We start from the raw sequence: 60,641 nt of genomic DNA, 5'->3' as shown, positions 1-60,641 counted from the left end.
GTGATTCTTCAGTATACCTTTCCTCTGAAAAGACGATTATTTACAGTGAGGAAAATTGCTGCCACCTTGATATATGCTTCTTTGTGTGGCACAAAATGCTCTAAAGTACCAAAACAGATTTAAAAAATTAGGATTTGTACTAGATCAATGTTTTGTTATTACAAGCTTATAATATAAAAAATAAGTAGGAAAACATAGATGATGGTGATCCAAAATTTAGAGCTGCCTGAAACATCCATAACTTGAGTTCTCTCCGAAGATTTTAGAAACTTCCCCCCAAAGGGAAAAATAAGTCATGGCTATTCCCAAAGCCAAATAACAACAAAACAATTCTAACTTTGCACAAAATATGTTTCCACTAGTACCATATAATGATGTATTTATATAAAAATTCATCACATGATGTATTTTATTATACACTATCAAGGTTTTATAATTAGAACAAATAAAATAAAACGAGGGGACAGAGAGATAGCCCATCGGGAAGGGTATTTGTCTTGCATGCAGCTGACATGGGTTTGATGCCCAGCATCTGACATGGTCCTCAGAGTCAGCCAGGAGTGATCCCTGATCCTGAGTGCAGAGCCAGGAGTAAACCCTTAGCTATGCCAATCAAGGTCTACCCCTCACAGCCCCCCCCCAAAAAAAGAAAAAGAAAGTGAGAAAATTAAGTATTTTCTATAGGTAATTAGAAATTTTTTATTATGTAGCTTCTGTTAAAAATCAATGAATTAGATTGTTCTCAAGTGAAAAAAAATATACATTTCTCAAATTCACATAATTAAATCATAAAATTGATAAATAATGTGAAGGAATTTAATCCAAATGAGGTTAAAAAAGATAAATCAAAAATATATTTTTTAAATCTGTTAAAGAAAATAAATAACAGATGGAGGAACTCCATGATCTGTGTAATGGCAGTTCCAGAATAAATGATGAAAGAATATGCAGAAGGCTACTGAAGGTAAATACCTAAGAGTTTTGTAGAACTGAAGAACTATGCTACACCAGAAGTGTCAAATGATCTTAGCAACAAAAATAACCATAGAATCACATATAGATGCGCCATAGTGAACTATAGAATGTAAAAAAATTGACTTTTTTAAAAACTAACAAAAAGAAAAGACACCCTACCTATAATATAATGACAATAAACTGACAAGCAGCTTGCCACCAGTAACAATAGAAACTACAAGAGAGTATTTTCAGAGGTGTAAACCAGCTAATTTTCAAGACAGAACAAAAATAGACAGACTCACACTCAGAGAGACAATACAGAAGGTAAAGCTCTTGCTGTTAACACAAATAGCCTGTTTTTGCTCCAACTCACACATAAGTATCACTAGGTGTAGATGTCCATGAGTGGCCCATGAGTGCCAGTGTCCTATGGTGGCACCACAGGGCCTGAGCTGTGCTGAACTCTCCAGTCCTTCCTGAGCACTGATTGGGAAAATTTCCGCCTCCCACCACTTCCCCCGCCCCCCAAAAAAGAAAAACAAAGACACTAAAGTTACAGGGAATGAAACTCTCCAAAGCTAATTAATAGGATTATTAAGTAAGTAAAGGCCCTCCCGTTGATCATCGATTTGCTCAAGTGGGCCCAGTAACGTCTCCATTGGAGACTTTGTTGTTACTGTGTTTGACATATCGAATACATCACGGGTAGCTTGCCAGGCTCTGCCGTGCGGGCGAGAGGGGCAGAGGAATCGAACTCGGGTCGACCATGTTGGCTGCGTGCAAGGCAAACGCCCTACCGCTGTGCTATCGCTTCAGCCCAAGAGGATTATTAAAAAAAAGATATTTCAACAAGATAAAAAAATTCTGAGGAAAGACACAGGAGGAAAAATTAATGATTGCAAACATGTTTAGAGTTTTTATTATCTATAGAAATAATGACTTCTATTTCAAAAGCTGGGACTAAGGCAATATGTCATTAAATAAGTTTGCCTCTGGTTGCATTAATAATTGAAATATATAAAGCAAATTATAAGGACATACCACATATTTTTTCTAAATTGTAGTTGAATGTATTACAACACTATGGTTATAATAGTATTATCGTTTATGCTTTTGGTGTACTAAGAAAATGCCAAAGATGAGGACGTCACTGTCGTGATTTCACTTCCAGAGTTCCCTTTCCCCACAACTACCATACAGCTCCCTCCTCCTTCTTGCTAAGTTCACTTCCATAATGGATATTTTAAACATATCTTTATTAGAGGTGATCAAGTAAACATTAAAAAGGTGGGCCAGAGAGATGGTGCAGAGATTAAGGCACATGTCTTGCATTCAGGGGTTCCTAGTTGAATCCCAAGCAGTTACACCCACACCCTACAGCTGCCACCATGCTAATGGCCTGAATTCACTGCTACATGAATAATCTCTGCAGAGACACCAAACCAATGAAAATTCCAGGTACACTGGGGTCTTCTCAGAGTTGAGGTGGGCAACCTCCTCTCAACTCCACATACTTCTGGGAAACCCGACAACCATATCTACATCTCACAGCCATAATTCATAATGTTTCACTGGCAAACTTTACAGATCCTCCAAATTCCACAATACTGACATCTCAGAAGCAGCACACCAAATTAGATTGTAAACAAAGAAGCCAACTAAATTTAAAAAAAAAATCATTTAATTTCATTTCATTTCATCATCCTGTTATTCGTCGATTGCCTCGAGCAGGCCCCAGTAACGTCTCTTTCATCCTAGCCCTGAGATTATATTCAAGGCTTTTTAGGAGAACGAAACCCATCATTGTTACTGGTATTTGGCGTATTTGGTACGCCACGGGGAGTTTGCCAGACTCTGCCCTGTGAGCAGGCTACATTCGATAGCCTGCAAGTTTGTCCAAAGTAAGAATGAGATAATAAGATGTCATAAAAAAGATGTCCTGATAAGATGTCGCGCGGCTGCATTTGCAGCCGCGCGGTTCCGGGAGCTGGATTTTATAGTCTCTGAGTCTTGGTCGTTGATGGGATTACATGGCGCCAGGGGGCCAGGTGGTGGGTGTGACCCCCGCCTACTGGAATTTGGAGGATCTGGGTGGAGGATGTTCAACTCCAATCCGAGTAGGCTTGAAGATCTCGGCCCCAGAACCCGCGTGGATTTGTCCCTCTGCCAGTACCTTCATGTGTGCGGAGAGTGGTCTCAGCATGGTGGTGGCTGGTCCTGGAGGTCTTCGGCTGCCAGAGCCCTGGTCGGGGCGGGGAGGAAAGCTCAACCCGCTCCCCTCCAAGGGGCCCCAGTGAGGAACAGCCAGGCGCAGGGGCAGGAGAAAAAATCAATAACAATCAATAACACAGAAGGCTTGACTAGCAGCAAACAGTTTAGGAAACCCTCAGACAAGGACCCTAGGTGAGATATAATAATTTTCACAAATTTTCTTTCATTGAAGCATTCTTTTATAACCTTATAATCATTTAGCTATAACAAGCAAAATAAAATCAATCATTTTGTGCTTGCTAAAGGGTTTAAGCTGTGGGTCGGTTGGAAAAATGGGGGCAAATGACATAGGGAAGGTCACTCTGGTGGTGGATTGGTGTTAAACATTGAATGTATGTAACAACTGTATTATGAACAACAATACTTAAATGAACACATGACTTATACCTGTAGTACTATGTGTAATTTGTTAGTGACTTGAGTGTTTACATTTATGATTAATCAACTATCTTTGGGTCCTATAGACATAAAATTTCCTTGTTATAAAAAATTTTCTGCCACCTAGTATGTTTCCATATGTGAAATGGTTTCCTTTCAGCAGGATCCGTCATCTCATATTGCTGAAAATGGATTGGGAATATTAAATCTGTCGGTTAGAGCTGTCATCAGAGGAAATGGGTGTGAGAGTATCAACTGATTTCATGTAAAGGAGTTTTGTTAAAATAAACTTATACAGCACCACAGCTCCTGACCTACTTTTTGCTGCTCCACCATTACAGATGAGGCTTGCCTCTTTTGTTTGACATCCTTGGCCTGACATGGGACAGGAAGCAGAGCCCCTTCCTACTGGCTAAGTTCCAGCAGCCTCCATACCCTACCTGTGCCACATAAACCCACACCACAGTTTCTGAAGCATATAGACAGGTAAGTGGCCACAAGACAGATCTACTCAACAAATTAAATGTTGCTTACAAGTTACTCATAATTTGGTGAAGATAGGGAAGAAAGGGAGAAACCCTGGCCTAATTCCTCAGCATCTTCCAGGATCTAACAAAAAAAAAAACTTACTCCTAACATAACAAGAGCACTAGAAAACTGATAGAGAAAGCAAGTAGAAGCCCACCAAGCTTGATGAATGAAAAGAGTATCTCTGAAGACAAACAACACAAGCAAATCCTTAGACACCATGATGAAGCCGTTCAACAAGTTCAGATAAACAATTGCACAGGTAGTGAGCAAAGAACAGGGAAGTATAAGAGCCAAAATGCCCAAAAAATGACAAAAATGAAAAACATGGTAGGTGATGCAAAAAAGTCAAAGAGAATAACAGTAGCTGAACAAAATATCAAGGAGCTCCAAGATGAGGAGGAAATCACTTTAGGAAACAGCAGAAGTCAGAAAATAGTCTGAAAAGAAATGAACAACATGCCAGAGAATGATGGAATGAGTTCAAGAAGAACAATGTAAGAATCATTAGAGATGCTGAAGCAAAGGAAGGCAAGTGAAATGAAAAAAAAAAACAATAGTTAAATATATCAATTTCCTTAAGTGGAGAATTACAGGCATCAAGATCCAGGAGGCTGAAAAAGTCCCAGCAGAAATAGACTCAGCTCGGAAAACTCCAAGACATAAATGTACTCAAAATAACAAAAGCCAAAGATAGAAACAGAAAATTGAAAGGAACAAATTGAAAAAGGAACTTTTATACAAAGGAAAGCCCATAAGGTGTATAGCAGATCTATCAAATGAAAATTTGAGAGTCAAAAGAATATAGAAGGATATAGTACAAAAACTGAAGGAAATGAACACCTCAACAAGAATACTCTATCCAGCTAGATTATCATTAAGATTTGAAGGAATGATACAGAGATTCATGGACAGGCAACAGCTTAGGGAATTCATAGCCTTGAAACCAGTTTTGTGAAAAGCACTAAAAGAGCTTCTCTAAAGGGCAGGACAAACTTTCCTGTGGCACGGAATAATGACACTCAAGTTTCATATTGTTTCACACTGCTAAACTAAGAAAGGTATGTTTATTCCTAGTTTGCTAACGGATTTCATACATTGTCAATAATTAATTAGCATCTTTTTATTCTTAAAATCACTTAGCAATCAATAATCACAAGCTAATTCTTATTTTTATTTTCTGATAATTACATTTGCCATTCTTTTAAGTTTTGTTGGAGTTAAATCACTTAATCACTTAACTTCCCGTTAGTCCTCGATTTGCTCGAGCGGGCGCCAGTAACGTCTCCATTTGTCCCTGTCGCGTGCTAGTGTAGCCCAATAGCATCTGTTCGCTCCGGGAACATGAAGGGCCTCAAACAGATCGTTCATGATCTTGACGAAGAAGTGTGACCATCTGGTAGGTGGGCAGCCACGCGGTCTCTTGACATCCCGTGGAATCCAATCAGTAACAGCTCTAGTCCAGCAGTCGTCTTTAAATCTCATTACGTGACCAGCCCATCTGATTTTCGACACCTTGGCAAATGAGACAGTGTCCCTGATCCTTGATCGTCTACGGATGTCAGAACTCCGGATTCTTTCTCTCATTTGAGTGAAACGTGATATTCCAAGCATAGCTCTTTCTATTCTTCTTTGGGAGACCTGAATAGCGTTCTCATCTTGTTTGCGTAGGGCCCAGGTCTCTGAGGCATATGTTAATGCAGAAAGAACAGTGGAATCAAAGAGATGTGCCCGGAGCCAGAGGTTCTTCGTCCTCTTAGCTATTTCTTCGACGTTCTTGAAGGCATTCCAAGCCGCTCTCTTCCTCCTGCGCAGCTCAGGTGCCAGGTCATTTGTCATGTTGACCTCTCGACCTAGGTACACATAGCTGTTGCATTCGGAGATGGTCGTTCCATTGAGAGCGAATGGGGCGTCAGGAACAAGGCTGTTTCTCATAAACATTGTCTTCGTAAGATTCAGCTGTAGTCCTACCTTTCCACACTCATGGTCAAAGTCGGCAAGCATTTGTGCCGCTTGGCTGATGTTTGGTGTTATTAAAACAATGTCATCAGCAAAGCGGAGGTGGTGTAGTTGCCGACCATCTATCTTCACTCCCATTCCTTCCCATTCCAGTCGTCGCATGATGTTCTCGAGGGTGGCACTGAAGAGTTTCGGTGAAATGGTATGACCCTGCCGCACCCCTCTCTTGACATCAACGATCACTTCTTTGTAGAATGGTGAGATCCTGGTAGTGAATCCGCAATACAGCTCACGGAGGATCCTGATGTATTGGGCTTGAATGCCCTGATTGGCTAGGGCTTCAATGACCGCTTCCGTCTCAACAGAATCAAAGGCCTTCTTTAAATCAATGAACGTTAAGCAGAGCGGCATCTTGAACTCCCGAGAAACCTCAATGAGCCTGGTTATCGTGTGGATATGGTCGATGGTGCTGAATCCTTTGTGGAACCCTGCTTGCTCGCATGGTTGTCCTTCATCTAGTGTTCTGCCAATCCTATTCAGGATGACTCGAGTTAACAACTTGTAGATGACAGACAATAGGCAGATCGGGCGATAGTTGCCAATATCATGGATGTCTCCCTTCTTGAACAGTAGTACGGTCCTGCTGGTTTTCCATTGGGACAGAAGCTTGCATTCAGACAGGTAGCATGTGAAGAGCCGAGCCAGTGTATTGATGAGTACTGACAGCAGGTTCTTCAGGTGTTCAGGTCTGACCTTGTCTGGGCCGGGTGCTGTTTGTTTCTTTACCGACGAAATGGCGTGTCGGATTTTGGAAGGGAGAACGTTGGGAACGACATACCCATCCTGTGGAATTTGGTATGTCGGCAAGTGGACCTGGCTATCGAAGAGATTTGAGTAGAAGTCATGGATAATCTTCTCCATTGCTGTTCTGGAGGATGTGATGGATCCATCAGGACGTCGGAGGGCAGTCATCTTGGTCTTATAGTTGGCGAAGGACAGGCGGGCGCTACGAATACTTTTCCCGGCTTCTGCCGCATCTACCAGTACTTCTGCTCTTCTCTCTTTGAGGTCTTCCTTGATCGCATCTCTGCACTGCTTTGCGAGCTCGGACATTAGCTTGCGGTTGCCTGAGGCATGCGCCAAACCACGCTGGCGAATTAGCTCAAGAGTTTTCGAAGATAGGCGACTTTTTGTGGCTATCTCTCTCTTGGCGTTCCTCGCACATTCATGGAGGTGCTGAACCAGTCGATCGTATTCCTCGTCAATGTTGTCAACAATGGCATCTTCCCATGTTGCCGCAATGGTACCAAAGAGTTCCCAGTTGGTGGTCATTCTGGGAGTTCTCTTTTTGAACTTTGCAGCCCTTTCTCCCCGCTCTGTGAAGTAGAATTTTGCACGAAGGAGACGGTGGTCCGATCCCGTTCGAAATTTTGGGACAACAGCGACATCAGTCAGGCAAAACCGTCGATTGAATATGATGTGGTCTATTTCATTGTGGAATCATCCACCGGGAGACTCCCATGTCCATCGTTTAGATTCTGCCTTCTGGAACTGTGAGTTACCATGAATGGTCTTGGTCGACATGATGAACTCAGACAGTCTCTCACCCTGTTCGTTCCATTCTAGGCCGTGGGTCCCGATGTGAAGTTCTTCAGCTGATCTTCTCAGTCCTATCTTGGCATTAAAATCACCCACAATGATCTTGTAGAAGGTGTGGTCTTCTTTATAGAACTTCTCTAGCTCCATGTAGAACTTCTCGATTTCTCTTTCATCATAATGAGATGTTGGTGCGTAGACAACGAAGATAGAAACTGCAGGCAGTGAGCCACATCTATTCAGTTGGAGTTAATAAGATGAAATAAATTTGCTATATGCCCACCTAGGGGACAGGCTTGGGGTGGAAGGAACCTGGGGATATTAGTGGAGAGAGAGGGGCACTGGTGGTGGGATTGGCGCTGGAACATTATATGCCTGAAACAATTCTATTATGAACAACCTTGCACATCATGGAGTCTCAGGAAACTAAAAGGTAAAAAATGAACACACACAAAGCTTCAACAGTAGAATCAAGTAAGAAATAAATTAACAGAAAGATAACAAGCTCCTGAACCATTATGGTAGCTTAAAGTATCTTGGCCTTGTCTAAGTATTTAAGGATGATCTCCTATGATAATCATGAACTTGACCAGATCAGTAGGTACAGTCCTATATTAATATCTTATACCTCTACTCAACTATTCTGTTATCTCAACTATTCTGTTATCCACTTAAGGACCAGAATAGAAAAATAGCCCCGGTGATCATTCCTTTGTATTGGATGGCTACAGCGCAGATATGATATAAATTTATAATATATTCTAACCCCAATTCTAAAACCAGCATTAAGCTACTGAAAAAAATAGAAGGATTGATAAAAAGGATTGTAAAATCTGCCTGATTTTAGCATGACTCTTCTTTCTCTAATTATTGCCATGACTAGCAGTGAGAAATGTAATGTCTATGCTTGCTTGTCTTTGTATTAAATACTAGTTAGGCTTAAAATGAGGGAATCAAGGAGATACAGAGTTCACTTAGATCATAAAAGCTGCTGAAAGCAAGTAGATTTCACAGTCTGAAAACAAACAGTGGACTTCAATGCCAGCATCTACAGCTATGTTTGCACATGGTATATTCTTGTATGTTGGCACTTCATCTTTAAATCCATCATTTAAAGATTTTATCTTTTAATCCAGGATTCTGGCTCAGGACGCAGGGAGAGGGTGACCCATTAGTGCAGAGGAAGAGCTGACTTTTTCTAATTCCCTCATCGTTTCCTGATTCTCAGAGTGAACCTGTTGCTACCGTACTCTGAAACTGATTCCTATGCCACCTTTCCCCTCCCAATAAGGACATAAGCAATATTTTCTTAGGGAATCTTTCCTCCAAAACCAAAATTGATCCCAAAATGGATCCAGCAACTTGCTTTTAACTTCACCTTAGCAGCGTTTGTCACTCTACTTCTAAAATAGTTTGCTCTAACATAATTAGACTGTATGCGGCAGGAAAAAACAACCAAGCCTTTTATCTAATGTAGAGTAAACAAACTTAACCAAACCCCTCCTTGTTGCCTGCTATTCAGTCAATAATCAATAAATTTCTTTCTTTTATAATTTTTAGTTTGTAGGCTTGCTCAGGGTATTTCCAGTTTAGTGTTAAAGAGTTGTTCTCAGTAGGGCTAAGGGTATTATGTAGTGGTGCAACCAAATTTAGGACCTCACACAAGCAAAGTAAGTTGCTCTAACATTGAATTGCACTCCCAGAAATTGAACTAATTTTTCTTTCTCTCCTTCCATCCCCCTTCCTCCCTCCCTCCCTCCCCATCTTTCTTTCCCTCCCTCCCTTCCTCCTTCTCTTTATCCATCCCTTTCCCCTTTTTCTTTCTCTCCTTCCTTCCTTCCTTCCTTCCTTCCTTCCTTCCTTCCTTCCTTCCTTCCTTCCTTCTTTCTGTCTTTCTTACCACACCCAGAAGTTCTCAGTGCTTGCTCCTGGCTCTACTCTCAAGGATCACTCTGTGTAAAACAAGTACCCTACACTCTGTACTAACTCTAACCCTTGAACAAGCTCTCTGACTTCTAGATTTCTATTTTATAAATCATAATTACCATAATACTGGAAAATATATCTATTATATTTACATTTAAATTATATAAAAATATAAGAGTAACATTATAATTAATCTGTAGCTAAAAGATACCCCCAGCCCCATGACAAAGCAAACTGTATTTTCTGAGAATGAAACTTAGAACATATGTGCTAATACAAAGACCTCTAATATTGTAGGATTCCTTTAATATCTTTAGCTATAAGAATAATTTATAGTAATTAGTATTTATATAGTGTATTATAGTGCATTATAATATGTTTTATAGTGCACATTATCTCTTTGATATTCACAATTATTCTGAGGTGGGTATTATTATTTCCAATTGGTGATGTGGAAACTGAACCATAAAGCAATAAAATGGCTTATCCGAGGTCACACAGCCAGTAATGGTGTAGGTGCAGCTTAGTTTGAGCCTCCCAGATCTTTAAAGGTTCTTTCAACTACGACATACTCCTCTTCAAAGTCGTCAGAAGTCTGTCACTTTGTAGAAAGAATTCTCCAGAACAAAGAGGGATAATTGACTCAAGCTGTGAGAAGTAGTAAACTGCTTTCACAAACTAAATTTTATACTTTTCCATTTAGAATTCCTTTGACTCTCAAGCACCTGCAGTTGTCAAGATCCGAGGATTTTAATGTTTTATCTTTAAATATCTATATTTAAAGAGAACTTTCAATAGGTAGCATCTCAAAACTGCAAAGTGGATGCCAAGAGCTTGCCTTCTCTGCCAGAATCATGAATTATTAAACTACAGAACACCCTTTTTTTCAGCAACAGTTTTATAAGAAAACACCAGCACCCAAAATCTTCTATTTCTTATGATTTCATCTTATGGGGGAAAAGTATTGCAGATATATTTAAATTTTATAATCACGTTAAATGGGGGATGTAATACCCATTATTTAGGGGGTAATGTAATACCCATTAGAGTTGTTGATTAGATTTGAATTGCTAGACACTAGAGATTGCTGATCCTGTCTCAGATTCATACAACAATCAATACAAAGACTGAATAATGCTAACATTTAGATCTGTCCTGAATTATGAAGGTTTCTGTTTGTGATTTTGAAACAATGCATTGGCCGGAGCACAAAATACCACTCATATACTCCCTTGGGCTAAAGAATTTTCAGTAGCTGGTGCTTTTGGCTCGACTTCCCACTGTTCTGTTTTTACAACTCATCCTCCCCAGTGAAGCAGCATTTGATTGGAGACAAGTTGTATCCATAAGACCATCCAGTTTATGATGGTTTTCCTCTTCGGTTAGCAAAGAGCAAAGACTGTAGAACGCAAAACTAGCACTTGTGTGTCAAAACAGGAGCAACTTGAAGAAAACAAGTACAGGCAAAAGAAGAGAAATTGAAGATCATTTTCTTCATCTATCGACTAATATGTCTCGCCCTACACACAGAAGACCAGAATACCATAAAATAGTAAGGCCTTTTTTTTTTAAAAAAAAAGTTATCTCAAGGAGACACTTTTCTATTAAAGAGATAATGCTTTCTTAAGTGATTTTTAATTTATTTTGAAATGTCATTATGTGTAGACTTTCAGTCTACATATAAAAAAAGTGAATGTTTAGTGGAGTGAATCATGAATGATCCTTTGGGAACAGTTGAATGATTGCTTATATACTGTATCAGAATTTTCAGTTACTTATAAATCTGCATATTGGGTCTTCATTTCTGATTAATCATAGCTTTAAAGGCTAAATGTTTTTTTCTGAAAGGACATATGAAAAGAGTAGTAATGCTTTTCATTTCAGATTTGTAACTTGCTATATTCCAAATTTTATTAAGGAGTATATTTTTTATGTATATAAAAGAGTAGATTTTATGTTAAATAGAAATAGGTTATCAAAAAGTCAGTAAAAAATGAATGGCTTTAAAAATACAGTTCAGCTTTTAAAATCTATGTGTTTTCCTCATTTGTTAGGTGCTGCTATCCTCTTTATATCTTCCAAATTCAGGTTTTTTGTGTGTGGTTTGATTTTATTTCTGAGCCACACCCAGTGATACTCGGGCCTTATTCCTGAGACTGCACTCAGGGATCACATATGATGGGGCTCAGGGGACCATGTGGAGTATGGGATCGAACCCTGGGTGAGTTGTTATACTGTCACTCTGGCCCTAAATTCAGTTATTTAAAACAATGATTTGTAGATTAAATTCAGACAACTATTGTTTAATCCTTTCATATCATAATTTAGTCATTTAGAAGTCATAGGTGTGAAAACTCATTATTAAGCTAAAGATTCTATTGTTTCAGAAGCTTTATGGATATTTCATAAAAATAAGCAATTTCAGTCATGGACACTTAAAATTTTTATGATTATTTTGAATACTCAGTTGGAAATGTCTGAAGATGCTCCCTCTGACACTCTAGGATCTAAATTTATTTTTGTGTGGGTCTCTGAAATGTTTTTTTAAAAAATAAACTATACATAGTTTACTTTATTTAAAAAGCATTCAAACACATTTTTATCCTTATATACCCAAACCACTGTAAATAATAGTGTTCTATTTCTCATATATAGAAAACATTTTTATTATTTTTAAGAACTAGAAGGAAAAGTTTATGTTAAACTTCTTGTGATCAGTGGTGTGGATTTGAGTATCATCTGGGTTTGGATGTGAAATAGAATGAAAAACTGTCCTTAATGGGCATTGAACTTGAAATCTGACTATAACTAAAATATCATTATTCACCAATAAGAGAGAGGTACATACAGAAAGAGACAAAGGGAAAGGTCATTACTGCAATTTGGTTTTAATTACATAAGTTGACTCAATGCAAAATTTATGCCTTACAAGTAGCGTAGAATTTTATCTCCTTTTCTTTTTTCCCAAATGATTTTGTTTTACTGACAATAGCAACAATGATATTATCTGTGTTTCTGTCTCTCCTTCACTTTTGCTTCTTTCGTGCTGTGATAGTGGCACATGTTAGTAATCTATCTTCTGCTATGTCTCCCTAGATGTTTTGCAGTTATTCAGGTATTTCATGTATAATTTAAAAGACACTTTTTGGGATTTATAATCAGCTTCTCAAAAAAGTTTAAATAATAACAGAATTAAAATTAAATACATGATGACACTTTAGTGATTAGTTTAACAATGTTTATTTCAAGTCACATTTCACAATCCTTGTTTTCTAGTTTCAATATTAATATTCTCTCTAGTTTCTTATATCTAATGGTACTTATAAGTGACACTAATGTAATGTTAATGTTTAACATATATTCTATGTGCATTTTTTATATTTTTATTTATACTTTCAACAAGAGTTGCATCTATTTCTTCCACATACTATTCAAATTTCAACTATATAAAACTTATTTAATTACAATAAATATTCTACCTGACTACTTGTCATGATTCAAATCTGTTTACAAGGGAGCAAACACAACTAGGCAAATTTCGGAAGTATTTAGATCAAAATTATCTAACATTGAGGGCTGAAGCGATAGTATAATGGGTAGGGCACTTGCCTTGTATGCTGCCAACCCAGGTTTGATCCATCACACCTGATGTGGTCCTCCAGCCCCTCATTGCAGAACCAAGATTAAGTCCCAAATATTTCTGGGTGTGCCCCCCAAACAAACAAAAGAAACTAAATCTAGTATTTTACAAAAGTCACTTTGTTGACAAAAACAATTTTATTGGTTTGTCAAGTCACTTCTAACCATGTTTTTAAAAAAAATCATTAAATACATATTTTCTGTCCATATTATTCCCCACTGTGTTAGGCCCCCCGGGTCTGGAAGTAAGGATTGCTCTTCTAACATGGATTCTTCATTTCATTTCACCTTCTATGAAAATACAAGATTATGTACAAAATGAGATTATTTTCAGCAGTGGTTCCCCTTCCTACACACAAACTTCTACTCTAAACAGTATACCTTCTTCTATGTGCTTCTTAGTCAATATATTAGAGAGAAGCTTGCAGTCTCTGTCTCTTTCCTGACTCTGCCAGTTGCTGGCCAACTTAGCAAGTCATCCATTCCTCCTGAGGCTTCATTCCCTCCACTGTAGGACTGAGAGCAGTCCTAAAAGCTCCTTTTTTCTAAATATTATTCCTTAACAAAAGTAAAACAAGGATTTTTAAAAAATGGATTGACTGAATACTTTCTGTTCTTCAAATTTTTCAACCTACTTATGCTAATTTGTGGCCTGGAGCGATAGCACATTGGGTAGGACATTTGCCTTGGGTCTACCCAGGCTCGATTTCTCCACCCCTCTCAGAGAGCCCGGCAAGCTACTGAGAGTATTTCTGCCTGCACGGCAAAACCTGGCAAGCTACCCATGACGTAGTCCGTATGCCAAACGCAGTAACAATAAGTCTCACAATGGAGACGTTACTGGGCCCGCTCGAGCAAATCGATGAACAACGGGAGGACAGTGTTAACTATGCTATTTTAGACCTAAATTATTCTAGCTTAGTTTCATTTTTAATATATTCCAAAATCTAGGGGATATTTTGGAGAGTTCTAGGGAAATGTGAATTTTCCTTTTTTCTCTTAGTATAAAGAAAAACAAAATCTCACAAATTGGCTTCCACAGTTAAATTCATCATTATGGTCTCTTTGGAAGATCTGGAGCTTATTAAGGATTGTGTAGACTCATAAGACATCTCATTCAATTATTTCTTATAACTAAATCATGGTCGGCATATACCAAGGACATTCTAGAACAATAAGAATTTATAGATATAGGCTTGTTATTTTTTAGGGCAAAAAACCCACCAAACAAACAAAAAAAGCCTCTTCTTCCATGAAATTGTGTTGCAGGTTATATAATATAAGTAAATGCATAAGAAATTAACTTTATTCTGTAACTCCTCATTCACTTACTCTCCAGCAATGTTTCCAAATGTGGATTCAATATCTATGCCAGAGTGGAACTGTTTCAATTATTAGAAAAAAATCAAGAGAAGATCAGAAAACAGTTTTTAACAATGAAGCTTGGTTTTAAAAATATTTAGGGTCAGAGATAGTACATTAGGTAAGTATGAGATGTACCAGGGATTTCCTCTTCCCCGCAGCACATGTGGTTGGGCCCCAGAGACCCACCAGGAGTGATCCTTGAGAAAAAAAAAACAGGATTAGGTCTCCAAGCAATACTGGGTGCAGTCCAGCCCTGTCCTCCAAAGAGGAAATATATACTTTACCTATAAAATAAAATCATCCTTATTTCCTACAGAACAAAGATCTCTTTGTCCTCACCTATGGAGCTCTGGTTGCCCAACTTTGTAAGGATTATGAAAAAGATGAAGATGTAAATAAATATTTAGATAAAATGTAAGTATATGCCTTTCATTCATATGAAATTCATATGAAATACTTCATTCTATCTTAACATTCTCTGCATTTTGTTTGCATTTAATGACTATTTTTGTTCAATTTCACCAGTTCTTCTCCAGAATATGTTTATAGATGAACACAGTTTCTTTCAGCTTCTATTTGGGCTAATGTTATAATAGTATGAAATCCTATTTGGGCTAAAAGTATGAAATCTCCAACCATGAAGATTAAGTTTGAAATTTTCTGGTATTAGAAATTATTTCTTTGTTAATTGCTTATCTGAAATTTAATGTTGTTAGTTATTACATTTCTTTCTATTCAGAATTTTGTTCTGGCATAACATTCTGACATGAATAGATATTTACATAAATGAAGACCAATTGTGGAAGGATATGCAAAAAATCCCTGTTGATAAAGAGAATCAGGAGACTAGGAATAAGGAATAGAAGGGAGCTTTACATTTTCTTGTTTAGTGCTTTTATTATTTGAATGCTTTTATCATTAATATGCTTTCCTTTTAAGACCTGCTAAATAGGAATGAGGAAGATAGTTCAAAGGCTTACAGCATAAGCTTTTCATGCTAGAGGCCTAGCACCCACTCTTCCACCCCCTCATCCCTCCACACACCCATCACTGAGCCAGAAGCAGCCACTGAGCATCATCACCTGGTGTGGTCTAACAAACACAAAACAAACAAAAAGCCATATTAAATATAAAAGCACACCTTCCTTTATCAATAAAGCCCATTATTCTTATATTTATTAATAGAGTTTCCTCTTGCCTTTTAATTTTGTCAGAATAATTATGATTTTCAGGTTATTGTCCAATAAGAAAGTGTGTTTATACTTTGAACCTCTTGATTAGAGATATTAAAAAGGACTTTAATAGGAAATAACTAAAAAAAATACTGAAAAAGAAGACTTAAATAGATTAAAAGAAAAATTAAACCTAGTTCAGAATTTTAAGACTTTTTAAAAATAGATTAATTATGTTTTCAGTGGAGTACAGAAAAGAAACAAAGAAAACTTGAAAATATTTTTAAAACCCTTAATTTCTCATGCTTATGTCTTTTTTTAGTTGTAAGCTCTTATTTATTGTTCTGTGAGTATTTTGGTCCATAAAGGTAAAAGGTAAAGGCCCTCCCGTTGATCGTCGATTTGCTCGAGCGGGCCCAGTAACGTCTCCATTGGAGACTTTGTTGTTACTGTGTTTGGCATATCGAATACTCTCGGTAGCTTGCCGGGCTCTCCGAGAGGGGCAGAGGAATCGAACTCGGGTCGGCCATGTTGGCCGCTTGTAAGGCGAATGCCCTACCGCTGTGCTATCGCTTCAGCCCATGAAATGGTTTATTTTATTTATTTGATTTCTTTTAAAGACTAGTAATATGTCCTCAGCCAAACTTTGGGTTTTTTAAAAATAAACCTTTTATTGAGGTATTGTGATTACAATAGCATTAACGGTGGCTTCATGCATACATTGTTCCAAAGACATATTGGATACTGAGTCCACGATTCCCTACACCAAGTCCCAAAGACCCCTCCTTCTTAACACCCCAAGCCCCTGAAGCTTCAATCTGAGGACCAGTTCTGAACTGTGGAAAGTATTTAAACTCTTTTATTTATGTCACACTTCAAACATGCTGAATAGTATTTCTAGGGGTTATAGCATTTTATTTAATGCTACATTTGCATTTTTTGTGTGGAACCACTATAGAAAATAAAAAACTTACTTGACTAAAAAAATCTTTGATTAGATACACGAGGCTCGGTTCTAATAAATTCATATTTATATTTATATTTAATATGATTCTGATATTAAATCACAAACTTGGCCAAGAGCATTGATTCATTCGAATGCCTAACAACCCAAATCAGACGTTTACATTTGAATAAGATGTGACTCACTGCCTGCAGTTTCTATCTTCTTTGTCTACGCACCAACATCTCATTATGATGAAAGAGAAATCGAGAAGTTCTACATGGAGCTAGAGAAGTTCTATAAAGAAGACCACACCTTCTACAAGATCATTGTGGGTGATTTTAATGCCAAGATAGGACCGAGAAGATCAGCTGAAGAACTTCACATCGGGACCCATAGCCTAGAATGGAACGAACAGGGTGAGAGACTGTCTGAGTTCATCATGTCCACCAAGACCATTCATGGTAACTCACAGTTCCAGAAGGCAGAATCTAAACAATGGACATGGGAGTCTCCCGGTGGACGATTCCACAATGAAATAGACCACATCATATTCAATCGACGGTTTTGCCTGACTGATGTAGCTGTTGTCCCAAAATTTCGAACGGGATCGGACCACCGTCTCCTTCGTGCAAAATTCTACTTCACAGAGCGGGGAGAAAGGGCTGCAAAGTTCAAAAAGAGAACTCCCAGAATGACCACCAACTGGGAACTCTTTGGTACCATTGCGGCAACATGGGAAGATGCCATTGTTGACAACATTGACAAGGAATACGATCGACTGGTTCAGCACCTCCATGAATGTGCGAGGAACGCCAAGAGAGAGATAGCCACAAAAAATCGCCTATCTTCGAAAACTCTTGAGCTAATTCGCCAACATGGTTTGGCGCATGCCTCAGGCAACCTGAAGCTGACGTCCGAGCTTGCAAAGCAGTGCAGAGATGCGATCAAGGAAGACCTCAAAGAGAGAAGAGCAGAAGTACTGGTAGATGTGGCAGAAGCCGGGAAAAGTATTCGTAAAGCCCGCCTGTCCTTCGCCAACTATAAGACCAAGATGACTGCCCTCCGACGTCCTGATGGATCCATCACATCCTCCAGAACGGCAATGGAGAAGATTATCCATGACTTCTACTCAAATCTCTTCGATAGCCATGTCCACTTGCCGACATACCAAATTCCACAGGATGGGTATGTCGTTCCCAACGTTCTCCCTTCCAAAATCCGACACGCCATTTCGTCGGTAAAGAAACAAACAGCACCCGGCCCAGACAAGGTCAGACCTGAACACCTGAAGAACCTGCCGTCAGTACTCATCAATACACTGGCTCGGCTCTTCACTCGCTACCTGTCTGAATGCAAGGTTCCGTCCCAATGGAAAACCAGCAGGACCGTACTACTGTTCAAGAAGGGAGACATCCATAACATTGGCAACTATCGCCCGATCTGCCTATTGTCTGTCATCTACAAGTTGTTCACTCGAGTCATCCTAAATAGGATTAGCAGAACACTGGATGAAGGACAACCATGCGAGCAAGCCGGGTTCCGCAAAGGATTCAGCACCATCGACCATATCCACACAATAACCAAGCTCATTGAGGTTTCTCGGGAGTTCAAGATGCCGCTCTGTTTAACGTTCATTGATTTAAAGAAGGCCTTTGATTCTGTTGAGACGGAAGCGGTCATTGAAGCCCTAGCCAATCAGGGCATTCAAGCCCAATACATCAGGATCCTCCATGAGCTGTATTGCGGATTCACTACCAGGATCTCACCATTCTACAAAGAAGTGATCGTTGATGTCAAGAGAGGGGTGCGGCAGGGTCATACCATTTCACCGAAACTCTTCAGTGCCATCCTCGAGAACATCATGCGACGACTGGAATGGGAAGGAATGGGAGTGAAGATAGATGGTCGGCAACTACACCACCTCCGCTTCGCTGATGACATTGTTTTAATAACACCAAACATCAGCCAAGCGGCACAAATGCTGGCCGACTTTGACCGTGAGTGTGGAAAGGTAGGACTACAGCTGAATCTTACGAAGACAATGTTTATGAGAAACAGCCTTGTTCCTGACGCCCCATTCTCTCTCAACGGAACAACCATCTCCGAATGCAACAGCTATGTGTACCTAGGTCGAGAGGTCAACATGACAAATGACCTGGCACCCGAGCTGCGCAGGAGGAAGAGAGCGGCTTGGAACACCTTCAAGAACGTCGAAGAAATAGCTTAGAGGACGAAGAACCTCTGGCTCCGGGCACATCTCTTTGATTCCACTGTTCTTCCTGCATTAACATATGCCTCAGAGACCTGGGCCCTACGCAAACAGGATGAGAATGCTATTCAGTTCTCCCAAAGAAGAATAGAAAGAGCTATGCTTGGAATATCACGTTTCACTCAAATGAGAGAGAGAATCCGGAGTTCTGACATCCATCGACGATCAAGAAGCAGGGACGCTGTCTCATATGCCAAGGTGTCGAAAATCAGATGGGCTGGTCACGTAATGAGATTTAAAGACGACCGCTGGACTAGAGCTGTTACCGACTGGATTCCACGGGATGTCAAAAGACCGCGTGGCCACCCACCTTCCAGATGGTCAGACTTCTTCGTCAAGATCATGAACGATCGGTTTGAGGCCCTTCATGTTCCCGGAGCGAACAGATGCCATTGGGCTACACTAGCACGCGACAGGGACAAATGGAGACGTTACTGGCGCCCGCTCGAGCAAATCGAGGACTAACGGGAAGTTAAGTGATTAAGTGATTAAGTGATGATTCTGATGGAGTGATAGCACAGCGGTAGGGCGTTTTCCTTGTGCGCTGCCAGTCCAGCCCAGCTGAGTTCGATTCCTCTGCCCCTCTTGGAGAGCCCGGCAAGCTACCAAGAGTATCTCGCCTGCACAGCAAAGCCTGGCAAGCTACCTGTGACGTACTCAATATGCCAAACACGGTAACAACAAGTCTCAAAATGGAGATGTTACTGGGTCCACTCGAGCAAATCGATGAACAATGGGAGTTCAGTGTTTTTTTTATTATTCTGATAATAGTATCTTATATTTTTAATTTTATATATAAAATATTTGCTTTGTAGAAACATGCCCTTTGATCAAGAAAGTACGTGTGTGTGTATACATATATATATTACTGACCATAATTTTCTGACTTTCCATCATGGTTATCATTTCTAATGACCAGAACTATGGATATGCATAGTGTAGAGAATGTTGGAAGCATTTTTAAAATCCTGGTACAACTGTATTTGTAAAAATAGCATTCTGTTATTTTCAGTTGAATATCCTGGTTAAAATTACAAAACTGTTTTTCTTGAAAATTATAAAGCTAAGTGGAACATTTCAATCATTCAGAAATATAAACAGACTAGTTCAAAAGTTTAATGAATTAATGATCTCTCTGGTATCAGTTCTGGTTATCCTATCAAACCCTCAGTCACCAAATCTTCCCTCTTTTTGAACTGTCATGTCTTTTCTATAAACTGCCATTCTGTCTGTCAGAACATCCATAGGTTTATCTATATCCTTTCACTTTTTACCTGAAGCTATGAAATTAAAAAGACAATTTTATGCTGGTAGTTTTGTGAAATCAGTCTTCTCATTTCCATCATGAGATACCATTTTCTTAAGACTGGAAAAATAATGCAGGTTCGGATACTTGCCTTTCTGAAATTGACCCCATTTCCATCCAAAGACTGCATATGATCCCTTGAGTACTTCCAGAAGTGATTCTAAGCAAAAAAAACAAAAATAATCTCTGGGCACTGATAGGTGTAACCCACTCCCTACCCCGCCCCCCACCACCCTTTCTCTCTACCAAAGCTCCTATTTCCTTAATCAATTTAAATCTTTAGGTTTATCTTGTTGAAGGTGTCTGTTCAGCAATCCTGGTCACAGATTCAGTTGTATTATTATATTTCAATAAAATGCTATCATAATTGTACGTGAGTTACTACTTACTTACTTGCTAGAGTAGAACTACAAAAAAATACAAACACCCTCTTGCGAGTTCCATAGATTCAGTTTCTTGGAATGAAACATGAATTTTCCACATCTCACTGTTTTCTTTGCATTGAATTTCAATTCTGACTGCTAAAACTACCAGTGGTAACATAAACTGATTTCTCTATTCCCTTCTTTCCTTCCTCTAGAGTCAATCTCAGATATACCTGCCCTGCTACCATAATATTTATACCAAAATAATAAAGATCCCAGATACTACATTTGTAACAGACACGTTAACTAGACCCTTTCTGTTTGTGTTATTGGGCAAAGATGAGGAATTAAATTTACTGTGAGAGACATTGGGCTGGAGCGATAGCACAGCGGTAGGGCGTTTGCCTTGCACGCAGCCAACATGGCTGACCCGAATTCGATTCCTCTACCCCTCTAGGAGAGCCCGGCAAGCTACCGAGAGTATCTCGCCCTCACGGCAAAGCCTGGCAAGCTCCCCGTGACGTATTCGATATGCCAAACACAGTAACATCAAGTCCCACGATGGAGATGTTACTGGGCCCGCTTGAGCAAAATCGATGAACAACGGGAGAACTGTGACTGTGAGAGACATTAGACTGCACATACCAACATCCTTTAGTTTTAATTTCCACTGTCAAGTTTGATCCAACCTTTATTAACCTTTATACCACTAAGACTCTACTACTTGTGAGATACTAGTTTTATTTCCTAGATGTGGTGCTCTCTGTTTCCATGATCTGTGGAAACAAATAAAGGAACCATTACCAAATAGTTATTGACACATTTGGTTTAAATTGTTACTAGTGTCAGTGGTACATAGAAGAATCTATTCTAAAGCAGCACTGTAGCACTGTCCTCCCTGTTGTTCATTGATTTGCTGATTTGCTTGAGTGGGCACCAGTAACATCTCCATTGTGAGACTTGTTGTTACTGTTTTTGGCATGTCAAATAGCCACGGGGAGCTTTCCAGGCTCTGCCATGCGGGTAGGATACTCTTTGTACCTTGCTGGGCTCTCTGAGAGGGACGGAGGAATCGAACCTAGGCTGACTGCATGCAAGGCAAATGCCCTACCAGCTGTGGTATCGCTCCAGCCCTATTCTAAAGAACTGACTTCAAATTACTCAGACATTGTTTTTAGACCATACTCTTTCTTGGATTCACAGGGGATATGGCATTGGAACACGTCTGGTAGAAGACTTTTTGGCCCGATCCTGTGTAAGAAGATGTCATAGTTATTCAGAAATTATAGACATAATTGCTCAGGTAAATGCATTTTAAAGGACTGTCTATAAATTTTTAAAAAAACATTTTATTTTTCCTAAGTCTGATGGTTACTCAAAGTGAACAGATTCATTATTCATTATTAGGCGTAAGAGAGAGGTTGCAGACAAAATTTCACTTTATTTAAGCACAGAGATAAAGCTGTTGTGAACAGAAATCAATGCTTTCAGGCATTTAAGCATCTATGGATTTTTCTGACCACAAAGAATGTGTGAAGCATTTTTTGTCCATTGGAAAAAAATGTTTTAATAAGATAAAAAAAATGGAGTATAATAAAAAATGTGCAAAAAGTTAATTAATTTTCTTTTATAATAATTTTACCACATGGGAGAGCATACTCTGCTTGTCTCAGAGAATATTGCTGTATCATTCCCTGCACCCCAACAAAACAATGCTTTTACAGGAAAAAAATTTAGCTTCCTATAGATGTTTATATTCTAATAATGTCACAGCCCTCAACTATGAATCTATCAACTTAGACTCTTCTGAAGTAACTTAAATTTATTAGATACAAAATTAGGTCACAAATCCTTGGCCAGGATTCCTTTCATCTTTGGGTTCACAGTTATTAACTTATAGTTGTTATTTTGCGAAGACCTAGGAACTTTTGTGCTTGTGAAATATTTATGAGGATAAGTATTTACTGTCTCTTGATTCTCACAACTGAAAGTCAGTCTCATTCTTTTGATGTTTTTTGTTGTTGTTGTTGTTGTTGTGCCACAATTGACTGCGCTCAAAGATGCTCCTGGTAGGGTCAGGGGGCCATATGGGGTGCCGTGTTTCAAACCCAGGTTGGCCATGTGCAAGGCAAGTTTCCTACCCATTGTACTATCTCTCCTGCCCCTAATAGTCAGTCTCATTCACTTTTCTCCAGTGTTTAATATTGCTAAATATTGCCAAACTGACTTTTCACATAAATAAAATTATAGTTTTACAGTGTTTTGTGATTCTAAATTCAACTGTACCAAATATATTCTTTTGTAATATACTTTAGAGTTTCCCCACGAAAAGACAGAGTAGAAATTAGGTTCCCATTTTTTAGATAAGAAAATCACAGGAAAAAACATGATAGAACTGAATAATATTCCATGTAAAATTATATATTCCAAAAACACAGTCCAGGCACCAGAGAGATAGTATAGTACAGGATGGATTGCCTTGGAAGAGGTCAATCCTGGTTTGATTCCTGGAACCCCATATTGACCCCCAAGCCCACCAGGAGTGATTCCAATCCCGAAGCACAGAGCCAGGACTAAGCATTGAGCAAAGCTGTGTGTGACCCAAAACCAGAAACAAAAACAAAACGGAAACACAACCCAACTATATATGTTATTATTTACCATTATTATTACTTTTTGCTCGAAAAAAGGTAAAGGCCCTCCCGTTGATCGTCGATTTGCTCGAGCGGGCCCAGTAACGTCTCCATTGGAGACTTTGTTGTTACTGTGTCTGGCATATCGAATACTCTCGGTAGCTTGCTGGGCTCTCCGAGAGGGGCGGAGGAATCGAACTCGGGTCGGCCATGTTGGCCGCTTGTAAGGCGAACGCCCTACCCGCTTTAAAAGAAAAAAAAACAGCACAGCGGTAGGGTGTTTGTCTTGGGCGCAGCTGCTGGCGGAGCCGGTTCGATTCCTCTGCCCCTTTGGGAAAGCCCAGCAAACTGCCGAGAGTATCTCGCCCGCTCGGCAAAGCCTGGCAAGCTACCCGTGACACATTCGATATGCCAAACACAGTAACAACAAGTCTCATGATAGAGGCGTTACTGGGCCCACTAGAGCAAATTGATGAACAATGGGAGGACAGTGACAGTGACAGATTATTACTTTTATTATTACATGACTAGTGAGTTATGTGATTAAAGTTACAATATGGGTCTTAAGTCTTAAAGGAGTGAGTTTTTTATACTGCTAAACATTTAAAAATATTTTTAAATTTAAATAATATAACTATAAACTTTAAGCAGTATTTTAAAAATTAAATCATTTTTCACTAAGTCAGTTTTGTGACTGACAATACTATAAAATACTAGCTATCTTTATCAAAAGTAAATAGTTGAAATAAATGTTAATGATTGTGTTTAACTTTGGGGTTTTAAAATGCTGCTGGAATTTCGATAGAATTTATTTGATATGTATTTATAAACATGAATGTAGATGTCTTTGAACAGTATATACATTTGTACAATGTTGTTTTCCAGTCTATAAAAAAAGGGAAAGTTTTATTTGTTTATTGTTTACTTCCTTTATCAATATTTTATAGTTTTTGGCATACAAGTTTTTCCAGAGTTTAGTCCTAGGTATTTTTTTCTTTTCTGAAGCTATGTTATTTTATTCTTTTTGTAAATGAAATTTCTTTCTAAATTTCTAACTTTAAATAGTTCATTGTTAGTGTTAGAAGCACAACTGATTTTTGTATGTTGAGTTTGTATCTGCAACTTTACTGAAATTCTTAATTGTAACAGTTTTTTCAGGAATCCTTCAGGTTTTTCTATATAGAAGGGCCTATGATCTGCAGATCATTTTACTTTTTTCCAATTTATATGCTTTTAAAACCTTTTTCTTGCCTACTTTTCTGGATAGGACTTTATTGACTAGAAGTGGCAACGGTAAGAAAATTTACCTTGATGATAGAGGAAATGATTTCTGTTTTTCACCATTGAGTATAACAATGAAGAAAGGACAGTGTCTCCTACACATGGTGCTAAAACTAAACCTATATATTCATGTTCAAAAAATATATGGTCAAACTATTTTTACACTCATCTGTCGGTGCTTTGCTTATAATTACCAACTTTTATTAAAAGGTCTGCCCTTCAGCATTATTGTGACATTAATCCTTGTAAGCACTCTTTATAGGAGGTAGGTGTCAAATGTCACAGCCCCTTGGTTTTATAGACATGAAGATTAAGGTCAAGGAAGTTTATCATAGCCACATGCTGACCTTGAATGATAGCAAAGTCAAGAGTAGGAGCTAATGGTTGTGACTTTTGCTTGTTTACTCTTTCAGACATTATACAGAACATCATTATCATCCTTCTCAAATACTTATATACCATAACCGTCAGAGAAATCACAATATCTGTGCTTGATCTTGAGAAGGAGAGAGAAGGGAAAAGGAAAGAATGCTTTTGAAGATAATTAAGCAAAGAAACCTATGCCCAGAGAAGTTCAGTGAAAGACTGACTTTATACCATGCTTTACAATCTTTTCCTTCTGGAGAAGAATGACAGTATAATTTCAGATCTTAATATTTTCATCTATTTTTCTTAAAGTTGCCTTCTTGGGTATTTCATTACCCCATATAGCAGTTTGAAAAGAAATGCCATGATCATAGTAGAGGAGCTCCCTGATAGAGTATATGCTTCAGCTGAGGAGAGAAAAATCCTCTGACAGATGGATAGATGTCAAATCATTGATTATAAACAAGCAAAAGCAAATCAAAAATGTAAAAAAATTTTAGAAAAAGATCACATTTTACCAAAAGAAGAGATGGTAGGTTAATTTACATTCATCTTCCTACAACATTAAAACACATCCGTTTTTTAAACATGATTCTATCATATCAAAGTCTACTTCTTATGTGATTGACTCAAACAGCAACTTTTTTTGTTTTGTTTTGAGGCACCACTTAGGGGTGGTCAGGGTTTACACCAAATTCAGTTCTCAGAGATCACTCTTGATGTGCTTCGGGGAACTATATAGGATGTCAGAGCTCGAACCCAAATTGGTCATATGCAAGGCAAGCACCCAACCTGCTGTACTAGCTATCCAACCCCTCAAATGGCAATTTTTATTTTATGCATTAGTAATTTTATTTATTAATTATTTTAACAATAAGTATTATTTATTAATTGTTTTAATAATGATTCAACATTATTATTATTTTAATAAATTTTGTTTGTTATTAATCGTTTGGGTTTTCTATAACAGTATTTTAACTGCAGTGTTGCTACACCATGCCCACAACTGTGGAGCCAAGATCCTCCATCCCTTCCACTCCACCCTACACAAACCCTCAGATCATAGTTCTATTGTCCATAACGCAGGGATTTTTTTAAATTGGGGATTCTCTAAAACCCTAATTTGTTTCTTTATACTTTGAAAATGAGTGAAATCATCTGACATTTCTCTTTTTCTTTCTGGTACTTTCCTTAGCATTCCAACAAATTCCAGCCTAGTTTCAACAAGCTGTAAGATATCATCTTTTCCCATAGCTGAGTAGCATTGTATGTACCACAGTTTCCTTTTCCACTCATCTGTTATTGGACTCTTGGGTTGTTTCCAGTTCTTATCAATTATATATAATGCTACAATGAATGTAGAAATACAAATGACCTTTTGGATTAATGTTTTTGTGCTCTTGGGGTAGTTTTCCAGGAGTAAAATTAAAGGATCATATGGATGCTCAGTTATTAACTTTTTGTTAAAGCATCCAATTTATTTTCCAAAGAGGTTGAACCAAGCAACAGTCTCATCAGCACTGAATAAGAGTTCCATTTTTGTCATATCCCTGTCAGTCTTTATTGTTTCCAGAGTTTTTAGTGGAAACCCATATTCACAGTGTGAAATGCTACCTCATTGTCATTTTGATTTACTTTTACCTGATAATCAGTGATGATGAACACTTTCTCCTATGTCTGAACACTTTCCTTTTTATGACATCTTTGGGGCATTTCATTTGTCTCTCCCAATATTCTGGTACTATTAAAATTTTTTTAATTGAATCACTGTAAGATATGCAGTTACAGAGTTGTTCATGATTAAGTTTCAGTCATAATGTTCTAACCCATCCCTCTAGTGCACATTTCCCATCACAATCAATGTCCCCAGTTTCCCTCCCACTACCCCCTCCCCAGCTCTGCCTTACATCCTGCCTGCCTTCTCTCTCTCTCTCTCTCTCTCTCTCTCTCTCTCTCTCTCTCTCTCTCTCTCATTTTTCTTTAAGGCACTGTGGTTTGCAATATTGTTACTGAACGGGTATCATGCATATCACTTTACTTCCTTTCAGCATTCAGTTTTTGTCCAGAGTGATCATTTCCAATTTATCACTTATAGTGCTATTTTTATTTGTTGTGATTGAGTTTTGAGAGTGCCTTATATATTTTGGATATTAGCCCTTTGGTTATGTTTGAATGTTTTCTCACAGTGTGGTGTCTTCATAAGCCTCACTTATTTTGCCGTATAGAAGTGTTTTAGTTTAATGTAGTTCCATTTTCCCATTTGTTTAGTTTTGCTTTTGATTTCTTTACTAATGGCATCATATCATTGAAATGTACTTGTAAGATCTTGGAGAGTCCTGCCTGTGTTTTCCTCAATGTGTTTTATAGAAACAAGCTTGACCATTTTTTTGACCATTTTAAATTAACCATGATGTACAGTATCAGATAGGGATCTAATTTCTGTCTTTGTATGTGATTTTCCATTTTCCCAGGACCTTTTGTTGAAGAGGCTATTCTTGCTGAAGTTCATGAACTAGCCCTTGTCATAAATAAGCTACCAATATATCTGAATGTTTATCTCCGAACTCCCAATTCTAATCCACTGATCTGAGAATTTGTCTTCATTTTACATTATCCAGTTTTATTATTATGGTTTTGCAGAAAATATTAAAACCTGAGAGTGCAGGTAGAGAGATAGCCTAAGGTAAGATGCTGACTGTGCACTTTGCCTACTCCAGAAAGCCATTCACAAATTGTCACCCAGCACCACTAAGAGTGATCCCTGACTACAGCTGGGTGTGCCCCCTCACAAAAAAAATCTTAGTTAATCAAATATATTAATACATGATAAATAACAGTCAAGTAGGATTCATTCATGCTCTCAGGTCAGTGATTTCTGGTTGAAATATTTTCTCTTTTTCTTTCTTTCTTTGTTTCTTACTTTCATTGTTTCTTTCTTCCTTCCCTTTCTCTCTTTCTTTCTTTCTTTCTTACTTTCTTTGTTTCTTTTTTCTCTTTCTCTCTCTCTTTCTTTCTTTCTTTCTTTCCGTCCCTTCCTTCCTATCTATCTTTCTTTCTTTCTTTCTTTCTTTCTTTCTTTCTTTCTTTCTTTCTTTCTTTCTTTCTTTCTGTCTCTCCCTCCCTCCCTTCCTCCCTCCCTTCCTTCCTCTCTCATTCTTTTTTTGCTTCCTCCCTCCCTCTTTACCCCCTCCTTTCCTCTCTTCCTCTCTCTTCCTTCCTCTCCCCCTTTGTCCCTCCTCCCTTCCTTTTGCCCCTATTGTTTTCTTCAATTCAGTAAACAGTTTAATCACTATCTCTTTAAAATCCTCATCTGGGGCAATAGAGAAGCCTGTGCTTGGAATCATTCCAAGGTTTTTGTTGATTAGTAAAGGTGGGTTCCTCTGCTTCTTCACTATGCCTAGTGCTTCAGCTCCCTCCCCAATCAGAAGTCTGGGAAGAGGTCCTGAGTTGGTAAGGGCCAGGGCTGCCTGGACCTAAGGAGTCCAGGGGATTCTCTGCTGAGAGGTGTGGCAGGGACAGGGCTAGCTAATTTGGCACAACTCTGTTCCGTGAGATAAAGCAGCTTCCTAGGTGGGGGGTTGAACATGACTGTCTGGCTTTAGACAGTCCGGGGGGATTCTTACCTGACAGTGACATCAGGGTGGGGCTAACTAACTTGGCATGAATCCATTCCACTGGATGGGTGCTGCCATCACACATGAAGGTTCAGGGGGGGCCGACAATAAATTTTAAACAAGACATAAGAAAAAATTTTTTCCAGAGCATGGTAACATGATCATATATATAAAGCACTTTCCTTCTATGCTGCTATCCTGGATTCAATTCCCAGCATCCTGTTTGGTCCCCCAAATCCACAAGGAATGATTACTGACTGCAAAGTCAGAAGTAACCCCTGAGAAGTATCAGCCACTGTGAATATTACTTGTATTTTTATAGCCACTTAAAATTTTGGTGGCCACCATATATAATATCCTGTCCAATCAGGATATTATAACAAAGGAACTATTTTCATCTGTAAGTGCGACTCCAATTGGCTGGTGGAAAGAAGATGCGGAAGGGAAACCTGATCGTTTTCTCCACAGGGTGGTATTAACTTCCCACAATTGGAGATGCAAAATAAACTGAAAAGTACAATTTTATCTTTTTATTTTGTCCATTCTGCATACTTTATTTTTTATTAAGTCTCCTTGATTTATAAATTTATGCACAGTTAAGTTTTAAGTATGCAATGTTTCCGCACTAATCAATCCCACTACCCTTGTCAAGACCCCTTTACCACTGTCCCAGTTTCTTCTTCCCAAAGCCCAGCCTGGCAGGCACATTTTTTAAGTTTAGTTGTTGTGATTTGGATTTCATGCTTTCTGTGTTGTTGACTCTGCAGTTTGAATTTATAGCCATGCCCCTCTTCTAGATCACAGATGTACCTGAGGCTTTTGAGCCCTGCCCCGTAACTTCCCATTCACTTCTTGCTAACCCCCATTTCTTTTCCTCCCTGTCCATTTCCTTCTTACACTCTTGGGTTAAAAATGGCCACGTTATCTCTTCTTTACTACCTTGAAATTCCCTTGTCCACTTATTCTACACACTACAGATAGATGAGATCATCCTGTGATTGCCCTTTTACTGGCTTACTTCTCTTAACACGATATTCTCTAGTTCCATCCGAGTTGCAGCAAATAGCATGATTTCATCTTTCCTTGCAGCTGTATCATATTCCATCGTGTATAAACCAAATCTTAATAATTCATTCATCAGTCATTGGGTCCATATTCTAGCCATTGTGCTAAGTGCTGCTATGAATAATGGTGTGCATATGTCCTTTTGAAGGAATGTTTTTGTGGCCTGAGTATAGATACACAGAAGTGAAATTGTTGAACTCTACGGCTGCTCAATTTTTACTTTACTGAGAGTGTTCAAACTGTTTTCCATAGGTAAAAATCAGTTTTCAATAGGAAAATTTTTTTGCATACTTTCTGTTGAACAATAAAAATATAAAGCCACTTCCCTTTTTTCTATAAAGGTCTGTATAAAAATATTTGTGTTCTCCTCTCTACCATGCTTATTAAATAGACTGTCTCTGTTATGTAACTATTAGGAGTGCTACTGAATTATGTCATGGACAAGAAACTCAGAACATAGTGGACCAATAACTTGTTCCCTCTTCCCTGGAAGTTCAAGGAAGTGAAATGGAAGGCCTCAAGCTGATTTGGCACTTAAGGCTTCACCATGTGGAGAGTGTATTAGGATCTTAGACTTACTACCTGTGTAACACTCATATAGACTTTATTATTTTTTTAATTTTTTAATCCCTATAAATTTTATTTTATTATTATTATTATTATTATTATTATTATTATTATTATTATTATTTTGCTTTTTGGATCACACCCGGCGATGCTCAGGGATTACTCCTGGCTCATGCACTCAGGAATTACTCCTGGCGGTGCTCGGGGGACCATATGGGATGCTGGGAATCGAACCAGGGTCTGCCATGTTGGCTGCATGCAAGGCAAACGCCCTACCCGCTGTGCTATCGCTCCAGCCCTATTTTATTATTTTTAAAATTTCATTATTGAATCACTGTGATATCGATCTTTACAAAGCTGTTCAAGATTAGGTCTCAGTCATACAGTTTTCCAAGACTCATCCCTCCATCAGTGTACGTTCCTAGCAGCAGTGTTCCTAATTTCTAATTTCTGTCCCATCACCTCCCTCCCCACCCTCAGCCTGCCTTTCTGGCAGGCACTTTCTCTCTCTCTCTCTCTCTCTCCACCCCCATCTCTCTCTCTCTTACTGCCTCTCCCCCCCGCCCCGCCACCCTCACTCTCTCATTTTGGACATTGTGGCTTGCAATACAGATGCTGAAGGGTTACCGGTATATCCCTTTACCTACCTTTAACACTCAGTTCTTGTCCAGCATGATCATTTCCAGACATTGTCATCATTATCCCTTCTCTATCTTACTTACCTTCCATCCTACACACACTTGTGGTTGATTCCAACATTGACCAGTTCTCCTAGACCCTGTTTTCCCTGGCCATGGATATAGGCTTTAAATCAAACAATTCCACGTTCTGAAATGTCCATAGATCTTAATGTACCAAAGAGTGAATTTTTGCATGCAATGCGAAAGGCAAGAGTTACATTGTCAAGATGAGTTGGCAAACATAACATGAAAGAACAACTTTGGCAAAATGAGAAACCTCAAGATTAACTTTACTTAGACCGAGTTTATTATGAATAGAGTGAAATACACCACTCTTCATTTTAATGTTTTAATCCATCCGTGACATACTGTTTTACTGTATTTTGTATCTGATATTCCAAGAATTTTCTTCAGTCCAGCTTATTTTGTATACATGTTTCCAGCCTCCACCTAGCTAGAGCAAAAGAATTTTACAAAGAGTGGCAAAAAATTAGTAGCAGCAATACATAAAAACTTTGATTTAATACTTTATTGTGCATCAAATCAAAAGTGAAGTTATGTTCATTACTGGGATCTTTGACTAACTCTTCTGATCTGTTAGTTTTCAAAGGGAGGGGAAAATTCAGGTATTCTTGGGATTTTTACCAGCATGCCAGACAAACTATCATGTGGTAAACAGTCATTAAATATTGTTGAAGTGATTTAGAAAACACTTGAAAGATCTTTCCACACATATGCACGCTGTTGAACTATGAATTTCTGAACTATGATTCTGTCCAGAAGAGGGCAGTGGTTCACATTTATCTCTAAGGTTCTTACGCCATCCGCTGCCATCCTAACTTTTTCCACTTGCAGAAGCTCTATTATTTCAAACAGTATTTATCACATTGAAAATCCAGTGCTCTAAGTGCCTGGTTGCTTATCATGGCAAATTCACCAGAGTTGAACAGCAACAGAAACTGTACAGGAATATGATTTATTCTCATTAAGAAACAGTGAATGCATCTTGATTTATTTTTTATTCTTTATTTTTGGGTCATATCCAGCAGTGCTGCTGGCTGTGTGCTTTGGGGTCACTTCTGTTGGAGCTTCAGGGGATCATGCAGTGCCAGGAATTAAACCCAGGCTCCCTGTGCAAGGCATATGCTCAGTCCATTGAAGTATCTCTTTGACTCTCATCTTGATAATTTCATTAAAACATTTCTCCCCTCTACACTATTTATATGAGTGTAGAAAATTTAAGGAAAAGGGGAAGTTCCATTCTTGCTCCATTGAGGAGTTCAATTGTGACTTCAAAATGTAAACATGAATTAGGGAATCAAATTACTGGATGTTACATTTCACTTTACAGCTACAATTTCTTCTTGTTTATTTTTAAAATCTTCTGGTTTAAGATCTAAAAAGCATATTGATAGTGCATAACATTTTCATGGTTTCCAAACACATTTATGATAACATTTTTGTTATTTGTAGCTAACTGAAAACAAAAATTGAACTTTTTAAATAAGTAATTTCTATTTATTATGAAAAATTTTTTGAAATGTATTCTATTTTACTAGTCATTTTTCTGTATCTAGTCAGAGAGGCTTATTAAAAGAATATTCTGGGACCCAGAAACAAGGCCTCATAGAACAGAAATGGGAAAATCCTTTAGAAATTCTGTTCTCAGTAGCTAATATTCATAGCTCCCTGCTTTAGTTGTCAACCATTTTGGTGACTCAACTATTCTCTGGTTAATTTTCCCTTACAATTATCCTCTAATATTTTTCTATTCTTTATCTTTTCTCCATCTCAGTACTTCTGCTGCCTCCAGTTTTTGCCAACTCATTGCTTCCGATTGCTTGCTTTTCTGTAGGAATCGTTGGTCTTCTGCACAGTCTTTCAAATCTGACTTTCTTCCTGTCCCTCATTCTAACTCCAAAAAAAAGGGTTTCTCACTGTCAGTTCTATCAGTAGCACTCTGTGGGTAGAACTTCCATGCCAGGTCATTTCCAGACCTAGAGTCAAACAATGGACTAAACAACTGGTCTCTTCAACATCCTATGTTAGCCCATTAAACGAAGTCAGCTCATCAGGGTAATGAGACGCACAACTTGCAACCCTAGGGAATCCTTCAGAGAGAAAGTTGAGAACAAAAAAACTTTCCAAGATTTCTCAAGACTTGCTAAGTATTTGGTATTACCTTATCTTCATGTATGGAAACTTAGCAATAATAATTTATGAATCCTACCTGTGAAACCTCCATTCACTTTAATCATCTCTATCATAGTGTTCATTTTCTTTTGCTTGAGAAAGACTGAAATTTGTGTGTCAAGTAATGCAGTTGGCTCTGTTTCACATGCCAAAGATAAACATTAAAGGAGAGAGAATTATTTTTGTTTTGCATTTGTAGATAAGAATGTTTTTAAAATAATGCTTCCCAGTAGAAAATATCCGGGGGAAATGACATTATATTGTTATTTGAAAGTAAAAAATAATTGTTTTATACCATTATAGTTATAGATGCAAGTCCCTTACTGGATACTGGGAAACCTTGTTTCTTTTTATTCTTCTGGCAGCTGCCTCCCTTCCATGTGTGTCAGCAGTGTCCTGTAGTATCTGGGGTTTGTGTCCTGTTTCTTTAGTTTCTCGTAGCGCTTTCAAGGATCCTAATGTTGCAGTGTGCATCAATTTTCATCTTTTTTTGTTGTTGACTAATATTCCAGTGTTTTTGTTTATCAGTTAATGGACACAGGCTATTTCTTTGTGGTTATTATGAATAATGGGCTGGAGCGATAGCACAGTGGGTAGGGAGTTTGACTTGCAAGTGGCCAACCCAGCCGACCCAAGTTCGATTCCTCCGACCCTCTCGAGAGCCTGGCAAGCTACCAAGAGTATCTCGCCCGTACAGCAAAGCCTGGCAAGCTACCCATGGTGTATTTGATATGCCAAATACAGTAACAACAAGTCTCACAACGGAGACGTTACTGGGCCCGCTCAAGCAAATTGATGAACAACGGGAGGACAGTGCTACAGTGCTACCATTATCAGGCATTTTTCAGGACATTATTCAGAGGAACACTTGGTAGATGGGAGATAATCTACTTCTCTTAGGAAAAATGATGTATACTACAACAGATTGTATTAGATTTTCTTTTGAATTTCTTATAAGAAATTGGAGCCAGTCTTCCAAGTTTTTCTTTGTGCTCTAATCCTACGGGACTACTGCTTTTATTTTCCTTTATCTAAATTCTTTGCAGTCCTTTCTCTTGGCATTTTGTGTTTTTCAAAGAATGTTACCAGAGACAACCTGTATTTTCTCTTTTAAATGTAAAGAGGAGAACTTTCCAGGTGAAATGAGCTTGAGCCAGGGTTTAAATTAGAAACCAGCATATATTGGAGTTTTTTCTTTCACTTAAAAACAAAGACAGTTTTCTCTCAGTGATTCTGTATTTTAGTTATTCACCTCTGTATCCTGATTATCTTTAGATTTCTTTATTTTCTAAACAGTGTACACTTAAAAAAATGCTTTCCCAGGAGTCACCATAATTAAGAATTCTGAGTACATAATCTTAAGTTTAATGTACCCAATACAATGCATACTTTTTAACTGTGTTGACATCATAATCTTATGCAGAAAACAGGGAGGTTTTATTTATTTATTTATTTGTCCTTTGAATGTTTTTTTATTTTATCAGGATGAAAATTAAATCTGAATTTTTAAGTTGCATACACACACACACACACACTCTCTCTCTCTCTACTTAGAGACACAATTCCTTTTTAATTTTATTGAATCACCGTGAGATAGTTATAAGCTTTCATGTTTGGGTTACAATCAAACAATGATCAACACCCATCCCTCCACCAGTGCACATTCCCCACCACCAATATCCCCGGTATACCCCCCTTTCCCACCCTCCCTCTGCCTCCATGGCAGACATGATTCCCCATAATCTCTCTCTACTTTTGTGCATTATGGTTTGCAATACAGACCTTGAGAGATTATCATGTTTGGTCCTTTATCTACTTTCTGCACACATCTACCATCCCGAATGATTCCCCTAGCCATCTTTTTCTTGCCTATCCCTTCTCTATCTATCGCCCGATCTGCCTATTGTCTGTCATCTACAAGTTGTTCACTCGAGTCATCCTGAATAGGATTGGCAGAACACTAGATGAAGGACAACCATGCGAGCAAGCAGGGTTCCACAAAGGATTCAGCACCATCGACCATATCCACACGATAACCAGGCTCATTGAGGTTTCTCGGGAGTTCAAGATGCCGCTCTGTTTAACGTTCATTGATTTAAAGAAGGCCTTTGATTCTGTTGAGACGGAAGCGGTCATTGAAGCCCTAGCCAATCAGGGCATTCAAGCCCAATACATCAGGATCCTCCGTGAGCTGTATTGCGGATTCACTACCAGGATCTCACCATTCTACAAAGAAGTGATCGTTGATGTCAAGAGAGGGGTGCGGCAGGGTCATACCATTTCACCAAAACTCTTCAGTGCCACCCTCGAGAACATCATGCGACGACTGGAATGGGAAGGAATGGGAGTGAAGATAGATGGTCGGCAACTACACCACCTCCGCTTTGCTGATGACATTGTTTTAATAACACCAAACATCAGCCAAGCGGCACAAATGCTGGCCGACTTTGACCGTGAGTGTGGAAAGGTAGGACTACAGCTGAATCTTACGAAGACAATGTTTATGAGAAACAGCCTTGTTCCTGACGCCCCATTCGCTCTCAATGGAACGACCATCTCCGAATGCAACAGCTATGTGTACCTAGGTCGAGAGGTCAACATGACAAATGACCTGGCACCCGAGCTGCGCAGGAGGAAGAGAGCGGCTTGGAACGCCTTCAAGAACGTCGAAGAAATAGCCAAGAGGACGAAGAACCTCCGGCTCCGGGCACATCTCTTTGATTCCACTGTTCTTCCTGCATTAACATATGCCTCAGAGACCTGGGCCCTACACAAACAAGATGAGAACGCCATTCAGGTCTCCCAAAGAAGAATAGAAAGAGCTATGCTTGGAATATCACGTTTCACTCAAATGAGAGAACGAATCCGGAGTTCTGACATCCGTCGACGATCAAGGATCAGGGACGCTGTCTCATTTGCCAAGGTGTCGAAAATCAGATGGGCTGGTCACGTAATGAGATTTAAAGACGACCGTTGGACTAGAGCTGTTACTGATTGGATTCCACGGGATGTCAAGAGACCGCGTGGCCGCCCACCTACCAGATGGTCAGACTTCTTTGTCAAGGTCATGAACGATCGGTTTGAGGCCCTCCATGTTCCCGGAGCGAAGAGATGCCATTGGGCTACACTAGCACGCGACAGGGACAAATGGAGACGTTACTGGCGCCCGCTCGAGCAAATCGACGACTAACGGGAAGTTAAGTGATTAAGTGATTAAGTGATCCCTTCTCTATTCCAGCTGTCTTCTCCTCTTTGCTCATGAGGCAGGCTTCCAGCTATGGAGCAATCTATCTGTCCCATGGATCTACTGTCTGTCCTTAGGTGTCAGCCTCATCTTATGTTATTTTATACTCCACAAATGAGTGCAGTCCTTCTATGTCTGTCCCTGTCTTTCTGACTCATTTCACTTAGCATGATACTCTCCATGTCTGTCCATTTATAAGCAAAGTTCATGACTTCATCTCTCCTGACAGCTGCATAGTATTCCATTGTGTAGATGTACCAAAGTTTCTTTAACCAGTCATCTGTTGTAGGGCATTTGGGTTGTTTCCAGATTTTGGCTATTGTGAACAGTGCTGCAATGAACAGATAGGTACAGATGTCATTTCTACTGTGCTTTTTTGCATACTCGGAATATATTCCCAGAAGTTGGGTCATATGGAAGCTCAATTTCTAGTTTTCGAAGGACTACTTAGACATAATTTACTTTTAGAACTAGACTAAAAAATGTAGGCTGTATGATTTATAATTGACAGAGCCTGGAACCTTTTTGTTACTAGTCACCGTTTCCCTTTGTCCAAGTCTCTCGCTGATGTGGAGGCTTGGTTTTTCCCGACAATTTTCTCTGAAGATGACTCATTTATATTGCCTTATTAGCACTGGGATCATGTCTCTCACTGCCTCGTTGTCAGCATTACCAGATGAGTGTGCCTGGCCCAATTTGCCACCTGGCCGGATATGGATGGAAGACATTGTGTTATGCATACACTGCTCAAAGACAACTTCCTTCCTTCAGATAACCTCAGATGACTAACTGCGACCAGCTTCCCAGGCTTCCAGGATCTCCTTAGAGTGCAGGGTGAGAAGTGGGGAGGTTTGGGGTGGCTTTACCTATATCAGACAACCAGTCACTGTGACTGCTGCAAAGATCCCCCAAAGCATTTTAGTATCTTGCTACTGTTTTATACTAAAATAATCAGAGCACAGTTGCTAGGGGATTTAGCCATAATTGTTATATGCCTTCTGCCCCTATTCAAAGATTGAAGTAGGAAATTGAGGTTTTGGAACGGGTGTGCCCTCAAAGTCCTGGTTGAATTTAGGAGTCATGCATTCCTTACTATGTAACTCAATGGAGAAACTGGAGGGATAGAAGCTGAGAGCAGAGTTCAGTTATTAATCTAAAGAGTCTAGATATATATGGAGATGAAGGTCAGTCCAAGCCAGTGGCAACTGGAAATAGGTCCCAGAGAACCCTTCTCAGACCACTTAGGTAGAATGGATCTGAGAAAAAAAAGCACACATTTGTCTTACTTTTCAGTGCTTTCTGAGGACTATAGCTTCCTTTCAACTCTCAGCCTAACAATGAAAAGCAGATTAAGCCTTACTAGAACATCTTTCTTAGCTATTCATTACATTTTTCAAAGTCTAACTCACAATTTAGTCAGGGGGCCTGCTGTTGAATTGTTTTACATTCCCCCACTTTTTCCAACATATGATATTAAAATAAGTGGGAGCTCTTGACAAATAGGGATTGAATTCCATGGAAGTCACTGTACAACACCACACAACATTCCAGAGAATGCTGGCTTCACAGCTAGCTGAATGTCAAGCCATTTTCCTACTTAGTAACAATTTTGAGCAGGGAACAGAAAAAGTAGAAAAATTAAAAGGAAAGCAAAATCTTTTATAGTCTCAAATTCTCATACTTAAAAATAAAAATTGAGAGCAAAAACAACTTGTAAAGTATTTTGAGAACTTTTATCATTTGTTCTAGAAATATGATTGGATAGATTACTTTTTAAAATTAGAAGGTTGTTTAAATAAGCATGACCAGTTGGGCCTAATTTTCTCTCTCAGTAGGCAAGAACTGCCTTACATAAACATCCATTCACTTGATCTCTTCCTCTTTGTACCTCTGGGAGGAGTCAGAGAAGAAATATGTAGGAAATTTTCTCTTGTAGAAAAGCATATCTGCACAGCCACAGTTATGAAGACCTACTGGGTCTAATCAAGAAGCCAGCATCAATCATTTTCTTATGGCAGAATTTCAAATAGAAAGCAGAGTCCCTATAGAAAAATGACTTTATACGTCTATGATATTAATATGTACATATTTTTATTGTAAGTATGTAATACTTGTGTGTCATTTCCCCCTTTGTTGGGAGGGGGAGCACACTTGTAGTTCTCATGGCTTTTCCTGGCTTTGCTCAGGGATCACTTGAGAATGCTCAAGGCACCATATGTAGGGCTGGGAATCAAACCTGGGTTGGCCACAAGCAAGTCAAGTGTTTTATTTGCTGTACCATCTCTCTGGCCCATTTTTTTCTTTAGTCACAGGAATTAAAACTAAAAATAAAGGAACTCCTCAAATCATTCTAATGGAAATTCAGTTTCAGAATGAAGTTTTTAGCTATATTTGAGAACATTCACTTCAAGGATGAGAAAGTTGATCAAACAGTAACTTGCAACTCTATATTTTCTTAACTTCTCTTCGTATATTCAGTCAGTAAGAACCATTCATGCGTGGTCAGTTGCTTAAGGAAACAAGGCTTCTTAAGACCTGATTACTATCATCCATGTTTTGTTTTAAGACACAAATACCAGAAAAACCCATGGGAGAAATAATCTGCCTACTATATATGTAATGTGCTCTTCTAAATGATGCATAAATTTTAAGGTATTGCTCTTAAGCAACATTATTCAATAGAACTTAAATTTGCTTTTCTTACTTTATACCAGTCTTACAAATAAGCTACAGAATGTGACTTGGCGAATTACTAATTTTTTTCTGTTTAATCTGTTTTCACGATGACTTAAAAGGGACATTATAGGGGTTAAAGTATATGCCTTGCATGGTCCCAACCCTAAGTTTGATTAAATTTCTTGGCACCACATGCCTGGGTGTCACTGGGTGCAACTCTGGAGGGCCCCATACATTGCCAGGGTGGCTCTGGATACCTCCTATATCACAAAACCCTATCAGGCCTGTATTCTCTGATACTTGCATTGACATGCTAGCCAAATGGACTGCTTTGAATGACCCCATGAATGGCCTCAAAGCCCCCTAAACATTGCTGGGTGTGTGTGCACCCCAAATAAAATTTTAAAATAATAAAAAAGATTTGAATAATTTTTCTTTAGTGAAGCTCTAGTTCAAAAATCTGAAGTGACAAAAAGATTGCTTGCTTGCACTGTAGACATAGACTCTAAAATATATGTGATTATTATAATCTTTAGTATTTTCCTTAAAATATTCAGTGAGTTTCAGTAACTTTATATATCAAAACATAGACATCTGCCTACTATATATGTAATGTGCTTTTCTAAATGATGCATAAATTTTAAGGTATTGCTCTTAAGCAACATTATTCACTATTGTAACCATGTTACTTAAACTATAATAAATTAGTAAATAAATCACATATTTCAGTGCAAAAAGAGAGGGGAAACATAAAAGATGAAATAAGATTGGCCTTTCATTGATAGACACCATATTTATTTGTTAAACTATTCTAAATCATTTTTATCTAAGGAACTGAAAATGGAACTTGACCTTATTTAATTTGAATTACAGTTCAGGCATAACTGTTACAGATATCTAGATACCCAAAGTGGAAGCTGTGCAGGATAAGAAAGTCCAGGTACTTTGAGAGAGACCAGGAAATGAGAAGATAGGCATTAATTCCCAGAAGTATGCCAAATAGTTATCTGACTGGAAATATATATATATTTTCCCCTACCCCCACGCCTATACACACTTTATTTAAACACCATGGTTTACAAAGTTGTTTTTGATTTGTTACAGGCAACAAATATTTCAACACCAATCCTAATACCACTGTCACCTTCCCTCCATCACTGTCTCCATTTTCCCAACCTCCACTCAAAAGCCTACCTCTAAAGCAGACCCATATTAATTTATGTTGCTATTTACCATTAAATGGTTAATGGAATGATCAAAAATTATTTCTGTAGGGAAAAGTTATGAAAATTGTTATATCTCACAATGGGGACATTAAGTCTTTGTCTGAGATTTCACTAAACTGCTCTTGCAACTTAAGCCTTGCTTGTTTTTGGCTGACTTCTGCATTATACCTCATCTAATCTGCTATGCTACTATTGGGATGTTGCAGCGTTTGGACGTGTCACGCTCCAGAAAATACAGAATATTTAACTGTGTATGGCTTCTGGGTCTTCCAGAAATACAGAAGGAAGGGGAGGTGATGGAAGAGGTTCCATCCTGACTCCAAGAAGGCTTGGAGTTTTCAATCACAATGATCTATGTACCTGAAGTTTTCAGCTGATTAAGTTCTCTGTGGTGCTCAGTCCTGAGGTAGTGGGGTCTGTCCGGGGGACATGATAGCAGCTTTGGGGTGTGGGGAGGAAATTCATGTGCTTTTGGATTTAAGATTTAGGATGACTGAGTTTAGGACAAATGAAACTGTGAGATAGATAACTCCAACACTAATTTTAAAGATAGGGACAATTTCTTAGAAGTTAATGAGCATTTTAAACCTCAGAGACTGGCCCACATTCAAAAGAACAAAAGCAACCGATGCTGGCGTGGATGTGGTGAGAAAGGGACACTCCTTCACTGTTGGTGGGAATGTCGACTAGTTCAGCCCTTTTGGAAAACAGTATGGACGTTTCTCAAAAAATTAGAAATTGAGCTCCCATTTGACCCAGCGATACCACTCCGGGGGATATACCCCAGAGAGGCAAAAATGTGTAGTCGAAGTGACATCTGCACTTGTTTGTTCATTGCAGAACTCTTTACAATAGCCAGAAACTGGAAGAATCCTGAGTGCCCAAGAACAGATGACTGGTTAAAGAAACTCTGGTACATCTACACAATGGAGTACTATGTAGCTCTTAGAAAAGATGATGTCATGAAATTTACATATAAATTTGAGGCAGCATTTATGTTGTAGAAGTTAAGACTCAGACGTTTAAAGTTTAGAATCTATCTTAAGCATGGTTTACATTTAACTTTTATGATTTTATATTATTCATAAAAAACAAAACAGTAAAATAAAATACATTGAAATGTTCATTCTGTCACTTCTCTGTAGTAGAAGAGCAAAACTTTGGATGTCATCTCTTTTAAAACTACACAAGAGTTCTTTCTGCATAAATTTTAACAATTTAACATTAAAAATAATTGAAGTTACACAAAATATTTCCTTCTTTGATTTGCTGCCTCCAATATTCTTTCTCTGTCTTGGTTTTTGTCATCCTGATTAAGATGTACCTTGAAGTTAATAGTTGGACCTACATAGTTTTTTATATTTGGATCTAATTTCACTACAACCCTTTGGATTTCTTGGATCTGGGTGCCTGTATTCCTCAACCCTGGTAAATTCTGATGTATGATTACTTTGACTAGTGGTTCTTTATCAAATATGCTTTCCCACCCCTCAGGGAATTTGATGATTGCTATATTGTTTCTCTTGAACTTATCCAATAGTTCTCTGGTAGGTTTCTATGTCACTTCCTTTGTGTTTGGTGTACTCTAAGGATGAATCCTTTTAGTTCACCCCACTGGGAATCTCTGAGGTACTGGGCTAAGTTTGCTCTTTTCTTACCTGGCTAGTTCTCACTCAGTGAGAGAAAGCAAAGTGAGTGCAGTGTCAGCTGTGATGAATGGAGAGGTTGTGTGGCCTCTTATACACGATCAGGGTATAAGCAGCAGCAAGTAGAATTATGAGTGCAGAGTGTATAGGTATGAAAGATTGAAAAGCAGGCAGAGGGTGGAGATATGGATGCAGGCCTGCTGAAATAAAAATTAATATTCTATAACCCTTTTGTTACCCAATTATATTTCTTTAAATATCTCGAAAATATCCTGTTACAGATAGTTATTTGAAATAAGATGCAAATAAGATATTCATGATGCTGGGATTTTTTATAGCTCATTTATTCTCCTTTTAAAGATGCCATAAGTTCATATTGGATCATATGACAAATAGAATTTCCTATAGTCTATATTTAATTGGTCCCTAATTGTGCTATTTTATATATTATCTGCAGATAAATCTAAATACTTGACTCAGTTCAAATTTCTTTCTCTTTCATTTTCTCTCCCTCCCTTCCTTCCTTTCTTTCTTTCTTTCTTTCTTTCTTTCTTTCTTTCTTTCTTTCTTTCTAGTAGTATTTCTAGTAGTATTTCCTAGTAGTATTTCACAGGTGGTACAGTGCACTTACTCTTAGCGGGCACATTACGTTCTGAGGGTCAGTTTGCATTGTACTGATCCCATCACACTTCCACCTTAGTTTATAATTAATTTTCTAGATTATACAGCTATGTATACAACTATTATTATTCTGAAAAGCTATACAACGAATTTTTTAAAAAAACTAGTAAAGTAGAAAGGCATAAAATTAATACACATACAGTAATAACTTTATTGTTTACTCAAATAGCTATTTAGAAGATATATGGGGGAATCTATTTACAATAATAAAAATGAAGAATACCTACAAATATAACAAACTAGGCAAAAATAGCTTTAAAATATTCTTAAAGGTAACCTGAGAGAAAGTACTCTAATCCCAGTTTGATCTCTGCCCCATATTGCCCCTGGAGCATAGCTGGGTGTAACTCCAGCAGCCCCAATGATGCTGAAATGACCTTGGTCAATTCCAGCACTGCAGGGCCTAAGCAGCACCATAGAACTAGAGCAGCAGCACATCCTCAGGCACTCAACTTGCTCCTCAGGCCTGCTTGGTCAAAAATTGCTGGGAGGGCTCTGTGGGCTTTCTGGGAACTGCTAGGGATATACATATATATTCCTAAAATAACAAAGGTAGATTTCAATAAATGGAAAGACACCCCATGGTTTAAGGCAGGTTGATAACAATTTAATAAAGATGTAAAATTAGACACCATAGAGATGTCTAGTTTGTTAAATATGACAGGGATTTGTTATATAGTTGAACGCAAAACTTGCATTCTTTTGACAAATATAAACCTGAAAAACAAGTTTTGTTTGTTTTTTGGTGATACTCAGTGATTTTCAGGACTTGCTCCTGGCTCTGCACTCAGGGATTACTCCTGGTGAGGTTTGTGGGACCATATGAAATTCTGGAGATTGAACAAGCAAGGCAAGTGCCTTATCCTCTGTACTATTTCCTAGCCTCAACAAAACAGTTTTATACCAACACTGCTTCATACAATTTCCCCAAATCTCCAATATGAATCAACCTACCTATTCAGCACAATAAGCATTGTCCATTGGGCCCGTAGTATTTGTAGGGACCCTCAAACATGATTTTAATTTATTTTGAAATCAGAAGGAAGTAGTACATATTAATATGTATATCTGAACACAGTTATAAATATTTATATGCATATCTGTGTTTTAACATACGAAAGGTTCCACAAAGGTAAAAGCACCTAAAATATTTATAATACAGCACTGCCTATGGGAATGCACTTTCAGTGCACAGTGGAGACATGAAAATTGAACTGTACACATCAAATCCTTCCAATTTTCAAGGATTCTTCAAAAGCCTTCAGATTCCAAGGGAATTAATTTTAAATGATATAATTGCATATGCCCTTGAAAAACAGTACTATAGATATCCAGGACAAGCCTCAGGCTGACCATACCACAAACCCACTGGGTCTGGCAGTCTGTGTTGCTCATTCACAAGTTACCTGTTCCACTCCAGATGTCATAGTCATTGTTTACAGAGAGTTGTATGAGCCTTAGTGTGGACTTTTAAAATCTTAGAACTTGAAGCAGTTGAATCCAACTTTCAACCAATGGAAAAACACCTTTGTCACCATCTTTAACCAATCATTTCGCATCAGTTTGAGCACACCCTGACACTGTCTGCAATGGGGAGCAAAGGAGCTTCCCATTAGCTAATGTCTTCTAACAGAATATTAAATGTGAGAAAACCCAGAGTTACACAAGTTGCTGTTGACAGGAGAAAGCTGCTAAAAATCAGAGTTCTCTAGACACAGTGAGTAGTGATGGTGGACAAGTCACACGCTGTGGGCACTACCCACCAGGACCAATGTGGTCTCCTCATCCTCAGGATTAAGTTCTAGCCCTTCCTCTACCACCTTATGAAGCGTGCTGTAAAACGGCCGGCTTTCTTGGAACGAATGCAGCTGTGATGCAGCTTCCCAGGCCGCGAAAGTAGGCAGGGGGAAGACATCCGGTCTCTTGTTTTCGAAAAAGCTCTTCAGGTTTCTCTCACTCAGTTTGTTGGCATAGTCCAAGAACTTATTTTCCAACTGCTCCTTCTCCTTTTGCGCATACGTCTTCCAAAAGCTCATCTGAAGGTAGCTAACTTTAGATCTACAGCGAGCATAGCAAGTGGTAAGCAGAGAGAAGAATGATGCGGTACAAATCAGGAACCACCCTAGAATCTTAGAAAGAAAGAAACATTGAAGACCTATATAAGCAAGGCACTTACTTCTCAAGGATCTGGGGTGGTATTTCTGGAGAGTGTATCTGCATAAATGCTATGCCATTGCCATATTTGGGTTGAAATCAGTCCTCTTTTTATTTTAACACTTTAATAATTAAAATAAAATTAGTACTACCCAATCTCTATTCTCATATCATCAAGAAGGCAGGTGGAAAAGAGTAAAAATTTAGATTATACTGCAGTTTAAAAAACCAATCCCTCACAAAGTATTAGCTATTGGCTAATGAGTTCAGGAGTAAGTGTGGTCATTTGTGCAAATGGCTATTTCCTTAGCCTGGTATTTCCAGGCACGAGAAAAGCATATACATGGATAATGTCTGTTTTTCCCATGCTGTATTGTTTGCAGGGAGCACCAGACTCTTTTGAAAATATGTCTCATTATCCATGAAAAGTGAAACAGACCCAATACAACTAGGAAACTGAAGTTATAAAACTTAAAGCCTACAAAAGGGCTGAAGAAAAAAACTAGTCATGCCAAACCCTGAGGCTATTGATTTTGAGTTTTGGTAACTAGGAATAAATACCTCTCTGACTACAAGCCGGGGTACCTGAGTGATAGAACAGCAGAAAGGGCATTTGCCTTGCACACGGCCAACCCAGGTTCTATCCCCAGCACCCCACATGAACTCCCGAGCACCACCAGGAGTAATTACTGAGTGCAGAGCCAGGAGTAACCCCTGAGAATTGCCGTGTGTGACCCAAAAAGCCAAAAAGAAAAAGGAAAAAAATATGAATACAAACCAGTTCCTCAGGATGCTCCCCTACCCTGAAATTTAAAAGTAAAATTTCAAATAACTTCACCCATCATCTAAACTTTAGGTTTCACAATTTTAATTTATTCTTTTTTTGAAAATAACAGAGTTGTTTCAAATTTTATCTTGACTTTTTAGTTAAGTTACTCTTAACTCAGAAGATGGGCCTATTTGAATTTAAAACATGAGAATCTGCAAATGAATCCATTTAGTTATAACAATCATCTAAGTCCCAATGATTTAAGTGAGTGGTTTCTAAATCTGGTTCAGATTATGAGTGATTAAGAAGAGTTTTAGGTGAATCCCTACTCTGGATTGGCACCACTTGGGTTTAAATCTAAACTTTCCTCTTACCGTGCCTCAAATTCCCCAGTTGTAAAAAGAGACTTGGGGGTGGGGGTAATTCAGAGGACTGAAATGAGAAGAAGTGGACTCTCGTGTGCATTTAAGTGTTTGCTAATATCATCTGCTGTTTTCCAAATTTATCTGCATTTACATCAAGACATCATTGACTCATAGTATCTTTGTCATTATGATTAGTGACTGAGGCACAATTACCATCCTGTGAAAGTGCTCGTGTTTACTTTGAATCACTTGTGGTTGGCTACCTCAGATCTTCTCTTCTTCATCCTTTACCTTCCTTTTCCCCCAAACCTGGCTTTGGAAAAATACCTCAGCCCATCATGTTGGTCACATTTGCTTGAGTTACAGACTATCTGACCCTCTTCATATCTCCCCACCTTCAAATTATATGACCTTAGCAGTAACTGAGACACAGAGGGTGCTCCCACCCCAGCCCTCACTAGTGTCCCATTTTACGGGAGTCCCTTCCTTCTTACCCTGGGAGTTTTCTTCATTTGTGCCAGCAGCTTTAAGCCTACTTACATCTATTGTCTACAACTCTCAGCAACCCTCCAAATTAGATGTGCTACCGCCAACTTCCAAGAAAATGAAGTTCAGAGAGACCAAATCACAAGCTCTAGGTAACATAACCAATGAACAGAGGTGTCTATATTCATACACCAGTCTGATTTACTCCAAAGTTGAATTCTTGTCACTTCTCCCCTCTGGCTTTCTTAAGGTTAAAGAGCGACCCAGCTGGTTTCTTGAGAACTTGTTTGGAATTTCCAACTGGGAATTGCAGCTTCTTGTAAACAATTTGTTTTTCTTCCAAGGAGGCACTACTTTTCAACCTAGCACTTAGCTTGGGGAAGTACACACAGACTGATGAGAGAGGAAGGAGTCACCCAACTAGCCAGCAAGATGAGCTGAATGAACCCTAGCAATCAAGCTGAATGAACGCTAGCAATCAATGGGGTGACAGACAGATCAGCCTTACGTCCCAGCTGACTGTCATTACTGCCTATTGTTGCTGTTTGTCTGAACCTCTGCAGTCAGCAACTGTTACCTCCCTTTGTTCACATCCCTCATGCATCCTTCCCTTGGAATCAGCCCCAGGTCCTTCTTGTTCTACTGAAAAGTAAACAGAGCCCTGTGCCCAAGCTCAGCTATGACAAGATGCACATGATTACCTTATGTCTGTGTTTAGAGAAGAAAGACTTACACAGTGATTACTGTTTGCATCTGGCACTAAATGAATGGAGCCTAGTGCCTGAGGACATGTATCATAAATCACTCATTATATCATAACATTCATAATTAGTACCTTCCTTCAAGGAAAGAAGGATGACATTTGGGAACCTAGCATGTTTTCATCTGAGATACACTTTATGTGTTAAACAAGACTTTATTTTGAGGGCAGTTTTAGGGTTATCAGTTTATGGAAAGTATATGAATATACTGCTGACCTGTTTTGTAATGATTCTTGATAGAGATTTTGCCTCAATATGTCATTATAAAGGGCAGTTCTAATGAAAAGTGAAGTTGTACTGTTTTCAGTGCTTTTATTCTAAAACAAAATTTTTTTTTTTATAAATTGTGGACTTGTGTCTCTACTTACTTTTAGTACTTGTTTTGGTATTAATGATGTAATTCCTACTACTGAGATGTAGGAAAACAGTCACTTCCTAAGGCTGGGTTTTATATCTGGATGTGGGTCCATTTACCTGGAACTATGACAAACTGCTTCTCTGTCAATCAGGTAAAGAAAGTGATTCCTTTTGTTAGACAGAACAATCCCCCATATCTTGAGCCTCTACAGTATTGTAAGAACTTCTTCAGTTGTATAGCACAAATAGAAACAATGTAATCTCCCTAGAGAACATGGTCACTTTTCACTGAAGGCTATTAAAAGTCTACCAATTACTGCTTTATGTGGGAATTTCTTTTCAATCTTGACAGTATGTATACGTAGAGATAATAGTTGCCAGAAACTATCAAGGGAATCACTATACTAATTTTATTACATGCAATTTTAAAAAGTATTAGATCATTTGATTCAGCTATATTTTAGTAGATAAATATTATATGTGTGTTTCTGAGAAACCAGTTTGAAAATAAATAATGGATAGAAGGCTGTAATTTCTAATTACAGTTCTGCCATTAACACTCAATTATGAGTTAGTGGCATGCATTATTTACAAAGTCCACCCAAAGAAATTGTTTTAAAGTACTTAAGTATTTACAAATGCATAACCCAGAGGATATTTTTTTTCTGGAAATGGAAACAACAATCCAATCAGCATTTTTACTGAGCCATCCAACCTCTAAAAAGCTTTTCTGAGAGTCTTAACAGCTGCATCTGTTCCAGTTTCTATTGTTTCAAAATGTTCTAGCAGGACACAGTCTTGGCTAAAAGAACAGGCTGAAAAATTATTCTGGGAGTGTAAGGAAAATTTATTCTTTCTTACCTGAGATTGGGCTTGTAAAGACCGTTTCAGTTCCTCATCATCCATGCTTGTCATGCTAGTTTTGCCACAACTTACTTTGTAAAGTTCTTCCCGGCACTCTTTAGGCTTGTTCTTGCAAATCATTTCGAGGAGACTTGCACTTGTTGTCCCACTCATGGCACATTCATAAAATGTCCCATTTAGCAAAGCCACGGAAAGCCACATCATTGGAGCCACCAATGAACTCAGAATGATCTGGCCAAGGACATAGAAGAAACGGCAGTTGTGACCTCGAGGGAAGATTTTCCTGGGATTCACACAGCAGCCTGTAAAGAGTTTCCATGATCTGTTGTTCACAAAAAATCCCAAGATCAGTAACACCCAAGCAGGAGCAAAAAGAAAAACTAATCCGTATGTGACATTCTCCGTACTGCAGGGACACTTAAAAGCCACAAGGGAAAAGAGTCGCTCACTTCCCACAGTAAGAAGAGCCATGAAACTGTAGCCAATAACAGTTTTCTGATTAACAAAGAATTTAATAATCCCCTGAAAAGCCTCCATCTTGAAGGTATACAGAAGGAAAAGGCTTTGCCCTTATTTATTAGCCAGGCAGCTGGAGCAGCGGCTAAGGGTGGAGCTTTTTCTTCATCAGAAACAACAGTCTCTCTCAGACCGAATTCAGCCAGAGAAGGAAACAATGTCATTCCCTAGGAATGAGTATTTCCCAACTCCGTTCAGATAATGCCTCCTACTGGCGGACATTGGGCCATGAAACTAGAGTCAAACAGAGATTTAAGATAACTCTAAAGTGTGCAGTTCTTGTGTTAGTGCGGTGTGTGAATGAAGCCATTCAAATGTGAAATTGTTGAGTGCAGAATATGATGAGTTAAGAGAGGTAGGAGTGGCACAATCTCCATTTTTATATTATTTCCATGTGACTTGGACTGAGAATCACCAAAAAAAAAAATTCTCATACAAATACTAGTCTAGGAATTTTCCAGCCAGAGAAATGAACATTAGCATAAATGGGCTAAAGCCAATTGATTGGAGGCCAAAATACGTCTCTGAGCCTACAGTTTTATGAGAAATATTTTCCCTGATCTTGCTACTTGACTTATAATTTGGAAGCCACATTTTATAAACTCTTAAACTGATCTAAGATTTGATCAAATTTTAGTATTTCGGCTGAGCTTGAATTTTAAATAAAAGAAAAAATGAGAAGGGTCCTCACCATTTCTTTCTCAGGTCATCATAATAGTTTTTTGACTGGTAGAAGTGCCTTTGACTTTATCCTTCACTTAATCTTAAATTTATCCTTCATGCTGACAGAACAGGATCCCTCTAAAACAGAAATCCCAATTGCCTTAGCCCACTCAGGACTTCAGATGTCAACTTCCCCTGAACCCTTCAAGGTATTTTGTCTCCATGACATATTCCTTTTACTTAGAATATCTGTTCCCCTACCTTGTCTATCTGTCAAACACATCATTAATATTTAGGAAAAAGATGGAAGTTTCTTTCTTACATTATTTCCAGGATTGCTTCCAAATACAATACTATTGTACTTGCAGAACACATACAATTGTAGTTATTTAATATTAGTAGTTTCTTTTTGACTGTAAATTCTTCTCAGAAAGAAATCACATCTTACCAACTTTTTGTTGTATGTCCAAATATGGTACAAAATAGAATGGACACTTATTTAATATTTTTTTCAAATAGTTATTGAACTTCTACTGCATTCTAGAAACTGTGCTAGCTAGGCCATGCTCAATAAGTATCTAACCTGTGAGTGAATAAATGAATCAGTGAAGAACGTTTTGATATTTCTAATTACAAATTACTTAAGGAAGCTGTTCCTATTTCTCTTATGTGCTGCTTTTAATTGAAAAAATTATTAAATTAAGGAAATTAAAAGACAACATTAATTGACATTTCCGTTAATAATCTACAAGCTGCAGTTTTGTACATTTTGTGAGATAGAATTGCTTGGTTTAGGAATTAAGAAACTAAGGATAGTATACCTTTGACCTTGTCATTTTACTTCTCTGAATCCCAGTTTACTCACTTGTGAAACAGGGGTCATGAAATAAATAGTTTCTAAGGTTTCTTTCATCGCTGTACTGTAAAATTCTTTCCTGTCTTGTTCAGGGATGACTCCTGGCTCTGGGCTTAGGAGTGGCCAGTTGTGGTGTTTGGTGAAACCATATGCAGATGGGTCAGCATCCTGTATTATCATGTACTGGAGTAACCCCAGTACCATCTCTCAGTCCCCTGTAAAATTATGTAAGTTCAGTTAAATATCAGACATTTTTAAGAAATAATTTAATAGCTCATCTTGTGCCTTCTGCCTCTACCCCTTGCTCCTTCTTGAGTCTTTCCTTCCCAGAAGGAAATGTAAAATTTCCTTGGGCTTATAAAATCCTTTCTTTCCCCAAAACCTCCCTAACATTGAATCTTTGGGTCTTCACGTGCATCCTTTACTCTTTCACATTCTTGATGCAAGGAAATGAATTCTTTGCTAGGGTCATGTGACAAATTTGTTGCTAGTGTGTCGAGATTGAATAATATTTCAATTTATTATCCTTCTCAAGGATATGTACTTTTGAAAAATACTTTAACTCTGTTTTATAAAAATGTTATTTTAAAGAAACCCCTTAGGATGTTCCATAAAAAATAAAAAGGTTGACTTGTGCACAAGTCCTGATGTAAGTATATTTCAACACTTGCGCCCCTCTTGGAGAGCCCAGAAAGCTACTGAGAGTATCTCGCCCGCACGGCAAAGCCTGGCAAGCTCCCCGTGAAATATTCAATATGCCAAAAACAGTAAGAACAAGTCTCACAATTTGTTGTGAAATGTTACTGGTGCCCACTCGATCTAATCGATGAAAAATGGGAGGACAGTGCTACAGTATGTGAACCCAGATTTTTTGACCATCTTATGTGGTTAATCACTGTGCTGCACATTTGGAATAGGATATTTGGGTGACCTACTAATAGATATTTGTCCTATACTGGTTTAATCTATATTTTCCTCCATATTAGGTTGCTTTCAAGATGTACTTGGGAATCACACCAAGTGTGACTTGTCACAATTCAAGCAGAAATGAATTTTCCCTGATTCTAGACAAGAATCCTCTGGTGGATTTTGTGGAAGAACTTCCAGCTGGGCGGTCCTCTCTATGCTACTGCAATTTGCTCTGCGGGATTATCAGAGGGGCCCTGGAAATGGTAAAGCACTTTATTTCTCCCTGTACATTTGACAGCTGGTCTTTTGTACTAAACTTTCCAAATGGGTAGCATCTTCAAACAACAAACACTCAGTGCTTGCTCCAGTAGTCATTAAAATTAGAAATGTACAGAGAAAATTGGTGTGGCCTCTACAGAAGTTTAACACACAAATTCATGAAACAGTTTCTATTGTTATAGACATGTCAAAGTATCTAATGCTGTATGCCTGACATATACAATGCTATAAACCTGATCTATTTTCAATAAAAATTAGAAACCTTAATGCATCACATATTTCCTGAGCAGTCTGGGGGTAGTTTAGCTAAATGGTTCTGGCTTTGAGCCTTTCACAGCTGAGTGCCTTGCTTAAAGTTGGCTATAAATTCATGAAATTTCTTGCCACACAGGCCAAAACACGGAGGGGACTCCCTCTGGACATAAAGAGCAGAAGCTGGTGATATTTGCTGATCATTTTATTTTTATTTATTTATTTAAGTTTTTGGGGCCACACCCAGTGATCCTCAGGGGTTACTCCTGACTTTGCACCCAGGAATTACTCCTGAAGGTGCTCAGGAAACCATGTGTTGTGCTGGGAGTCAACCCAGGTCAGCAATATACAAGGCAAGCATTCTACTGCCTGTACTATCTCTTTAGTCCCATATGGATCATTTTAAAGACTGGTTTCCACACCTGAATTACTCATCTATTGAACTGAAATAAAATATTAGCATTTGCTAGGAGTTAGGCACTCTACTAACAGAGATAAATAAGCCAGTTGCTCCCTTCAAGAATCTTTAAGGTGTATCGAGTATAAAGCATCACTAAAGGATGTAAGAGCCTTACATGGTTTAAGAGTGGCAGAGAAAATCTGTGAGAGAAACTCTGAGCTTACATTTGAAAGATAAACATAATATTGAACCTTGTGGTAAAGGAAGAAGGAAAATAATATTTCAAGTAAAAAGAGCAGGCTATCCAAAGGCACAAGAAGTTTTCAAGGAATAGGTAAAGGTAAAGGCCCTCCCGTTGATCGTCGATTTGCTCAAGCGGGCCCAGTAACGTCTCCATTGGAGACTTTGTTGTTACTGTGTCTGGCATATCGAATACTCTCGGTAGCTTGCCGGGCTCTCCGAGAGGGGCGGAGGAATCGAACTCGGGTCGGCCATGTTGGCCGCGTGTAAGGCGAACGCCCTACCCGCTGTGCTATAAGGACCTTAAATTTATTTCAACTTATTATGCCCTCAATGATATGTGCTTTTGAAAAAGTTTTTTTGTAAGTAATACTTTAACTCTGTTTTACAAAAAAAGTATTCTTTTAAATAAAACCCTTAGGATGTTCCATAAAAATAAGAAGGCTATTTAATATAATGCCAATGTAAAATGAGACAAAGATTGTCAAGAAATAAAAAACTTATGTTCTTGGTCCAGAGAGATATCTCAGTAGGTTGAGCACATATCTTTCATGGGGGAGACTCACTTTGATGCCCAGCATCACAGATAGCTCTCCAGGCACTGCCAGATGCAACTCCCTAACACAGAGCTGGGTGTGGCCCCTGAGAACAACCTGAGAGCCCCCCAAAACAAAAACAAGCAACAAATAAATCTACATTTTTTTCATTTAAGTCTGATTAAAAATAAGGTAAGAGTAAGGGAAAGAATCATGTAACAAACTTTAGAATGTGAAAATTTTTAGTGGGGGGGGTACACCTGGAGATAGATGCTCAGGTATAACTCCTTGCTCTGAACTAAGTAAGTTCTCCTGGTGGTGCTCAGGAAACCATTTGGCATACTGCGGATTGAATGAGGGTCAGCTGTGTGCAAAGCAATCACCCTACCCACTATACTATCTCTGTAGCCCCAAGAATGTGAATATTTTAGTGAAGTCAATAGAGAAATGCATTGTAATTTTATTAATGGGAATCATATTTTAAAATTTATGTTTTAGGAATTAAATTTCTTTGTTTGAAAAAAAGTTGAAAATACAGGACGGGACAAAGTTGGCTGGAGAGAGAGAGAGAGAGAGAGAGAGAGAGAGAAGAGAAGTTATGAAGCTGGTGGCAGTTCACTCAACTAAAAGCAGAACAAAATTGTGTTAGGAGAGAAGCAGACAAAACTGAACACTAAAAAGCAAAATATATAAATTAAATGGTTTATCAGTTAACTTAAAACAAGAAGATTGAGAAAAATATTCCAGTTTATTTTTAGGTTCCTGAACATTTAGGAATGGTTGTACTATAAACCAAAAAAGAAAGCTGGACAAGTATACTGGAGGTAGGGAGAAACAAAAATGAAAGTTCAATTTTGAAGTTTCTAAGATTGTGATGTCTAACACTCACACACACACACACACACACACACACACCCCTACACACATCATGAAATTCATTAAACAATTATTATTCATGTTTTAAAATCATGAAAATGTAGACTGAAAGATAGTAAGAGAACTAAAAAATGTCTAATAAAAAAGAAGAAAAATAAGTCACAGATGAAGTCCCAGAAAGTGATAGAACATGAGTAGATTAAATAGAGAATACACAGGTTGCATAGGATACTAAAAGGAATAATCAGGAGAAATAACAGGGGGAAATGTAGTTATAGAAACAAAAGGAAGTGAAATTCCAAGAATGATTCACAAAATCAAGTACAGAAGAAGACCTTGATAAAAACTATTTTGGGAAAGCAAAGAGAAGATCTGTCAAAGACTAATGAACCAGGGGCAGCTTAAAAAGACAGATGAGTGAGCAAAGTCTCAGTTTTTCAGAATTTAGTTTTAATAATCAATCTTAGCATAAGAATGTTGGGACCAGATAAAAATAAAAAGTTAGATGTGTTCAGTTACCCAATAGTGAAGCATGCACATATTTTTTCTTTATTTGTAAAACTTAGGAGAGGGACATAATAGCACATAATCCAAAAGAATTAAATGACAAAAATAATGTACTATCAACACAAATGCTTTATGCTCCCACTCTTCTATATTTATAACTAATAATCATCATAAAATCAAAAAAAGGAAAAGTTTTGGAAACTGTTGAGCAAAGGGATGAACCCTTAAAATCAAATAAAAAATAGCATCAAAAGGAGCTGAGAGATAGTACAGCAATAAAGGTGCATGACTTGATGTAGCCCACCCTGGTTTGATTCCTCTCACCACATGGTCCTGTTGGGGTCCAGCATTGGAGGCTCCAATACCCATCCTCCAGCACTGCCTGGTACAACCCAAGTAATCCTCAGCACTGAAGATGAAGCACTGCTTCTTCAGGTTCTTTCTTTGAACCTCCAGCCAAATGGGCTGACAATTGCTGGAAGGGCCCTAGGGCTTCCTGGGCTTCAAGTAGGAATCCTGCCCTCAAGCCCCAAGGCAAAAGAAGAATAAGATAAAGATGTCTTTTTTTTTCTTGGGTAAACCTTGACTAAATATGTTGAATGGCCAACAGGTGTGGGGCCCTCCCCACTACTGCCAGGTAAGATAGCTATTATTCAGCATAGCATAAGCACCACCATTTCTAAGATCTATCTGATATCCTACAGTCCCAAATAGCCAAACTGCTTTGACATAGTCTCCTTGTTATTTTAAGTGATTTTCTGTTAAAATTTTGACAATGACAGTAAAAGTTCTTATGTGGAAAAAACTATGAATAATGTAGTTACTATATTTCAAAGTGCAGTCTGCATCCTCCTACTGGGTTGTATCTCAGAGACAGGATTTTTGCACCTTTTACGAGTTAGTAACTTGACACACCAAGATCCAGAAAGAATTCTTAGTGAGACAGAAGATGCAATTCAGTAAAACAAGTTGTGTGCTAAATCTAAACAATTTTACTTATTCACTTTGACCAGGAGTTTTCACTGATTTATCTTATTCATCCCAATATTAGTTTGATAATTTACCCTAACAACAGTTGGATAGATGCTCTATTGAGGATTGTTCAGCAATCCTATGCTGCTCTTATGTGAATACATTTTAATGAATAGTGCCTAATGGTACTTTGACATCTAAGAAATTGGAAATGCCTCAGAGAGGAAAAGAGGTATCAAATATTCATGTCTGTAATTTCGATCTTTAATTTTAAATTTATAATTTATTTACTTAATAGTGTTTAAAAGCTCTCAAAGCTATAAAGGTTTTTAGAATAAGTGATTATGTTGTTTAAATAATGGCACAATGATATATAGCAAGTTACTTTGAGCAGAATTGCTTAAGAATCCATCTATTTTTGGGAGTTCTGCTTGGCAAGGTATACTGGAGCAAAGCAATATTTGAGTCAGGAATTTGTGTTCCTCTCTGAGATATAACAGTATAAGCAAAACTGAATCCATGTCTTTGGATTTATCCCAGAATCATCAGAGTTGGGTCTAAACTGTACCATACCACCCTTCTCTACAGACACAATGTAAAGCTAACCCACAATCAAACATCTCTGGAGAGTAGGTTCCTCAACCACAGAACAAGTTCTTTTTAGATTTTACCATAAGAGAAATCAATTCATTGTGGAATAAATATAACTGGAAAAAAATTTAGAGATTTTAGGTTTTTAAATCCCCATTGATATAAGCCTGATTCTCACTCCCCACCTCTGTTTTTCTAGGTTCATTTGGCTGCTGATGTAACATTCTTGCAAGACCGACTAAAAGGTGACAATGTGACAGAAATAGGAATAACATTTCTGAAAAAACTAGATGACAAAAAATACAGGCGGAAAAAATGAACCACAGCAAAATGCCACAGCATAGCTAGTTGTGGAGTTATCAACTTAATATGTATAGCCATAGATATATTGAAATGTTTGAAATAATTAGGCATGAGATTTAACAAGTTTATTTACCAATCAGAAATATGCGAGCACGGCACTAGAACTTAAAATAGTTTATTTCTGTTTGCTTATAAATCACGTATTTTGAATATCCTATGCATAATATTTTATATCCCATAAGATCGAAAACATGAATTCCAAATCCTATAATTTATCAGAGAGACCTATTTATTCTTTCACTGTGATTTTTTTAAAGTGCTAGCTATACAGTTGGTATATTTTATTTCTTCTAATTGGGAAAATGTATGAAATGATATGGAAAAATTATCATAGAGTAGATAACTATTAGATTCTGTATGCTATAAATTCTGTATGCATTTGCGGCCGCACGACATCTTATCAGAACTTTTTTTATGACATCTTATTGTCTCATTCCTACTTTGGACAAACTTGCAGGCTATCGAATGTAGCCTGCCCACAGGGCAGAGTCTGGCAAACTCCCCGTGGCGTACCAAATATGCCAAATACCAGTAACAATGATGGGTCTCATTCTCCTAAATAGCCTTGAATATAATCTCAGTGCTAGGATGAAAGAGACATTACTGGGGCCTGCTAGAGGCAATCGACGAATAACAGGATGATGAAATGAATGAAAAAAAATGCTATAAAAATAATAATGTCAATATTTTCCATATTTTTTAAGATCTCTGGATATATTTTTTCTCAAACATTGATTTGTCTTATAGTTGCAGTTTCTTGAAGCTACTCTTAATTTGTAAGAGTAAAATGTTTGTAATGTGTGAAGGCCAACTATTTATTTATATGTTGTATCTGAAAGTCTGAAACATTTAAAATGTATTCAAGTTTAATTATTTTAAATTTTAGTGGATATGAACTATAGTAACTTATTTTTTCAGAAAATATTGCAATTGGTCAAATCAGAAAATCTCTTAAATGAGAAAGTAAGTCATGATTTTTTGATAATTTTTTATTCCAAAGTTTATCCAATTACAAGTTTTGCTTCTTTCTAGATTTTGCTATAATTTTATATATATATAAATTCTTTTAAAAAGTATTATGAACTATATATTATCAATGAGAACATATTTAGAATCCAAATTTGCTGAATTAAATAAACAAAAATTTGCCAGACTGTCAGCATATGAAGTCAACTATCTACAGGGCTCTGTAGAAAACTCAAATCACAAGTAAAAGTTATAATTAGTGATGTGACATTAGTTAAAACTGTTGTAAGTGATGTGAAGTGCCTATTAGCGTTTCTCAATCTGCAACCATATGGTCTCCTGTGGTCCCAGAATATTCCAAGGGGGCCACAGTGAAAATCATGTAAATAGTGGGCCCTGGGAGGCAACTAGGCAGTCAGTAAGATGGAAGGGAGGCACAGGAAAGAAACAAGTTCAGAAGGGCGGACACTGTTGAAAAAAGGTTGAGTTACATTGGTGTAGACTTCAACCAGGATTTTTACATGATTAAAAAATAAACAAACATGATTGTCACCCATTGCTCTTTTGAAAACCACAACACCCAATAAGAGAGCGAGAACAAAAGGGAATGCCCTGCCACAGAGGCAGGGTGAGATAGGGGGGATGGGGGGTGGGAGGGATACTGGGATCCGTGGTGGTGGGAAATGGGCACTGGTGGAGGGATGGGTATTTGATCATTGTATAATTGAAACCCAAGCACAAAAATGTGTAAGTCTGCAACTGTACCTCATGATATCTTGCTATTAAAAATTAAAAATAAAATAAAGTTCAATTTCTAGGGGAAATTTATTTTTATTTCTATTCTATTTCCAGTTCTATTTCTAGTGACTTCTGCTAATTCTGACTAGCAGTTGACTTTGGTCAACACATTTCTCTCTCCCTCTCCTATTTAAATGAAATATATTTAAATGAAATAGCACAGCAGGTAGGGCGTTTGCCTTGCACGCAGCCAACATGGCTGACCTGAGTTCGATTCCTCCACCCCTCTCTGTATGGCAAAGCCTGGCAAGCTACCCATGTTGTATTTGATATGCCAAACACAGTAACAACAAGTCTCACAATGGAGACGTTACTGGGCCCACTCGAGCAAATCGATGAACAACGAGAGGACAATGCTACCACTAAACTTACACATTTTTACACAGAAAACTCAGGGGAAGTTGTTCTCACTGGCCTAGGTATCTCTTCAGAAAAACTATTTACATTAAGATTGGTATTAAGGAGCAAACAAAATTAGTGAGGTAGCTGAAGCGTTAGTAGAAGGACCTTCAAACCATTCTACAGAAGATCAGAAGTAGAATCTTGAAGAATACATTTTATATCAGAAGGAAATCACAATGACATGTGTCTTAAATTCATGACACAAGAAGTGTGTTTGCCTATAATCCATCCCAATGTTTCTTTTGGAGATTTTTTTAAAAAATGTTTTGCTCAATTTCTTCTTTCTCCTTTATAATCACACCTTGAGGAAATCCAGATATCATGTCTAAGGGCCTCCCTCAAAAAATAACACCCAACAAACCATGTTGAAATTTCTTTCTGTTCTGGAGTATTTAGTGTCTGTGTATATCTTTCCTATTCTTCCTTTCTCTTTTGATGGGCCAACCATCAAAACTCATTTGCCCCATGTCTATGCTACTTGCCCACTAATGATAGCTTAAGCTGAGTGAAGCTGAATGTTGAACCCAGGATGTCTACAAGATAAGTTGATCTACATTCATTCCTTTTAGCCTGAAGATAGAGACAAGTCTCTTGGCATTGAATTGTATGCAGTAAAGGTGATCTAAATAGTCAGCAGAAGAACTTGCTTGTATTACATGAACATTGCTTCCTGAAGAATGTTTAAATCTAGAAAGTTCTATTATAGGAATTGTAAGATCCATATATATTCGTACATATATGTGGACAGTTCTAATAGTTCTAATAACTACTTAAAACTAATGATAAACAGGTAACACTAATTTTAATAATTTATTTTACTTATACTAATTACTAACATATTATTTCAACTAAATATAAGTATTTACTATTTAGTCTATATGAAATTATTGAACTGGCCTAGGGTGACGGCACGGCCCCGCACGAGTGTCCTGTAGGGAATGGGCTCCCCGCAGAAGTAGTAGGCCACAACAATGCTGTCACAGGGCTGGCTGCCACCACCGCCCTTCCTCTGGGACTTGGTCCTCTGCTTTGAAGGCAGCTTGCTGGTTCTCTTCTCTTCTTCTTCCAGACGTCGGCGGGCCTCCTCAAGCTGGGTCAGAGGGTTGGGGGCTGGGTTGGGCGGCATCGTGGGGTCTTGAATGAAGAGATGTGAGGGTTGGACCGAGTTCCAGAGCTGAGCACTGACCCAGGGATGCAAGCCCCAGGACGCTCGATGGACAAGGGCCTGAAGCTCTCATGGACCTGCTGTTTTTGGCCCCAGAAGACCCGTGGCCAGTCTTCCTGTGTCTGCTGATCTCCTTCTCTCTGTCAATGATCCACTGCAGGATCTTCTGGTTCCTCTCCACCTCCTCAGCAGGGCCGGGGCCCTCCGCGCCACCACTCCGCCCCGATTCAGCCTTTCTGCCGCTCCGGTTGGAGGTCAGGCCAGCCTTCCCGCTGTGGGCCAGACTGTCACCAGCCCCAGGCGCCGTGCCCAGGCTTTCCGCGTGGCTGCGGTCTTGGCTGAGTGAGCACTGGGCAGATCTGGGCCCCATGGGAAGTTGCTCTGTGCCCGGCAGGTGATCTCGCCCTCAGCTTGCTCCTTGGGTCTGGTGGCGCTGTGGTGGCTGTGGTGGTGGCTGTGCTTGGCCCCAGACTTGGGCAGGTGCTTGCTGTGCCCACCCCCAGTACCCCTGGTATCTTAGGCACGTGCAGGCTGTCCGGGGAGTGGCGGCCAGGCCCTGGCAACTGACAGCCAGGCATCCTGAGATCTCCCAGCCTACTCGGATTGGAGTCGAGCATCCTCCACCCAGATCCTCCAAATTCCAGTAGGCGGGGATCACACCCACCACCTGGCCCCCTGGCGCCGTGTAATCCCATCAATGGCCAAGACTCAGAGACTATAAAATCCAGCTCCCGGAACCGCGCGGCCACGAATGCATCTTATCAGGACATCTTTTATGACATATTATCATCTCATTCCTACTTTGGACAAACTTGCAGGCTATGGAATGTAGCCTGCCCACAGGGCAGAGTCTGGCAAACTCCCCATGGTGTACCAAATATGCCAAATACCAGTAACAATGATGGGTCTCATTCTCCTAAAGAGCCTTGAATATAATCTCAGGGTTAGGATGAAAGAGACGTTACTGGGCCCTGCTCGAGGCAATCGACGGATAACAGGATGATGAAATGAATGAAATGAAATGAAATTATTAATGAGACCATTT

The 60,641-nt window shown here is 38.5% G+C and overlaps 2 protein-coding genes across 2 annotated transcripts; one reads left to right on the top strand and one right to left on the bottom strand.

Moving 5' to 3' along the window:
• Nucleotides 1-11,125: 11,125 nt before the first annotated feature.
• TRAPPC3L (trafficking protein particle complex subunit 3L) lies at nucleotides 11,126-56,221 on the top strand. The gene is made up of 5 exons (XM_056125310.1): nucleotides 11,126-11,167; nucleotides 14,936-15,033; nucleotides 21,881-21,980; nucleotides 51,327-51,512; nucleotides 56,102-56,221. The coding sequence occupies exons 1-5, from the start codon at nucleotides 11,126-11,128 to the stop codon at nucleotides 56,219-56,221; spliced, it is 546 nt and encodes a 181-aa protein (XP_055981285.1).
• CALHM5 (calcium homeostasis modulator family member 5) lies at nucleotides 43,681-48,842 on the bottom strand. The gene is made up of 2 exons (XM_056125309.1): nucleotides 48,303-48,842; nucleotides 43,681-44,678 (listed from the first exon to the last, which is right to left on the bottom strand). The coding sequence occupies exons 1-2, from the start codon at nucleotides 48,840-48,842 to the stop codon at nucleotides 44,289-44,291; spliced, it is 930 nt and encodes a 309-aa protein (XP_055981284.1). The 3' UTR covers nucleotides 43,681-44,288.
• Nucleotides 56,222-60,641: the final 4,420 nt, after the last annotated feature.

This window comes from Sorex fumeus, unplaced genomic scaffold, assembly GCF_029834395.1.
Source record: "Sorex fumeus unplaced genomic scaffold, SorFum_2.1 ptg000054l, whole genome shotgun sequence".
NCBI lineage: Eukaryota > Metazoa > Chordata > Mammalia > Eulipotyphla > Soricidae > Sorex > Sorex fumeus.
Note: the sequence above shows the minus strand (reverse complement) of the source record. Positions and strands in the feature narration are given on the sequence as shown.

Coding starts and splice junctions, on each gene's coding strand:
- TRAPPC3L (XM_056125310.1), top strand. CDS start 11,126: ATGTCTCGCCCTACACACAGAAGACCAGAATACCATAAAATA. Junction 11,168..14,935: donor GACCAGAATACCATAAAATA/GTAAGGCCTTTT, acceptor TATTTCCTACAG/AACAAAGATCTCTTTGTCCT. Junction 15,034..21,880: donor AATAAATATTTAGATAAAAT/GTAAGTATATGC, acceptor TTGGATTCACAG/GGGATATGGCATTGGAACAC.
- CALHM5 (XM_056125309.1), bottom strand. CDS start 48,842: ATGGAGGCTTTTCAGGGGATTATTAAATTCTTTGTTAATCAGAAAACT. Junction 44,679..48,302: donor CTTTACAAGCCCAATCTCAG/GTAAGAAAGAAT, acceptor TTTCTTTCTAAG/ATTCTAGGGTGGTTCCTGAT.